The sequence below is a fragment of the Heteronotia binoei genome, chromosome 21, assembly GCF_032191835.1.
Source record: "Heteronotia binoei isolate CCM8104 ecotype False Entrance Well chromosome 21, APGP_CSIRO_Hbin_v1, whole genome shotgun sequence".
NCBI lineage: Eukaryota > Metazoa > Chordata > Lepidosauria > Squamata > Gekkonidae > Heteronotia > Heteronotia binoei.
Genome location: NC_083243.1, coordinates 135,140,198 through 135,212,286, shown reverse-complemented (window position 1 = coordinate 135,212,286; position 72,089 = coordinate 135,140,198). Strand labels below are relative to the sequence as shown.

General features: G+C 44.1%; 1 protein-coding gene across 2 annotated transcripts; it reads right to left on the bottom strand.

Annotated features, from left to right (window-relative positions):
• Window positions 1-27,390: 27,390 nt before the first annotated feature.
• Window positions 27,391-60,142, bottom strand: PRRG4 (proline rich and Gla domain 4). Of its 2 annotated transcripts, none has more exons than XM_060262911.1 (5): window positions 59,985-60,131; window positions 37,645-37,808; window positions 31,848-31,896; window positions 30,132-30,267; window positions 27,391-28,060 (listed from the first exon to the last, which is right to left on the bottom strand). In XM_060262911.1, the coding sequence occupies exons 1-5, from the start codon at window positions 60,121-60,123 to the stop codon at window positions 27,844-27,846; spliced, it is 705 nt and encodes a 234-aa protein (XP_060118894.1). In that variant the 5' UTR covers window positions 60,124-60,131; the 3' UTR covers window positions 27,391-27,843. The 2 variants fall into 2 exon arrangements, with proteins under 2 accessions (XP_060118894.1, XP_060118895.1); XM_060262912.1 differs by having other exon boundaries at window positions 27,803-28,060; window positions 31,848-31,893; window positions 59,985-60,142.
• Window positions 60,143-72,089: the final 11,947 nt, after the last annotated feature.

Genomic DNA, 72,089 nt, shown 5'->3' with positions numbered 1-72,089 from the left:
ACCAAGCTTCTGTTTGTTTTATTTGATTTCTGTCAGAACAAAGGATTTATTCTATAGACAGTGCAGTGCTCCAAAATCATACAGCAGAAAAATAAGAAAACTAGCATAACAGATTTCCATTATCTGCATTAGATGGCACAAACCTTAAGTCCAAAGTCAAAGGCCACAGCTGATGTGTTTTCTATGTTTATTTATTATTTTAGATTTTTGTTTGAAATGTTTTAGAAAGATGTTGCTATCTATTGCAATATAAACATGTCATAGTCCAGGCCTCAGAATCCAAGCTAAGTCTCCTTCCAGCTTCTTAGCTCAATTATAGGTGCTTTTTTGGGGGGCCAAGCACTGTAAGGTGATGATGACACCCAGTCAAGACACAGTCTGGCTGGAAAACTACCTATCACTTCTGACCTCTTCCCTCCCATCTTGTGGGCCTCATGAGAAGCTAATTACCACATTATCAGCTCTGGCTTTGAAGATTATAAAGGCCATGTAGACTGAGGGACCAATTAGTAACACCTTCAGGATGGAACAAAATAGGAGTCAAGGTGCACCTTTAAGACTAACTTAGTTTTATTCAGAACGTAAGCTTTCATGCTTCGTATTAGCCCTTTGGGGGAGAAGCCAGATGTACTTTGCTTCACACCTTCCTTCTGCCTGCAAAAAGGTTGTTTCCCATCAGCATGCCAACAGCGAGACTTGAACCCCTGTCCTGAAAAGAATTTTCCATATACAGCTTCTTCCCATAAGAATGTGAAGCTGACTGATTCTTATGATTAGTAATGATTTTTTAAAAAACTATTTGTATGTCTATGAGTTTGGTTTGTGTGTGTGTGGGGTGTTGTTTTCTTTATTGCGTTTTTCTGATGGGGGCCATCAGTGGGATTCAGCCCCTTTGCCTGCAGGCACTTGCTGCCTCATCTGGTGAGTTTATATTATTTCACTGTGTAAATGGAAGTGCTGTATTGATCTCCAAGAACTGAGGTTGTGCTTGAAGGGTTTGTATGTATGGGTAAAATGTAATTACTTATATGTTTGTATATTCCTGGAAAAAGGGATGGTGCCTTTGCTTGGAATAGAGTAGCAGGGGATTTGAACCACTGACTTGCAAGCACAAGCTGTTTCCCATCCACCTTTGTGGTATTTGGAAGGCAACCCAAAGCTCTGTGATATTTTTCAGGTGTTAAATTTGCACCATACATATGCAAGGAATGTAGAAGATAAGGAACAGTTTGCTAGATCCTTGGGGGCATTGCCGCTTGCTGCTGTTTGTACCTTAGGAGCAAATTTGTGATTGGGTATCATGCAATTGCTAGGGTCTGTGGTAATGGCAGCTGGTTTGTAGGCTGGCTAAGTGCTTTGGGATCAGTCAGATTTCAGGCACCAGGAAGTCAATTTTAGCTCTTTCTTGACTGTTTTAAAAAATTAGTGAACTTCCACGTGTAAAGGTACTCCTCCCTTCTGGAAGGAAACAAAATCTAAACACTCTAACTCTTTTACCTGTTTAAACCTTGTATCTTCTTGAGTTTAGAGTAACAAAGCTTCAAGGTAAAGCGTTCCTTCTCCCTCCTCCTGTCAGGGCAGAGCCACATCTCTGCTTTTGTTCTTATTCAGTTACTGTTTCAGGCAGCCAGTATGGTCAGTGATATGCTTAAAATTCAATTGAAGAATTTAAGCACAATTTATGTTTTTTTGTGTGTGATATGCTAGTTGTTTTTCAATGGTTGTGAACAAATCAATCTTCTCACCAGAGGCTGCTGTCTTCTTTTCTACATGGCTCTTACCATAGCAAATGTTGGAAACAGTGGTTGAAGCTGCAACCAATTAGAGAGCAACAATTTCTCTTGTCTGCCAATAGAAATAGCCTTTCTCCTCCTGTTTCATTTTATTGGCTGATATAGAAAGTAAAAGAGAGTGATTATTCATTCAAAAGCCACAATTAATAGTATCTTATATTTTAATAGCCAAGTTGGCCACATCTTAGCAAAGTGTTTTAATAGCAAAGTTGGCCAAATCCAGTGACTGTAGATGTGAACAGGCAAGACATATCTTTCTGCAAACCTGAAAGGTCCTGAGGGTTTGCAGGAAAATGTGATTGGGTGACTTTGAACCCCCCCCCCCAAAAAAAATTATATTAAAAATATAAGATTTATTATTTATTATAATATTAAAAATATAATAATTATTATAATATATATTAACTCTCTTTGGAGTTCAATTATGCTTGTAACAATCTTACTCCTGACTCCACCCCCAAAGTCCCCAGATATTTCTTGAATTGGACATGGCCGCTCTACTGAGGAGAGAATGGCAGCTAAGGATAGGTTGACTGTTGGGGGAAAGGAGATACAGTTGCCAACTCCAGGTTGGGAAATTCCTAGAGATTTCAGGGGTGGATCCTGAAGATGAGGTTGGGGCCTCTGACAGATATAATGCCAAATATTCAACCATCCAAAGCAGCCATTTCCTCAGAGGGAACTAATGTTGTCAGCCTCCAAGTGATGGCTGGAGATCAGTCACCCAGAATTACAACTGTTCTCCTGATGACAGAGATCAGTTCCACTGGAGAAAATGGTGGCTTTGGAGGGTGAAGCCTCTGGCATTATACCCTGCTGAAGTTGCTTTCCTCCCCAGGCTCCACCCCTAAATCTCCAGGAATTTCCCAATCCGGAACCGGCAACCCTAAGGGGAGCACTTCTCTATAGTTTGGAGATCCATTGAGATTCCTGGAGAGCCACTGCTGCTGCTGGGGTGGGGAAGGAAGGAGGTGTGGGGCTGGGAGAGTGATAGGGTGGGGACAGAAAGAGAGAAAGCAACAGATGGTGGAGAGAGAGAGTTAGAGAACAGCCAGGTGGCTGGAGGGAGAAAGAGTGAGTGACAGAGAAGTGAGGGGGAGGGGAGAAAGCAAAGGAGCAGGAAAAGCAGCTGCTTCTGCAGGGTCCCCACTATGTGTGTGTATACACCTACTAGTATACTGCTTTTGGTTCAAGTTTAGGAGTTTGCCTGGGATTGGATTCCAAACCTGTGGAAGGTGTTGTGGTATATGGAAATATGGAACTCTGAATATGCTCAGAAAATATACCATTCAGTTGCATTATGTTCTATAACTATTGAATCCCTTGGTTTTTAACATTAATTCAAAGTGGAGTGGAGATACACTAACTCAGAAAAGATGTAGTGAGTGTGTCAGACGAGGATGGGAACCCCAGCATGGTGCCGATGGTGCTTGCCAATACCTTTTCTGGGGCCCACCAAATGTTTTAGAAAGTAGGTGGGGCCAGATGGGCTCTTTCTCAGGAAGTCTTCTAATTGGCCATTGGTGAGCTGATGGGCTGTGCTGATTAAAATACTGTTGTTTCACGTGGCAGCTGCCATTACAGTGTTGGTTTTATTCTCTCTCACTCCTTTCCCTCAGTAAATACTTTTAAATCATCTCCCTTCCTTTTTTTAGTGTTGTAACAAGTGAGTGTTATATGCTTTGAATTATATGCAGGGGACCCCAATCTCAGGGAAGAACACTCCCAGGGAAGGAAATAATAATCCACTTAATTGCCAGCTGAGTGGAGATGAATTTCCCACAAGGAGATGCCCCTTCCTGGCAGTTCGGCAAATGGGAAAGAAGGATGGCTATTTGGATTACCTAAGTGGGGCAATAATGGATAAAGATGTGTCCTCCAGGTTGACTGGAGAAAAGAGTACTGAGTGACCCATGAGGAACATAACTTTCCAAACTCTGGATCAGGGGAAGGGAAACCCACCTAGCTGGGGCAGGAAGTATTAAAAGATCTGGACACCCAGTTAGCAATACTCAAGCCAGACCAGGAACAAGGGAGGGGATAGAGGGACATCTGCCTCTAAAATTCCTGTGAGCTTATGTCCATCCCATGGAGGGTATGCCAAGGTAACAACTGTGTTTGTAGAGCTTAGATTAGCTTCATTTTTATTTTTTTTGCTCTGATGATATACCTTTTTCCTATGTATATGTACTCTAGATTGTAAAGCTGTGTTATAATGAATAAAGATATTTCTCTTTTAAGCAGTCTATATTCATAGAGCCTCATCTCTGTGTGTCACAGTTTCATCCACACATATGAAATAGTCTCCTGGCTAGGCTGGTATACAGGAAAAAGGTGGGTGGAAACTAGGAGCAGCTACACTCCTCTCAGGCACATAGAGTCCAACCAGTGTCCCAAGTCACTGGTAAATGAGGAAAGAAGATATCTGCTTGGGTGATGGTGACCTAAAAGTCCCAGTAGGAAGGGGGAAAGAAATGGGGAGCATCCTCATGCATGCACACATGCCCCTGTCCACTATAACAGGTAGAACCTGATACATGGGTGGTATGGGGGCAACACTTGTAATACATTCAATTTTATAGGGTACCAACTGTCACTGGACTATAGAAGTGTTGCAGCCATCATTGCTGTATGAGTTCTCCCTTCTGTTACTTCTGACTTGTTGCTTGGGGGGGCCATAGAAGAAAAAAGATATTGGATTTATATCCCACCCTCCACTCCGAATCTCTGAGTCTCAGTGCAGCTCATAATCTCCTTTACCTTCCTCCCCCACAACAAACACTCTGTGAGGTGGATGGGGTTGAGAGAGCTCTTCTAGAAGCTGCCCTTTCAAGAACAACACTGTGAGAGCTATGGCTAACCCAAGGCCATTCCTGCAGCTGCAAGTAGAGGAGTGGAAAATCAAACCCGGTTCTCCCATACAAGTGTCTGCACACTTAACCACTATACCAAACTGGCTCTATCCTGAGACATTTCATTGATGTAAATTCATTCAGTGACACCATTATAGACTTCCATGTAGTAGAACTGCAACCTATGTATATGACCTCAAGTAATGACTACATGTATAGGCTTTGTATTACATGTACTGGTATGAGGTAGTTATAATTGGTCACAGAGTCTCAGCACAAGTATACTGTACATGTCAAACAAAATCCATATGTACAGTTATTGTATATTACAGGGGTATCAAACTCATTTGTTATGAGGACCAGATCTGGCATAAATGAGATCATGTTGTTTTGGGCTGGGCCATGTCAGGCCAGACCATGTGTGTACCTATTTAAGATTAGGTAGCAGAGATACAAATTTTATAAAGAACACATACAAACACATATATTTTTGAAAAAACTTAAAACATGCTTAATGTTAGCACTCATTAGAAGAATAAAGTACATGGCTCTCATCATCAAACAGAAATCAAAAAGTGACAGCTGCCCCTCCCCCACAATTTCCTCATTAAACAGCTGCCCCTCCCCCACACCAGCCCCCACCTCCTGATCAGTAAATGAATGCCTGACGTAGTGGGATTGTACTTTTTTGCTGCCCCTTCTAATACATTAATTGTAACCATCCCAGCATTTTCTTACACATTAAATCCTAACATTTACCTAGCCACCTAACAGCATTTTAGATGCCTATTCTAATACATTAATTGTAAACATATAGCATTTTCTTACACATTAAATCCTAACATTTTTCTATCATCTTCAGTGCCTGTTCTCAGAGTGAGACAAAAGTATTTGACCTTAAAAGGTCAAGTGCTGAAATGTATATCTCGCAGACGTGGGAGGATATTCACCCTGTGAGAGAGAGCAAGAATCTTAGCAAATTATTTAATGCTGACACAGTTTAGACCTGGACAAAATAAACAGATGAAATTAGGTTCTCACGCAATAAATTTCCTGTTCTTATGGTCTGTGATTTAAAATAGCTTTTCCATCAAATTTATGTATGGGCTAATTGTGAGAATAGTGTTTGACCCCCAAAAATGGTCCTAAGAGGTCAAGGGGTTTTATGGCTGTGAAGTGCAGAAAAATGTAGACTTAAGAAAAATGCAAAAGCAGGACAGAGATATACAATTTAGGTTATTTTAAATATAAACAAAGATAGGATTTTCTGACATGTATAGAAACACACAGGTTACAGAATGCCCCATTGGTTTTTTTGTGGATATACTCTGACTGTGTCCAATATGTAGATAAAATAAAATTTTAAATAAAAACAAGCAACAGTAAGCAGTGTTTTAAATGATTTTAGTTCTACATGCCCTGTTAAATGTGCATTCACCCCATGTTCCCCAAGTATTGTTGACAACACAAATATTTACTGCCAACTTTGGTGATTTTTGATATGGTTCCACCAAGATCAGGATCTGAGTCTTTAATTGTATTCAAGTAGGCATTCATTTGCTTTTGATGGAACTCTTAACATCAGAAGATCTGGGGCTTAGTTCTGAGCCATGCAGCTCACTTAATATCTTGGCACACAATACAACTTTTTTCCATCGTCAGCATCCTCCACCTGTTAGCACTCCAAGGAGCTGTCTGGGGGGTTACTTGAGCAATGAACAGGGCCCCGGCAGTAGGAGGTTGCCTAGGATTCTATAAGAAAAAGAAGAGCTTATCGTTGCTGCTTTAGGGAGAAGAGGGGGTTGTGGGTCACGGGCAGCCTAGGAACCGATCTCCTTGATGAACCAAGGGTGCAGAGAGAGGAGCGAATTCCACATTTTAATCACTCTCTGTGTAAAATAGTATTTCCTTTTGTCCACCCTGAATATGCTATCAGCCTCGTTGTATTGAGTTCTAGTATTTTGAAAGGGGGAAAAAGTTCTGTTTGTCAACTCTCTCCACCCCTTGCATAATTTTATAAACCTCTATCTTGACCCCACACCCTCCCCCTCCCCTAACATAGCCATCGCTTTTCTAAACTGAAAAGTCACTCATCAGCCTTTCCTCATAGAGAAGGTGCCCCCCCCAACCCCCCCCCCCCCAATCAACTTTGCTGCCCTTCTCTGTACTTTTTCTAGCTCTGCAATGTCCTTTTGGAGATACGGTGACCAGAATTGTACACACTATTCCAAACAAGGCTGCGATATAGATCTATATGGGGGCATTACAATATAGGCTGTTTTATTCTCAATCCCGTTCCCAAGAATACCTACCACAGACTTTGCCTTTTTCACCGCTGCAGCACACAGGGTTGACACTTTCACCAAACTATCCTCAACACACTTGGGATTTTCCCCCCTCTCAGTCACAGCAAGTTCTATCCCTATTAGCTTATACGTGAAGTGGGGATTTTTTTTGATCCACTATGCCATCACCTTACACTTACCAGCACCTCACCCCTAGTTCCTAATCATTTATGAATAAATGAAATAGTCTTGCCCCCGTACCAATCCTTATCGGACCCCGTAGCATACTTCCCTACATTGTGAGAATTGTCCACAGATCCCCACTCTTTACTAACAGTCATTGAACCAGTTTTTTAATCAGAAAGAGAACCCATCCTCTTATCCCATGACTGCTAAGTTTACTCAGGAATCTCTGGCGAGTCTTTCTCAATGAACTCTAAAAGGTTGGTGAGGCAGGACTTCCCTTTGCAGAAGCCATGTAGGTGAAGAGTAGGTGGAATTCACTGCCACAGGAGGTGGTGGCGGCCACAAGTATGGCCACCTTCAAGAGGGGTTTAGATAGAAATATGGAGCACGGGTCCATCGGTGGCTATTAGCCACAGTGTATGTGTGTATATAAATTTTTTTTGCCACTGTGTGACACAGAGTGTTGGACTTGATGGGCCGTTGGCCTGATCCAACATGGCTTCTCTTATGTTCTTAAGATTAAAAAAACCAAAACAAAAAAACCTGGCACGATTGTGATCTGAGGGTGGAAAAATGTTTTTGTTTCAAACAGTCTTATTAGTAACATATGGCAATAAATTTCAATTTCTTACATCATTAATAATTACTTTTTATCTATCCCATATATTACTTTCTACCCACTCCTCCCCCGTTACTTGACACCCGCCGGTGTTATATACTTAAAATCTTAATATTAAAGGTACCCTTAATTAATAAGAACCAAAATTAATATCCTCCTCCCTCTTGTACTTAGTCATTATCAAAAATTGTCCAATGTCCTTTTATTTTCCACTCTTTTTCTACGTATCTTCTGAACTTTTTCCACTTCATCTTAATTACTTCTAAATCATAGTCTCTTAAGGTTCATGTTAATTTGCCCATTTCACCCCAGTGTCATAACTTTTAAAATCCAATCCCATTTTTCTGGTATTTTTTCTTGCTTCCACAACCGCGCATACAACGTCCTAACTTTTTCCACTCCATCTTAATTACTTCTAAATCATAGTCTCTTAAGGTTCATGTTAACTTGCCCATTTCACCATGTGTCATAACTTTTACAATCCTACCCCATTTCTCTGGTATTTTTTCTTGCTTCCACAACTACGCATATTATGTCCTAGCAGCTGAAAGCAAGTATCAAATTATAGTTCTATCTTCTTTTGGATTTTTTTCCCATTTGTAATCCCAACAGGAAAGTCTCTGCAACTTTCTTAAATTCATATCCCGAGATCCTAGAAATTTCTTGTTGAATCATCCGCCAATACTTTTTTTGCCCTTTCACAAACCCACCACATACGGTAGAAAGAACCTTCATGTTTTTTTTTTTTACATTTCCAACACCGGTCTGGCATCTTATTATTCATCTTTGCCAATATCACCCAGTGAGTTGCATTTGAACACGAGTCTCCTAGGTTCTTGTTTAGCACTTAACCCGCTAGAGCCAGCGGAGTATTTTACTTACTTTACTGTAGCCCCCCCTTTTTTGTTTTTGTTTTTTTGCTGAGACTGAAATGTAAGAACAATGTTCTCAACTAGGATAGGCATTAGAGGACCACACTAGGATCCGGAACCATCAAGTTCAAATCCTGACTCTGCCACGCAAGATTGCTGGTGACTGAGCCTATCACGCTCTCTTGCCTTAGCCTACCTCACAAGGTTGCTGTTGCGAAGATAAAATGGAAAAGGAGAAAAACAATTGATAAGCTGCTTGGTATCATGATTAGGGAGGGAAACAGGATGTAAAAACTAAGCACTACACCACAATGGTTTCAATGAAATGTGGAGGCTGGACAGTTGTAAGAGACCGCAGAGGCTACTGTTACACGGCTAACCCTACTGACGTCCAAGCTCTGACAAAATTGGGCTAGTCGGTTATATTCAGGCTTCCCATGAAACATTTACATGCGGATAATTAGAGAAATAAGAGCCCCAGTGGTGCAGAGTGGTAAAGCCGCAGCACAGCGGTTCTAACCTCTGCTAACGACCTGAGTTTCACGGTTAAAACAATTTTATTTGGTAACAAATTATATGTCCTGCATCATTAATAACTTCTTTTAACTATCCCACATATTACTTTCTAGCCATCCCTCCCCCATTACTTGACCCCCGCCGGTGTTATTTACTTAAAATACTAATGTTTAAAGGTACCCTTAACTAATAAAAAATGAAAATTAACATTCTTCTTTTTTTTCTAAGACTTCATCATTATCAAAAATTGTTCAATGTCCTTTTATTTTCCACTCCATCTTAAAAACTTCTAAATCATAACCTCTTAAAATTCTTGTTAACTCGTTCATTTCACACAATGTCATAACTTTTACAATCCAACCCCATTTCTCTGGTATTTTTTCATGCTTCCACAACTACGCATATAATGTCCTAGCGGCTGAAAGCATGCACCAAATTATAGTTCTATTTTCTTTTGGAAATTTTTCCATTTGTAATCCCAACAGAAAAGTCTCTGCGACTTTCTTAAATTCATATCCCAAGATCCTAGAAATTTCTTGTTGAATCATCCGCCAATACTTTTTCGCTCTTTCACAAGTCCACCGCATACGGTAGAAAGAACCTTCATGTTTTTTACATTTCCAACATCTGTCCGGCATCTTATTATTCATCTTTTGCCAATTTCTTAGGAGTCATATACCACCTGTACATCATCTTAAAACAATTTTCTTTAATACTCTGACACGTTGAGAGTTTCATAAAGTTCTTCCACAAATATCCCCAAGTTTCCATATATATTTCTTTATTTACATTAATTGCCCACTTAATCATTTGAGATGTCACTACTTCATTTTAAAAGTAACATATAGATTTTTGAAATTAATTTTTCATTGTCTCCAAGCAGAACTTTTCCCATTTCTGTTTGTTCTCATCTTATTCCTTCAGTTTTAACATCGCTTTCCACCAAACTTTTTATTTGTTGCGTTTGAAACAATCATATTTATTATTCAACTCTTCGGCAGTTTTCAATTCTATTTTACAGCTTTGTATTTTTAGTTTATACGACACCCTTTTTCCCTCTCCCATCTCCGCCGTTATCCTTATTACTTCCGCAGGCACTGAGGATAGAGAAATGTTACGACCGTTCCTTTGTCATAGATTGCTATTTGATCATGTTTTGCGCGCTTCGGTTTTAATACAAAGGCACGCAAATCGGGGCCCTCGGCGGTAGTTTCTAAAGCATCCGCGCAATTCGATGTTTTGATTACGCGTGTCTTAGACGGTCGTTGTATATAATCGAATAAAATATAATACGCGATCGCGATGTATAACGTTAGACAACCTTGTTACTCTGACTTTTGAAAACCCCGAGATAGGCCCCCTTCTGCGAATTCGGCTCAGCGGCCCGCCACCAATAGGGGAGTCGCCGTTGTTCAAACGCGCCAGCGGGTGCGGGGGGGGTCGGCGCAGGATTCTCTTTAAATACGGGAAACCCGAGCGCCGTTCTGACGGCTCCGTACCACCATGGAGAAATTTTCTAACATGGAGGGACCCCTAGGCATCAAGCCTCACAAACATTCAAGAAAAGGCAACGGTGATGAGATAGAAGCGGAGAACACCGCCCCGGAGAAGACCCCTCTAGAATCTGTACCCGAAAACATGGAAGAGGAGAGTTTGGAGAACCAGGAAGCAGAAACAGATGCACAGGTAAGTTGTGAGAAAAGAGGAAAGCTGGGAGGATTGCAATGGCGGGTCATGTAGCGTTATGCCCTTTCTTTTTTTTTAAACTAGGCGGCGGAGGGATCAGAGACCAAAGTCGCTGATTTAGAGGATTTGATCATGTGTGGGATGCTAACCCTGGTGTTGCTCAAATCTTTAAGAAAGCGTGGTTCTAATCTCAAGAACTCAACACAGGTGGAGAATAATGAATCCCCTTTGAGGGAGAGTTCCACAAAGAAGGCTTGGGAAAAGTCAGAGCTCACTGAGAATGGCGTCTCTATCAAGGAGTCAGAACGTGGAGGGAAGGCACAAGAAAATATGGAGATTGTGGAGGAAACGGTCTATTTGAAAGCGCTCTTTCCGAATGTAAGGCCTAAAAAACCCCCAAGGTGTGTGGAATTGGGGGTGGGGGGCACGCTCATGAGACCGGATACTAATTTTTTTTTTTTGTTCTTCAAACTTTTAGGTAGAGAATGTGGCAGCGGTCAACTCAGGGAGGCCGGACACCTGTCACTGCCCATACTGCGGGGGTCTAGCACACTTTCAAGATTCAGATGAGGAAGATTCCCTAGCAGATGCCGAGCACGATACAGCCGGTGATTCCGGAGCGGACATGGAGGATACCTCTGGAGATTCTGAAGCAGACACGAAGGATGAAGCTGTGGAAAAGGCGAGGGAACCCCCGGTTGATGAAGCGCAAACACCGGAGTCTCCAAAGGAGGTTGATTCCCTCATGGAGGAAGAAGAAGAGGTTGCAAAGAAGGAAAAACATACAGATTAGAATCGAGAATGTCCCAACCACATGTAGATGAGAAAACACACACGTCTGTTTGTATATAAGACCCGTATCCTGAAGCGGATAGTAAGAACTGTATTTTTTCAGTAGGGTGGGGGAAATAGCACGCTTGTTTTTGTTTTCTCACGTTGATAAAGCGGATGTATCGTTGCTACACTTTCTGTACATACACACGTGTCTAATCCTTGTGAATCGCAACACGACAAAGATGTACGCCGTGTATTTCTTACCCTGCCCCCCCCCTTGCAGGATTTCCCGGCAATCCCCCCTTCCCTCCTATTCGACACCAAAGTGGAAGACGCCTCATTCGCGGGGAACTGTAGACACGTGGGTCGGGATGCAGATTGTTGTTAATTAAAAAAAGCTACGCTTTGTATATTCTCGCTTTAATAAAATGCTTTTCTATTAGATATGACGGTATGAAACACGTGGTGTGCTCGACTGAAATAAGCTTAGAATTCCCACCGTAAAAATCCAAACACACATCGTTACGCCGGTTGCACCGCAAGGTCATCTAACGTATTTTAGCATAACGCCTCAGTTCTCTAGAATGGAACTAACAAAACATACAAACTTAGGACCTGAACAATCTTTGTTTCCATTTGTTTGGTTTTTTGACGTTGCCAAGGTGGGTTGTGCTTCATTTAAACATTCAGGCCTAGACACCGATTTAAGCAACGTTATTAAAATTGTAAAAATATAGAGCGGACTCATCACGGGTACTTGTTCATAGTTTCATAGCGCTTGTTCATAGTTTCGAGTTCACGATGTACTTTTATCTCACGGCCATGAGGAAAGCTAATCCTGCTAGGACAAATCCGGCGATTGCTATGATAGTGTTGCTTTTGGTATCGCACCGGCTGATTGAATCAGAACCGTGTTTGTTGAAGTAGCGGTAGAACCCTTCCCAGCCACCATGCGCCTCCAGCCACTCGCGCTTCTCCACAGACAGATAGATGACCAATGCCTCTGTCAGGCCGCCGATCTCCTCGTGGGCCCCCCGCTCAGCCAGAGCTGTTGCCAAGGTGCCGGTGAACACAAACAGCGCCACTACTCGACCCCAGTTAAGCCCGCCATCAGATGCCATCTGCACCGCCACACGTCTCAAATGGACGTCTGCCCTACCAGGCTCCGGCAAGATTGCCGTGGAGCAAATGGAGTGAAAGAATGTCTTCTCACGGCTCTCCAGCTTGTCAGCCACTCTCCGCAGGGTCTTGGCCGTGTGGCTGTGAGACAGCACCGAACCACTCAGGTTGCGTCGCAAGTAGCCATCCACCAGTCGCCTTGTCTCGGCTGTCAGATCGCTCAGCATAGCGACTCTTCGATGACTGCCGATGAATACGTCGGCCTGCTCCAACCGTGCCCCAGTACCGCCGGTTCTATACAGATACGGTTTTACAACCTACTTTCCCCCAATCGGTAGGTTTCTTACAAACCGAGAAGCCGACAAATTAAGCATCTGTAATAGATACGGTCATAGAAATGTAGAGGAAGTACCGTCCGAAAGAACACGGGTAAAAGAATGATGGGATTACCTACGTGTATAGACAAGGAACATACCCCCCCCCCTTTCCCTAACATGATCCGGCGGCGGACTATAACGCTGTTGCTCGTGTGTTACTTTGTAATATGTTTATTGCACCCCAACCTGATTCCGGCCTCCCCCCATTCTCACCTTTTCCCATTATGCTCACCCTCGGCACTTTTGATTCGTAGCCATCTTTATACAATATTACACCCGCTTTCCTATATAAAATCAGATAGACTCCCTCCGTTTCTTACCCCACCTGCCCCAGCTAATTTTAATCCGCCCAAGCAAACGCCGAAGAAACCTATCCTCCCACAATTGCGATCCGCAGCCTTTACACCGTCACTCCTACCCTGTTCAATAGGTCATATTTACAGGGGAGTGTTTCACCGTAAAGTGAAAATAAAGGAAAAAAGCTTATATGTAATAACAGGGTGTGTCCGATTATTCAGTGTATTTTTATACTTTGTTTCTTTGTTGCCCAAAGTGTTTTACAAAAAGCCATTAGCCAAAAATTGGCATGATTATACATTATTAAAACAAACCAGGAGAAGGACTTTCTGTGTTGGTGGTATCGGATGAGAGAAGAGACGGCCCCCTCCTTCAGCCGGGGCATAAGAACGGAACCGCTACAGAAAAAGACTTGCTCCGGCTTTTAAAGAACTTTTAAAGAGCTGTTCAGGATTATGTGGGGAAGAGCGTGCACGGTGTTGTTTTTTAAAGTAAGGAACCCGTGAAAACACGCTGTCGGTATTAGGACTTGTGTTTAAATAGCTCTCGGTCTATTTTAAGTTTTCTCGGTGCAGAGCCGTTATTTTCATCGTTATTGGTAAAACCATACGTCTATCGGCGTATCGGCGTCAATCTCCCTCTTACTGATCAAAAGCGACCTCCCTAAATGCAGCGTGATCTTTTTTAATATCGAATATTTTTTAGTATCAAAATTTGCACAAACTCAACGGCTTCTAAATACATTTTTATTTTTATACATGTGAATGTATAAAATGTACATTTATTACAGAAAGTTTTTAAAATTTATTTACAAAAGGGGGAAAAGAAAGGTATTCACAGATGTGCCATTCTGAAATGTATTATGCAGAAATTTCTCAACAAGTGTCACATAGGGTCGGTGGCATTTCTGAAACAACGTTCTCAATTGTTCACAGGGGGTCGGGGATGTTTGTACGCCTTCCACCAGGTTGGCCAACGTTATGACATGATTCTTGTTAATACCACAACAATCAAGAAAACACGCAATAACCGTGATCACATACAACACGGGGCCCATATTCAGATTGCGACAAACATATCTTAAGTTCTCATCGTAAAAAGCAGAGGACCACGTCAAACATACATGAGAATTCTGTCCGGGTCTATCTAAAATGCATCCGTCACACATAGAATAAGAGAGATCGTTGGAGCAATAATTGAGAACAGAATAAGCGGTGGCAGTTATCAGTTTGTACATCGCAGAACGTGACTTTTGCTTGTCCACAGGTGGAACGTCTTCATCGGACACTCCCACGTATTTTTGCAGGACGGTATGAATCGACGTCTGAACACCGGACAAGTCCACGAGACAAATTTTCTAAAAATCACAAACACACAAAATGAGAAAAGGAGCCTAAACAGAAACAACACAACCTTTTACACATCTTTCCCATGTTGTTCTACCCACCTTAAATGTATCTTGTTGTGACGGATTCACGGAGTCACAACTCTCACCATCCTGGAAACATCTACTCCGCTTCGGTGTACAGATTTCTGCCCCATCTTTCATTTTCTCGGGGGAAGCAAAAAGGCGTTTAGCAAGAACCGGCTGTACATTCTCCTTGTCAGAATCGGTGCTAGGTTTTTGAATCCTCGCTGTAGTTTTCCTCCTCACGGGTGCTCCAGGGACCACAGGATTAAAAACAGACAGGGGTGTATTCGCCATGGTGGTACGGAGCCGTCAGAACGGCGCTCGGGTTTCCCGTATTTAAAGAGAATCCTGCGCCGACCCCCCCCGCACCCGCTGGCGCGCTTGAACAACGGCGACTCCCCTATTGGTGGCGGGCCGCTGAGCCGAATTCGCAGAAGGGGGCCTATCTCGGGGTTTTCAATAGTCAGAGTAACAAGGTTGTCTAACGTTATACATCGCGATCGCGTATTATATTTTATTCGATTATATACAACGACCGTCTAAGACACGCGTAATCAAAACATCGAATTGTGCGGATGCTTTAGAAACTACCGCCGAGGGCCCCGATTTGCGTGCCTTTGTATTAAAACCGAAGCGCGCAAAACATGATCAAATAGCAATCTATGACAAAGGAACGGTCGTAACATTTCTCTATCCTCAGTGCCTGCGGAAGTAATAAGGATAACGGCGGAGATGGGAGAGGGAAAAAGGGTGTCGTATAAACTAAAAATACAAAGCTGTAAAATAGAATTGAAAACTGCCGAAGAGTTGAATAATAAATATGATTGTTTCAAACGCAACAAATAAAAAGTTTGGTGGAAAGCGATGTTAAAACTGAAGGAATAAGATGAGAACAAACAGAAATGGGAAAAGTTCTGCTTGGAGACAATGAAAAATTAATTTCAAAAATCTATATGTTACTTTTAAAATGAAGTAGTGACATCTCAAATGATTAAGTGGGCAATTAATGTAAATAAAGAAATATATATGGAAACTTGGGGATATTTGTGGAAGAACTTTATGAAACTCTCAACGTGTCAGAGTATTAAAGAAAATTGTTTTAAGATGATGTACAGGTGGTATATGACTCCTAAGAAATTGGCAAAAGATGAATAATAAGATGCCGGACAGATGTTGGAAATGTAAAAAACATGAAGGTTCTTTCTACCGTATGCGGTGGACTTGTGAAAGAGCGAAAAAGTATTGGCGGATGATTCAACAAGAAATTTCTAGGATCTTGGGATATGAATTTAAGAAAGTCGCAGAGACTTTTCTGTTGGGATTACAAATGGAAAAATTTCCAAAAGAAAATAGAACTATAATTTGGTGCATGCTTTCAGCCGCTAGGACATTATATGCGTAGTTGTGGAAGCATGAAAAAATACCAGAGAAATGGGGTTGGATTGTAAAAGTTATGACATTGTGTGAAATGAACGAGTTAACAAGAATTTTAAGAGGTTATGATTTAGAAGTTTTTAAGATGGAGTGGAAAATAAAAGGACATTGAACAATTTTTGATAATGATGAAGTCTTAGAAAAAAAAGAAGAATGTTAATTTTCATTTTTTATTAGTTAAGGGTACCTTTAAACATTAGTATTTTAAGTAAATAACACCGGCGGGGGTCAAGTAATGGGGGAGGGATGGCTAGAAAGTAATATGTGGGATAGTTAAAAGAAGTTATTAATGATGCAGGACATATAATTTGTTACCAAATAAAATTGTTTTAACCGTGAAACTCAGGTCGTTAGCAGAGGTTAGAACCGCTGTGCTGCGGCTTTACCACTCTGCACCACTGGGGCTCTTATTTCTCTAATTATCCGCATGTAAATGTTTCATGGGAAGCCTGAATATAACCGACTAGCCCAATTTTGTCAGAGCTTGGACGTCAGTAGGGTTAGCCGTGTAACAGTAGCCTCTGCGGTCTCTTACAACTGTCCAGCCTCCACATTTCATTGAAACCATTGTGGTGTAGTGCTTAGTTTTTACATCCTGTTTCCCTCCCTAATCATGATACCAAGCAGCTTATCAATTGTTTTTCTCCTTTTCCATTTTATCTTCGCAACAGCAACCTTGTGAGGTAGGCTAAGGCAAGAGAGCGTGATAGGCTCAGTCACCAGCAATCTTGCGTGGCAGAGTCAGGATTTGAACTTGATGGTTCCGGATCCTAGTGTGGTCCTCTAATGCCTATCCTAGTTGAGAACATTGTTCTTACATTTCAGTCTCAGCAAAAAAACAAAAACAAAAAAGGGGGGGCTACAGTAAAGTAAGTAAAATACTCCGCTGGCTCTAGCGGGTTAAGTGCTAAACAAGAACCTAGGAGACTCGTGTTCAAATGCAACTCACTGGGTGATATTGGCAAAGATGAATAATAAGATGCCAGACCGGTGTTGGAAATGTAAAAAAAAAAAACATGAAGGTTCTTTCTACCGTATGTGGTGGGTTTGTGAAAGGGCAAAAAAAGTATTGGCGGATGATTCAACAAGAAATTTCTAGGATCTCGGGATATGAATTTAAGAAAGTTGCAGAGACTTTCCTGTTGGGATTACAAATGGGAAAAAAATCCAAAAGAAGATAGAACTATAATTTGATACTTGCTTTCAGCTGCTAGGACATAATATGCGTAGTTGTGGAAGCAAGAAAAAATACCAGAGAAATGGGGTAGGATTGTAAAAGTTATGACACATGGTGAAATGGGCAAGTTAACATGAACCTTAAGAGACTATGATTTAGAAGTAATTAAGATGGAGTGGAAAAAGTTAGGACGTTGTATGCGCGGTTGTGGAAGCAAGAAAAAATACCAGAAAAATGGGATTGGATTTTAAAAGTTATGACACTGGGGTGAAATGGGCAAATTAACATGAACCTTAAGAGACTATGATTTAGAAGTAATTAAGATGAAGTGGAAAAAGTTCAGAAGATACGTAGAAAAAGAGTGGAAAATAAAAGGACATTGGACAATTTTTGATAATGACTAAGTACAAGAGGGAGGAGGATATTAATTTTGGTTCTTATTAATTAAGGGTACCTTTAATATTAAGATTTTAAGTATATAACACCGGCGGGTGTCAAGTAACGGGGGAGGAGTGGGTAGAAAGTAATATATGGGATAGATAAAAAGTAATTATTAATGATGTAAGAAATTGAAATTTATTGCCATATGTTACTAATAAGACTGTTTGAAACAAAAACATTTTTCCACCCTCAGATCACAATCGTGCCAGGTTTTTTTGTTTTGGTTTTTTTAATCTTAAGAACATAAGAGAAGCCATGTTGGATCAGGCCAACGGCCCATCAAGTCCAACACTCTGTGTCACACAGTGGCAAAAAAAATTTATATACACACATACACTGTGGCTAATAGCCACCGATGGACCCGTGCTCCATATTTCTATCTAAACCCCTCTTGAAGGTGGCCATACTTGTGGCCGCCACCACCTCCTGTGGCAGTGAATTCCACCTACTCTTCACCTACATGGCTTCTGCAAAGGGAAGTCCTGCCTCACCAACCTTTTAGAGTTCATTGAGAAAGACTCGCCAGAGATTCCTGAGTAAACTTAGCAGTCATGGGATAAGAGGATGGGTTCTCTTTCTGATTAAAAAACTGGTTCAATGACTGTTAGTAAAGAGTGGGGATCTGTGGACAATTCTCACAATGTAGGGAAGTATGCTACGGGGTCCGATAAGGATTGGTACGGGGGCAAGACTATTTCATTTATTCATAAATGATTAGGAACTAGGGGTGAGGTGCTGGTAAGTGTAAGGTGATGGCATAGTGGATCAAAAAAAATCCCCACTTCACGTATAAGCTAATAGGGATAGAACTTGCTGTGACTGAGAGGGGGGAAAATCCCAAGTGTGTTGTGGATAGTTTGGTGAAAGTGTCAACCCTGTGTGCTGCAGCGGTGAAAAAGGCAAAGTCTGTGGTAGGTATTCTTGGGAACGGGATTGAGAATAAAACAGCCTATATTGTAATGCCCCCATATAGATCTATATCGCAGCCTTGTTTGGAATAGTGTGTACAATTCTGGTCACCGTATCTCCAAAAGGACATTGCAGAGCTAGAAAAAGTACAGAGAAGGGCAGCAAAGTTGATTGGGGGGGGGGGGTTGGGGGGGGAGCACCTTCTCTATGAGGAAAGGCTGATGAGTGACTTTTCAGTTTAGAAAAGCGATGGCTATGTTAGGGGAGGGGGAGGGTGTGGGGTCAAGATAGAGGTTTATAAAATTATGCAAGGGGTGGAGAGAGTTGACAAACAGAACTTTTTCCCCCTTTCAAAATACTAGAACTCAATACAACGAGGCTGATAGCATATTCAGGGTGGACAAAAGGAAATACTATTTTACACAGAGAGTGATTAAAATGTGGAATTCGCTCCTCTCTCTGCACCCTTGGTTCATCAAGGAGATCAGTTCCTAGGCTGCCTGTGACCCACAACCCCCTCTTCTCCCTAAAGCAGCAACGATAAGCTCTTCTTTTTCTTATAGAATCCTAGGCAACCTCCTACTGCCGGGGCCCTGTTCATTGCTCAAGTAACCCCCCAGACAGCTCCTTGGAGTGCTAACAGGTGGAGGATGCTGACGATGGAAAAAAGTTGTATTGTGTGCCAAGATATTAAGTGAGCTGCATGGCTCAGAACTAAGCCCCAGATCTTCTGATGTTAAGAGTTCCATCAAAAGCAAATGAATGCCTACTTGAATACAATTAAAGGCTCAGATCCTGATCTTGGTGGAACCATATCAAAAATCACCAAAGTTGGCAGTAAATATTTGTGTTGTCAACAATACTTGGGGAACATGGGGTGAATGCACATTTAACAGGGCATGTAGAACTAAAATCATTTAAAACACTGCTTACTGTTGCTTGTTTTTATTTAAAATTTTATTTTATCTACATATTGGACACAGTCAGAGTATATCCACAAAAAAACCAATGGGGCATTCTGTAACCTGTGTGTTTCTATACATGTCAGAAAATCCTATCTTTGTTTATATTTAAAATAACCTAAATTGTATATCTCTGTCCTGCTTTTGCATTTTTCTTAAGTCTACATTTTTCTGCACTTCACAGCCATAAAACCCCTTGACCTCTTAGGACCATTTTTGGGGGTCAAACACTATTCTCACAATTAGCCCATACATAAATTTGATGGAAAAGCTATTTTAAATCACAGACCATAAGAACAGGAAATTTATTGCGTGAGAACCTAATTTCATCTGTTTATTTTGTCCAGGTCTAAACTGTGTCAGCATTAAATAATTTGCTAAGATTCTTGCTCTCTCTCACAGGGTGAATATCCTCCCACGTCTGCGAGATATACATTTCAGCACTTGACCTTTTAAGGTCAAATACTTTTGTCTCACTCTGAGAACAGGCACTGAAGATGATAGAAAAATGTTAGGATTTAATGTGTAAGAAAATGCTATATGTTTACAATTAATGTATTAGAATAGGCATCTAAAATGCTGTTAGGTGGCTAGGTAAATGTTAGGATTTAATGTGTAAGAAAATGCTGGGATGGTTACAATTAATGTATTAGAAGGGGCAGCAAAAAAGTACAATCCCACTACGTCAGGCATTCATTTACTGATCAGGAGGTGGGGGCTGGTGTGGGGGAGGGGCAGCTGTTTAATGAGGAAATTGTGGGGGAGGGGCAGCTGTCACTTTTTGATTTCTGTTTGATGATGAGAGCCATGTACTTTATTCTTCTCTCATTGGTCTTAAAGATGCTTTCTTTGTATTTCTCCCATGGGATCCAGGGAACTGGGTAAAGAAGCTCTGGCTCGTTCCTTCCTTCCCAGGGGGACTGGGGGAGGGGGAGCCTCAGCCAATAGAAGGAAGAGAGACTTGACTCAGTAGCTCCACTGTGCAATTGAGAGAGCCTGGCAAAGCAAGCTCTCTCTCTACCCCCTTCCTCCCCAAGGGAGAAGTCTCAGCCAATGGAGAAAATAGAGGTTTTGCTCTGTAGCTCCTGTGCAATTGAGAAAGCCTTGCAAAGCAAGCAGTTAAGTGGAAGGAAGCAAGATATAGGGAGAAGTAAGCAGATGACAGCCAGTTGCTCGGGGGCCTGATAGGAGCCCTCTGAGGGCCTGATTTGGCCCCTGAACTGCATGTTTGACACCCCTGGTATATTATGATCTGCAATGCTGCACAGATGCCACTATTGCATGTATTTACTTTAAATCTTATTTTGGGAATGCAAGATTATCATGTATAGCACATGCAATATACTAGAAAAGAAACATAGAACAGTCCTTAACTTCTGAGATGCAATACAAATACAGTATGTTATCCTGAAGCTGCAGGACAATAATCAATGTACAGGCTCTCTTTGATCCAGATGTCAATGAAACAGTGGTAGAGAATTGAATAAGGATTAGCTCTAGTGTAATATTCTGCATCTGTGACTCCTAAAAGAATAATAATGAACACAGGTATCTGAAATGTTGTTATTGTGTAAATAGGCTCAATATGCAGTCATATTGTGTTACCACAGTTACGAAACTCTGTATGAGTCATAATTCTTGTACATTCCTAAAGAAGAATTTATCTGTCTTTTTATCATATGTCGTTCACTAATGTGATTTCACTGCAGGTTATTTTCTGCTGGAAAGATGAGGTGAAATGCAAAATATGAAGAAGGAAGTTGGCAACCCTTAATAAAATATTTAAATTTAGCGGTAGAGTAATGCCTAAAATAGCATGGTCTGTTAGTTAGAAATGAAAGCATGTCAGCTGATTTTCAAACTAGATATTGTTTTGCATAATTATCATTTATGTAATGATATTATAATGGATAATATATCCTTTTCAAAAATATATTTTAAAACAGAGAGAAGTGATAGCCTGTGTAATTTTTTTTTCAAAAATGATTTTCATAATTAACTTTCACTATGGCAGAGGGGAGTTTTTATTCAAGGAAGAAAATATTTAATTACTTCATTCATACTAGTCTTTCTTGCTGTGAAGGCACTCAAAAGCCCCTCCTGTCCCTTTGGGCTGCCCCCCGGGAGGCTGGAAAACTCCTGTGGCTGCCCCAAGTTTCCACTTGATGATGTGTACCTTCCTCTCACTCCCCACAGGTACTAATAACAAGCTGGGCAACCACCAACTGCCACCAATGAGTCTGAGAGTATCTTCTGCCAGATGGAGTCATATGTCTTGCACTCCGTACCTGTGTTGCTATTTAGATTCCCTACCTAGTTACTGTGTATACTGCTATGCCGAAGATGGCGACGAGGCAGGAGCTCTAGTGCTACGGCTCCTGAAAAACTGAAACCTTATGCCTACCGCACGGCTGCAATAGTTGCTTCTAAGGGCAGACCTAGCAACTTGTTGCTAGGGAAAGATGAGGAGCGAAAATTTAAGAACCTGGAGGGTTCCTCAGAGTGTCAGCTAAATTATAATTGCCTACCGTTTCGGCAAGTCGGGCCTGGCGTTGACATGGAGGACCACCGTGACCACGGTCTGGTGTGTGGGCGAGGCCGGGCGGAGTCAAGTGGTGAGCAGAACCGGGTGGGCCCGTGCGACGAGCAAAGCGTCGGGCTCTGGTGGAGTCGGACGCCAGAGAGCGGAGCATTGGTGGTGGCGATCAGCTGCAGCTGCTGTGCTTCTGACTTGGGCGAGGAGGGCTTTGAAACAGCTGCCCTGGATGTTGACGAGCCCACGAGCAGAGCGGAGTGCTATGGCAGCTGTCCTGGGTGATACACGACCCCACAAGCGAAACTTTGGAGTCCGTGTTGCATGGCGGGGGAGGCACGAGGGGGGGTCTCTACCCCCCCGGGTCTGCCAGGCTGCACAGGGGGATCGATGAGCTAAAGCCTCCGCTTGAAAGGACAAAAATTGGAGACCTCGCTTTGTACCTCGCTGTATGACTGCTGCACCTAGCTCTGCACCTTATTGCAAGATTACACTTTGAGAAACTGGGGACCCTGCTTTCGCACAACCGCAACTTGAGGATATTTTGCACACCATCTGCTCTATAGAAGCACAACAGCACTTTATTTTGTTACAACTACCACCTCCAATTATCTCCAAGCTGCTAGTTTGAATGATTGAATTTTAAACTGCTAATTGATGAATTGTTTTAGTTAACTAATTTATAGAGAAATTTATTGTTGGATTGATTGGCTTTAGATAGAATATATATTTTTGGCAAAATTTATTAAGGGTGTTTTACTGTTGGGGGGGTTATAATTAATAATGCCATCAGAATTAAATTAAGTATTTTAGCTAATTAATTTATAAGAGAGATCGTGGGTTTGGTTTAAATTTGGTTGGTTAACTTTTAGAATTGGCAGGTTGGTAAATTAAAGGAATTGACTGGCAAGGGCAGAGAGGATTGGGGAGTTAATAAATTGTAGCATGTGAGTTGTGCTTTCCGCATTGGCTCCAGCTGAAGTAGAGAACAGTGGGAGATGACAGGCCTGGGGATTCCAGTACACCTGGGGAGGGGAAGGTATGACGATGGGAACAGACAATGATATAAGGGAAGGAGACCGAGACCAGGTAGTGCTCGACCACCTTCCGGTCTGTGTCCCATCCCGACAGTGACAGGTAGTGGGGCCAGGTTGAATTACTCACCTTTGTCATTATGCATTGCCAGGTCCATAAATAATAAGACTCCCATCCTCTGAGAGTTTCTGCTTGAGCAGGATGTGGACCTGGCTTTTGTGACTGAGACCTGGATGCGAGAGGGAGACACGGTGGCCCTCTCCCAAACAGTTCCCCCGGGTTACTCAGTCTTTCACCAATCACAGACTAGCGGGCGGGGGGAGGGGTGGCTCTATTCCTTTAGGGCTCCCCCAGCCCCGGAGATCAATGGTATTGAATGTGCCAGTCTGGCGTGGGATGTTGGGGGAGGGGTTGGCGATTTGGCTGGTGTACCGTTCGCCTAATGCACCAGCCAATGCCTTACCATCCCTGATCGAGGCTGTAACAGGCTGGGCATTGGAGTACCCAAGGCTTGTGATCCTGGGCAACTTCAATGTCCATGATGATGACGCGGCCTCTATTCAGGCGATGGACCTAGTGTCATCCATAGCGACACTGGGACTCTCCCAATTTGTTACATCGCCCACTCACCAGGCAAGGCACATGTTAGATTTGATCTTTGCGGCCGGGGTTATGGTGGACGATACAACTGTGGAGGCAGTGCCATGGTCGGACCACTTTGCCCTTAGTGTGGATGCTCCATTCCAAACCCATTTGGGCGGTGAGCTTATTTTGTCTCACCCATGGAGTCTGATGGACCCTGAGTGGTTCCAAATGGGATCCCTGGCAATTCTCTCTATGATCTGTTTGACTCATGGCATGGCCGGCTCTCCAGAGTCATTGATGAGATCGTGCCTCGACGTCCTTTGTGCCCCCGTGTTAAGCTGGCCCCGTGGTATACCCTGGAGCTGCGACAGCTGAAATGAGGACTCAGACGGTTAGAGAGGCAATGGCGGCGTACTCAAGATGAAGCAACTAGAACATCTTATAGAGAGTTTATGAGGTCCTATGAGATGGCAGTCAAAGCCACAAAGAAGACTTACTTTGCGGCCAAGATTGCGTCTGCAAATTTGCGCTCGGCGCAATTATTTAGGACGATTTGGAATCTTACAACACTGCTGCAAGGCAGACCAAATGCTAAGGAATTAGAGATAGGCTGTGAGGCTTTTGCAAAAAATTTTGCAGACAAGGTCACGTCGCTCCGCCACGACTTCTCCTCCACATTGGATACAGTATGTGAACTTGAGGCCCCGTACCTATCTTCTGGTTCAATCCTGGATCGCTTCGACACACTCAGCTTGGAGGAAGTTGACAGAATCCTCTCTACTGTACTCCCAACAACTTGTGATCTGGACCTGTGCCCCTCCTGGCTAATTAAAGCTTGCCAGAGGGAGCTTAGGTGTCCTATACGGGACATCGTAAATAGATCCCTCTCGGAGGGTCTTTTTCCAATGCATCTTAAAGAGGCTGTGGTCCGCCCCCTCCTGAAAAAGTTACATCGGATCCGACCGAATTGGCACATTACTGGCCAGTCTCAAATTTGCCCTTTTTGGGAAAAATTATTGAGAGGGCAGTGGCGTTACAATTGCAGAGTTTTCTGTATGACGCTTCCATCCTAGATCCCCACCAGTCCGGCTTCTGCCCGGGCCATGGGACAGAGACAGTGCTGACCGCCCTGGTGGATGATCTCCAGTGGCATCTGGATCGAGGTAGTTTGGCAGTGCTATTGTTGTTAGACCTATCGGCTGCGTTCGATACGGTCGACCATCAGTTACTGACCCGCTGCTTCACCAATGCAGGGATTCAGGGGCTGGCCTTGCAATGGCTTTCCTCTTTCCTTGATGGTCGGGGACAAAGGGTGACGATTGGGGGAGAACTGTCCCAGAGGCACCCACTTAATTGTGGTGTGCCTCAGGGGGAGGTCCTCTCCCCAATGTTGTTCAAAATCTACATGCACCCCCTTGCCCAGATTGCCCGGAGGTATGGGCTGGGTTGCCACCAGTATGATGATGACACCCAGCTCTATCTACTGATGGATGGCCGGCCTGGCAATGTCCCAGAAAATCTGGACCTGGTGCTGCAAGCCATGGCAGGTTGGCTCAGGCTGAGTAGGTTGAAGTTGAATCCAGCGAAGACAGAGGTCCTTTGCCTGAACTGTGGCGGCCTGGGAAGGGAAATCTTCCTACCATTTTTTTATGGTGCACCATTGGAAACGGCATGCAAGGTCAAGAGCCTGGGGGTGCTACTGGAGCCTTCCTTGTCAATGGAGGCCCAGATAGCAGCCACTGCTAAATCCGCCTTTTTTCATCTTAGGCGGGCGAGGCAGTTAGCTCCCTTCCTGGAGTGTGATGACCTGGCAACAGTGATCCATGCAGCAGTCACCTCAAGGTTAGACTACTGTAATGCCCTCTACATGAGTCTGCCCCTGTGCCGAACCCAGAAACTGCAGCTAGTGCAGAACGCGGCAGTCTGACTGTTATTGGGACTCCCTAAGTGGGAGCGCATATAGCCCAGACTACGGGAACTGCATTGGCTGCCAATTGTGTACCGGATTCATTACAAGGTGCTGGCTATTACCTTTAAAGCCCTATATGACCGAGGACCTGCCTACCTTAGGGACCGTCTCTCCCCATATGTTCCCCAGAGGGCACTGAGATCTCGCTTGCAAAATCTACTGACAATCCCTGGGCCGAAGGAGGCCAAATTGAAAGTTACGAGAGAAAGGGTCTTCTTGATTATAGCTCCCCACTGGTGGAACCGATTACTAGAAGAGGTATGGGCCTTGCGGAGCCTTAACTAGTTCCGCTGGGCCTGCAAGACCATCCTCTTCCAGCTGGTTTTTTCTTAATGTGGAATTATTTTACCGTCGTCATGTAAAACTGTGTCATGATGAGTAACATCAAGATTGTAGCACTGAATTAATTTGTTGGTTTTAAATATGGTAGTTTTAATTGATGGTTTTAATGCTGCTGTTGTTAGACCTATCAGCTGCGTTCGATACGGTCGACCATCAGTATATTTTAATTGAGAAATATAACTGTTATGTAATTAGTGTATTTTATTATTGTATTATTGTAATGTCTGCATTTTATGCCATGTAAGCCGCCCTGAGCCTGCTTCAGCGGGGAGGGCAGGATATAAATTAAAAATTATTTTTATTATTATTATTATGCTTTTACAGTGTGATCTATCATAACTTTGCTTTTTAGAGCTATCATGTTCCAGGGATGGCAAGCTTCTCCTTGCTACCACACTTCAGACAGCAAGATTTGAATAGCATGTTGAGTTCATGCTATTCAAGAGATCCCTTAACCCAAAATATAAGGAAGTTAAATAAATGAATAAAATAATATGCATGTTCTGGTTCAAGCTTTTGGGTTAAGGGAGTAAAGAAAAGGTGAAAATGCAGTCTATCTGTTCAGGCAGTACTTGAGAGAGCTGGAGTATTCTGTGCTGGGAGTTTCAGGGCTCCTCTCTTTAGCCACCTCTCTTCTGTCAGCTACTAGTCTGTAGCTGTGCTCTTGTATATGGACAGAGCAGTTAATAACTGAAATTGGGGTGAATTCTGGGGTAGGGGGAATTTCTCCACACTCTCCAATGGGGATCCAAAAAGAACTTACATCATTCTTTTCTGCTCCATTTTATAATTGCCTCTGCAAAGGCAAAAACTTTCTAAGTACATCTTACATTTGTAGACAATTGAGTTCACACACACTAAATAATGTGCTTTGCAACTGGATTTTTTCTGTGTAAGAATAGCAAAATCCACTTGCAAACAGTCACCTGTGAAAGCACCCATTGTCTGTGCATTTTTAATGCGAAAGAGGCAGTAAGCCTGGAAAGTTTGTAGTTTTAAGTTAGTCATAACATTTGTCACAAACACTGTGTTTTAAAATTGCAGCAATTCTCTGCAAGTCATTTTTATTTACAAATTTCATTAACAAATTTTCCAAGTTTGCACAGCAGTCATGTTCTTATCACAGATGTGACAGGCAATAAACAGGTCACATCCTGAAGGAAAGGGCATAAAGCAAGGAGGGACAGTAAGTGAAACCAGAATTTCAGTCATATCCTTTTGGTAGTGAGACCTTTTAAATTAGATACACAAGCATAAACTTTGTTCACCATCACACATGAAATATTAACCAGTTCATCTAAAATATTACAAGAAGTAGGGAAAATAACACTGCCTTGTTACATGTACATTGTATCATTTATTCATTCTGATTAATAGTTACTAGTTAAAAATACACAGGGCTTTTAAAAAATACTATTAAATTTTTCAGTTCATAATAGACAAGAAAAATGGCATTATCAGTTGGCTCAAAATGCATAAAAGCCAAGTTCACAACAGTTCTTAGGAAAGAAGTATGAAAAAGGATTCTTTCACAATCGGGCATCAGAATTTTGCAGAAGGATGGCTTTCTTGTTCGCCTGACACACACAACTTCCTCTCAGTTATGCTGAAGAGCCACATCCTTTCAGTCAAGTTTCAGTCTCATCCTTTTTGAAGTCATATTTATTAATTAAGGGCCAGGAAGTGAGAGAGACTTCTTGAATGCTTTAAATCTTCCTGAAAGACCTGGATAGGCTGGAGGTGGAGAATCATAATCTCCCCTTAGTGCCACTGCTTGTTCGTAGGTCGGCAGTCCTGTGTGCTCAGGGCATGGGGAGAGAGCATATAAGGAAAATTCTTCATGCCGTCTAAAGACAGAAGGATTATGCAGCCGGCAACCTGTGTGTCTTTAAAAATGAAAAACAACTTTTAATTATATAGCATTTCATTGTGGTAATGTTAGGCTATAAATACAGCAGAGTAAAATTTCCTTCTTTGTGCCATCCAGGGCCTTTCAGCCCAGCAGGACAGAAGAGAAGGCTGCTGGACACCTTTCACTTGTTCTGGGATTGCCTAAAGCTTACTGAGGTATGTACAGCAAGGCAGGACAGAAAGAGCATACAGCCTCTCAAGAAAATTAACTATAAAGAGTAAATGCTGCAAAGCCAAGACCGTGTATAGGGATCTCTGTGGCATCATTTTACAAGTCCCCTGACCCTAACACTGATACCTTCCCACATAAAAGTGATCTATAATAATTTCTTTTGTTGTCAATTCCAGAAGGATGTATGGTTGCTATTAAAAAGGAATTTCTCCACAATGAGCACTCACTAGGATAAAGTCAATTGTCCTGTGTCAAGATTATCTGGTCCTAATCCCATGCTATAGTACAAATATATGAGGCTCCTGTAGTGGTATTACAGAAGAGAGCTGTAGAAGTTGTGCATAATTAGTTAACATAAGCTATTTGTGCACTATATAACATAGTTTTAACAGCTTCCTGTGATTTGCTTGAGTCACTTCACACAAAATTCATCACGGCGAAACCATCCCAATTTTCCTCAAATGTGAAGTAACCCTACAATGATATTTTATTAAATTGCTTTAAACATAAAAAGTATTTCATGCTTCTCTAACTTATCAAGTATACTTAACATCAAATGCTTAAGAAAATTTTAAAAGCTTCTTTTTGTCACCGAAGCAAATTTAAAATTGTGTAATTGGAAAGTAGCCATGAAATCAACAACTTGTTTAAAGGATAATAGAAACATCAACATTACAATCCCACCGCAGTTCTAGTGATGCTTAACACTGTGGGGCCTTAAATGGATTTTCCCATGTACTTGAAAATATGTATTTCAAGCTGGCACTCATCAGGATTTACATAAATTACACACACAGAAGTTTGCTTCCATTCTTTTGTTGCTGAATCAGGATATTTGTCATTGACACAGTTTCATGTCCATTTTGCTGCTGTAATGTATCAGTTCGCACAATAACTGGTTTAATTATCAACACATAGTGCATTAGTTATCTGAAGATCAAAACACAGAAGTAGAAATTGAAAGGTACTTTCATGTAAAGTTTTCACTCTCATAAAGATTCTTCACTTTAAACTTTGAAATTGCCATCAGGAGATCAGTATGTTGTTCCCCACCCCCCTCTGATTTTACCATTGTTGTATCAACAAACACCAGCAGTTGCTTTTGAAGAGTTCTAATCCTGATGTTTATATGGACATTTTTCTCTGTTTTCAATCTAGTGCTGCCAAGCCCCCGGTCCGGGCAGGGGTTTCCCCATCCGGGAGGTTCCCAACCCACCAGCCCACATTGGGCCAGAAGTGACGTCATCACGCTGGTGATGTCACGTGGTGGCCACTCTAGGCATTTCCAGGAAAACTCTATGGTTTTCCCAGATGCTCTAGCCTTTTGGGAGGGAAAACTCTATGGTACATAGAGTTTCCCCGGAAATGCCTAGAGAGGCTGCAAGCGCCGGTGTGATGACATCACTTCTGGGTGACGTCATTGCATCGGAGCAGAGGGGACTTGGCAACTCTATTTCAATCATTTTGTATGCCTTCCTGTACAAATTTACCTATGGAAAATATGACAGGGTGGAAATTTACCTATGGAAAAGACAGGGTGGCCAAATCATACTAAGATCTCAAAGTGGATCCCACTACTGTTTTGTTTTGTTTTTTGTACAAATAAAGCAATGGAACTTTCTTGACGCTGTTATCAGAAAAGCAAGAAATACTAAAAAGCACATCAATACCAAAGATTTTATCTGTCAGCTGTTCAGTTTATAATCTGTGAATTCTTTAGTGAAATTGCACTCCTTGTATGCATTGGACTTATTGTAATGCATTTGTTATATGTTTGCATGTATGCACATGCCAAATCCATATATGTATTTAGGGTGCAAAGATTTAATGTCAGCTCTAATCATATTAAATAGTTCCAACATTTGGTGCCTTACCGTGGTGGTCGTCTTTGTGGGCATTTTCTTTTGCAGAGATAATAAACTAGTAAGCCAGTTATAACCAATAGCACTCCAATTGCAATTAGACCAGTCAGAAGCAGTATAACATCAATCTCGTGTGATTCTTGGCCATCTTAAATAGGTCAAAATAATAAAGTATATCAGAAATCTGCATTAATTCTAAATCTTGGTTTTATGTGTCAGTTTTTAAACCTTCTAAAACTGTTCCTGATATATTTGAAAAAATTATAAGTTCAAATTTACATAAGTACAAGTTTTATTGTAATAATCGTTCCTATTCCACTCTTGAGTGTCACCCATATGGCTGGCACTCACCAGGAGACTGGAAGGGCACGGACATCAGGGGTGCTGTCATATAGATGCCATCATCTGGACGGCAAACTGAGAAGTGACAAAACATCGCTCTAGGAATCAGCAGAAACTATGCTTACCGTATAACTTTCACTGGATTGTAGAACTGTGTGACTTTGCTTCTGGGTTCTCCCCAGAAATGATGTCATGTGACCAACCAACATGATAGCATTTTGCTTCATCTCCCTATGAAGTGGCATTGGGGGGTTGGGGTGTTACTGGAGGGGGTCTCCTGTTATAGCGACAGCTCTACTACACCTATCTCCTGGAATCCCGAGTTCTACTGAAGAAAAACTTTTGAACTATCATTATATAACGCAGAGACGCAAAGGTTGATGAGAAGGAATCAGAACAAGATTCTCCACACATTGGCATATACAGATTAAACTGTCCAGGAAGCTGGGGCTGACTGGCTATTTAACATACTGGGAAAGTTCTCAGTGGGCTGCTGCCTTGGCAAGCCACTGGCAGCTGGGACCAAGCAGATCCAAGCCTGAGTAGCTCTGCAGGGGCTGCTCAGTTTGCATTTTTCAGTGGCAATAATGATCTGTGTGAATGCTTCCAGTTGCTGCTTCTTGCACCATGGAGCTTTGTTTTCTCTAGGGCCTATTTTAGTTTCCCAGTCCATTCCTCTAACCAGACTTGGTGCCTGCCACAAGTTGAAGCATAAAACCTGGATGAACGGAGTGTACCAGGCCAAGAAATTCACAGAGTGGTTGCCTTCAGGTAAAACAAAACATGTGAGTGGAACAAACTTATGCTTTTTAGTTTTGAGCCAAAGTGAGAACCAAATGTATTATACAATGTTTTGTACTTCTTTTCCCAGTTTGAATTGAAGCACAACACTGATATTGTCTATGAATAGGGCTGCCAATTTAGGGTTGGGTGCAGCATGGGGAGGGGAGGTATTTAATAGGGTATAATGCCATAGAGTCCACCAGGGCTTTTTTTTTTGTAGAAAAAGCCCAGATGGAACTCATTTGCATAGTAGGCCATACTCCCTGATGCTAAGCCAGTCAGAACTGTGTTCCTGCTCAAAAAAGCCCTGGAGTCCACTCTTCAAGTTCCCTCCTCCAGTAAGTGGACAGACAAGTAGCATGTGTATTATGTACATGTAATATGCAATATCTGGCAACTCCAAGACCATTACCAGAATTGCTTTGGTTCAACGGTAAAAGTGAGGTTGCATTGTTCAACAGGACTGAATAGCATGTTAGGAAAACACAACATACAATAAGTATGTAAAGAGAAGTAAATTCTAATTAAATTGTTGAAAATAAGCTGTTAATATTTGTAACATTAAAAGCAAAACTGACCAAAACATGAGTGCTTTCATCTTACCTGGCTTTGTGCCAGAATTTCTAGAGACATATTCATTCCAAAAAGTCTTCTAGAAAAATAAAACAACATGTTTGAGAATAAATCTACAGGAACATGGAGTAGAAATACATATTTCTAATATTAAGAAATTTTTCTGTTAAGGATGTGTCTCTCCCAGGGACCTGCTTCTGATAAATTCTGGATGGAATTTGGTTCAGAATGTTAAAGATTTGCCTTAATGTTAATATTAATAAAGCTATTTCCACAAGTATCAATAATTTGGGTGGGTAAAACCCAACATTTGACACAAGACAATAGGAAATGATTCCTTAACCACGGTAGTATTTGCTTGTATTGTAACTTCTGGAAATATACACTTGCTTGTATTAGTGTGAAAGCTAACATTTTCCATGTTCCTACCAGAATATAAGCTTTAAAAATCAGAATTTTTTTTTTTTTTAAAAACACACATGCTGGAAATAATTGGCCTGTGAGTCCCAGGACAGTACAACACAAGCTACTGCTGGCAAAGGATGACTTTTCTGGGGCTCAGATATGGTGAGTGATTATATAAATGAGCCTTATGTCACATCAGTTTTGACAGAGCATGTATTTCAGCCTGAACTTTTAATGTTGTGTAGCAGTGATAGGGTTGCCAATCCCCAGGTGGGGGCAGGGAATCCCCTGGTTTGGAGGCCCTCCCCCCGCTTCAGGGTCATCAGAAAGTGGGGGGAGGGGAGCGACATGTCTGCTGGGTACTCTATTATTCCCTATGGAGACTTATTCCCATAGAAAATAATGGAGAATTGATCTGTGGGTATCTGGGGCTCTGGGGGGGGCTATTTTTTGAGGTAGTATCACCAATTATTCAGTATAGCATCCAGTGCCTCTCCCCAAAATACCCCCCAAGTTTCAAAAAGATTGGACCAGGGGGTCCAATTCTATGAGCCCCAAAAGAAGGTGCCCCTATACTTCATTATTTCCTATGGAAGGAAGGCATTTAAAGGTGTGCAGTCCCTTAAAATGTGATGGCCAAAACTCTCTTTGGAGTTCAATTATGCTTGTCACACCCTTGCTCCTGGCTCCACCCCAATGTCTTTTGGCTTAGCCCCCAAAGTCCCCAGATATTTCTTGAATTGTACTTGGCAACCCTAAGCAGTGAGCTCCCCAGGCTCAGCATTTGATATAGTTTGTATCACATTTTTTTTTAAAGAAAAAAAGCCCAGCAGGAGCTCCAGGAAGCCACACTGCAGCATGACCTGGCCCTGCAAGCCGGGCCCCAGGAAGCTGTGCCAGGATGCAGCCTGGCCCTATGAGCCCAGCCAGCAAGCCATCCCCCAGGAAGTCATGCTATAGCACAGCTCTGCTGCAGACCTTTTTTTTTAATTATTGAGCCAGAGCCCTGGCCAAGCCAGACAGAGCAGCACTCTGGGGCACTCTGGCTCAAAAAAAAAAAAAAAAGCCCTGGTTTGTATGTATGTTTATTTACTTATTAAAACTTATATCCACCTTTATGCATAAGTCAAGGTGACTTATAGTACATAACTAAAACATCAAACAATAGAACTCCAAATTCTCACCCCACCCAACTTAATACAATGCCTGAAACCTATAATCCATTTAAAGAACTGGTGAATATAACAACCTTGCAGTTTCCTATAGCACATGACTTCCTTGGGGAGCCCATTCCATAAAGTCAGAGTAATTGCAGAGAAAGTTTGGGCCTTTATCAATTCCAGGAGAGTTGTCACAACAAAGTTTGTAGAAAGAAACTAACACTGTGACACTTCACTTTATCAGTTACAGGCAAGCCACATTTAATGAGGGAACAACCCGAACATGGCCAGTTGCAGACCATAGCTTGTACACAGGGATATACAGGGAGAAATAGTCCTTTATTTTCTTCAATTTATATCTCACCTTCCCCACAAGTGGGCCCAAGATGGGTTACAGGATCACATACAAATTGCGATGATAAAACAATATAAAATTTAACAATATAAAATCAGAGAGATAAAATTAAAATGATAATAAAGAACCAGAGCAAGGTGTTGCCTCGGTAGTGATGCTCTGATAGAACCTTCTAAGTGGTGCTGATAGGTACTGGCTACTGACCACAAGGCCAGTACTACTGATAGGGGAAACCAAGAATGGAAAAACTTTGAATGCCTGTTGCCTCAGCTAAAAGCCCAGTGAAACAGCTCCATTGTACTGGCCCTGTGGTATTATAACAGAGCCCACATGGTCCTGATCTCAGTTGGGAGCTTGTTCCCCCATGCTGGGGCCAGGGCTGAAAAAGCTCTGGCCCTAGTTGAGGCTAACCAGATGTCAGGCTAGGGAGAACCAGAAGATGTTGGTCAATTAAGCACAGAGCTCTGTGGGGCACATATGGGGAGAAACAGTCCCTGAGATATGAAGGTCCTTGGCTGCATAGGGCTTTGAAAGTCAGCAGTAGAATCCTGAACTAGACCTGGTACTCTATAGACAGCCAGTGATGATTATTGAATTTATACCCCGCCGTTCGCTCTGAATCTCAGAGTCTCAGAGCGGCTTACAGCCTCTTTTATCTTCTTCCCCCAAAACAGATGCCCTGTGAGGTAGGTGGGGCTGAGAGAGCTCTCCCAGAAGCTGCCCTTTCAAGGACAGTTCTGCAAGAGCTATGGCTGACCCAAGGCCATCTCAGTAGCTGCAAGTGGAGGAGTGGGGAATCAAACCCGGTTCTCCAAGATAAGAGTCCGCACACTTAACCACTACACCAAACAGTGCAGTTGGTAGAGCACTGGCTGAATGGAAGTTCACACAGGAGTTGCCATCAACATGCATGCTGCCACATTTTGTACCAGCTGCAGTTTCCAGGTCAAATCCAAGGGCAACCCCGTGTAAAGTAAGTTATCATAATCTAGCCTGGAAGTGATCATCACATGGGTCACTGTAAATCCTGTGAAGTGAATTAGGGAGGCAGTTGCTTAACCAGATGCTAAAAGGCTGATCTAGCAATAGTGGCAACCTGGGCCTCCATGGAAAGGCAGGAATCCAGAATAACCTCTAGACTTTTTGCCTTCATCACCAGCACCAAAGACATCCTGACAAGGGTTGGGAGATGGATACCCAATCCCAGATCTCCATGACTTAGATACAGGACCTCCATCTTTGTTGGGTTAAGTTTCAGTCAGCTCTGTTTAAGCCAACTCGGGGGCTGAATCAGGCCCCCAGAAGGCTCCTATCAAGTCCCCGAGCAACTGGCTGTCATCTGCTTTCTTCTCTCTCTCTCTTGCTTCCTTCTGCATAACATCTTGCTTTGCAAGACTTGCTCAATCGCACAGGAGCTACAGAGCAAAACCTCTATTTTCTCTATTGGCTGAGGCTTCTCCCTTAGGGAGACTCACTGGTTCATGATCCTCTACGAGGGGACAGGAAGCCACCCATTGCAGCAGCTGGTGAAAGGTTATGTCCTCCACAATGGAGAAGGGATGGCCATCCACAGCAATCATTTCACCAATGAGGTAAGTCAGTGCTTACTGAGTTCTCCCCTTTGCCCTTTGAGTGGTGCTATCAGTGTCCCTTGGGGTCAATACTCCCTCTATGCTTTGGAGTCTTGTGAGCAAAAATTCTGCTTTGTGAGCTACTGGCATTAAAGTTGCGAGCTACTGCATAAATTAGTTTGCTCTGGGGCCATTTTTCCTGAGCTAAGACAAAAACGTGTGAGCAAGGGGCTAAAAAACTGTGAGCTAGCTCACACTAACACGGCTTATAGGGAACACTGCTGGGGGCATGACCTCTTGGAGAGTGGCCTGCCTTGGAGTCCCAACCATAGCACTCTGAGCATCGGGAGCCTTTCTTGGAGGGGCCTCCTGCTCCACCTCCACCTGTCCTTGCTGAGAGGGAGTGGGCCTCTTCCTCCTTCCACTGCCCACCACTTCTTCCTCCAGTGGCTACAAAATGGGTGCACCCTTTGCAGGTGTCTGTGGAGAATGGAGAAAGACAGGCATTGGGTGTTTGTGCCCCGCCTGACTTGGGTATGGCACACCTGGTACTCTGCCACACAGTGGTAACTGGAGAGGGTATGGAAATGTTTCCACAGGGTGGCTTGGAAACAGAGCCCTATGACTGGAGCAAGTGGAAGAATTCTACCCCCTGTTGCCATGGAGTTTTGCAAACAGTTTAACTGAGTGGTGCCAGTCTTTCTGAAAAATGTATCCATTTATGAACTGCCACAAATTGCTTATAACATCACTAAAAGTTCCTGAAAGTTTGTGGCAGTGAACTTTGGCTTGTGAACCATGAACCAGCCAAAATTTGTCATGAACTTTAGCTTGTGGGCTGGTTTGTGCCCATCCCTAGTTTTGAATCAATGGTTTACTGAATTTATGTCTTTTTGAGATTATCCATGCTTGATTTAATTAAGCTTTCTTTTAACCAACATGCAATATTATCTTGCACCTAGTGTAATTGAATTTATGTATTTCTTATTATTAACTGATTTTTGTTTTATGGAATATTAGGCTGAAGGAATAAACATGGCTGGGTGAGACTGTCCACTTGAAGGCCGTGCGAAGACAAGCTACAACAAGCGGATGTTTCTGTTCCATTTTCTGTAGCAAACACAAGCTACAAAAGCTGAAGATACTTTTTCAGTTTTCAGGGAATTCAAAAGGACGTTGTAGGAGTGATTGCCTCTCCCACCTCAGCCTTTCTACAGAGGTGTCTTGGCTATGGTGCTGGCAACCTCTAGCCATGATACTGAAGAATCCCCTGAATCAGGCCCCACCAATTCACCAGAATCAGCCAAACAAAAGTTTTTGATAAGGAGCAGTTTTCACAAGTTTGCCTCAAACCAAGGGGTATAACACCTGCAAAGGGCAAGGGGGGAGGAGAGTCACTTTCACCCCTGTTGGGCTTCTCCAATTTAAATTGTATTGGCTGCTAAGGGGGATTTAGCACCTTTACTACAAGGTATCAGGAGGCAGCAGTGAAGGCACCAAGCCTGGTACAGCACTATGCATGTATCTGGCTGCTGAATGGAGAGTAGCAGTACCTGGCATGGATATAAGTGGGACATCTCTTGCTGGCGGTGGCTTCTTCTATCCACTTACTAGCAGTGCTACAGCAGTATCCCAGTTTCTCTGTCACTGCATCCTGATGCCTACCAGTGAAGGCACCAAGTGCCTTCCCTCTTTAGTGGCACTCAGCGGTGATAGCTATAGTCTTCCTAGTGAACCACTACAAGATCTACCTGTACCCAGTAAGCTACTGCAGTACTTGGACATTCATCAGTAAGAGAGCCAGTTTGGTGTAGTGGTGGACTCTTATCTGGGAGAACTGGGTCTGATTCCCCACTCCTCCACTTGCAACTGCTGGAATGACATAGGGTTAGCCATAGCTCTGGCAGAGGTTGTCCTTGAAAGGGCAGCTGCTGTGAGAGCCCTCTCATCCCCACCCACCTCACAGGGTGTCTGTTGTGGGGGGAGAAGATATGGGAGATTGTAAGCCGCTCTGAGTCTCTGATTCAGAGAGAAGGGCGGGGTATAAATCTGCAATTTTTCTTCTTCATCCAATAAAAGTTAAAGTGAATCACATAGAAATGGAAGCTTCAAGGAAATTCCTTGTCCCAGCATGTTACAGATCCCTTGATCTCTATGAGCAGTAATTCTTGTCCACTAAGAACCAACTGCACTAAAACAGAACTAACCAAACTTCAACATCAATGGTTGACTCCCAAACCAAGTGGGTTCTGAACTAGTTATTGAACATCTGAAATGGTCTTCCACATTGACCTTTGAAACATCTCCTATACAAGTCATCAAAGCAAAATAATTACCATTTTTTCTGGGTCATCAAAAATTTCTCTTGCTTCCTCGTAATTGCAAAGTTCTTCATGGCATTCTCTTTCAAGATTATCTGTGTTAAATATTTCAGACTCAAGTACGTTACTGAGAAGGTGCTGTCCAATGAAAGAACTGGCTTGCTCTGCTGAGGTGAATACTGGAAAAATAGCAAAAAATACTTAAATCAGAACTTCATTAGGATTTTTTTCAAAGAATCTCTACAGCAATCTATATCTAATTAAAGGATTTGCAAGAAGGTACTGAAAGAGATAACGGCTGAGCTGGGACTTGCACTCACCTTCCCCCAAATGGCAACTTTTATCTTGCTGGTCTCCAGGTGACAACTGGGACTAAGTTTTCCTAGATTAAGGGTTAACATCACTGCAGCCCCACCACAAAGACTGCAAATATGGAACAGCTTTCTCATGCACCTCTGCTCCCCCTTGTGTAGATTATGAGCCTTTCTACTAGTTTTCTACTTGCCCTCAATTCCTGGTCACTTGACTCATGCCCTGCTGCATCTCATTATAGCTTGAGTCTTATCTTTGGTTTAATCTTGCTGTGCTTCATCCTCACTTCTGACTCCTGTAAACAGCTTGGAAAGAGCTTGCTGGCGCCATCCTCCAAACTGGCAGCAACTGAATTTAGAGCTGATGAGCTCTAATTCCTGAAAGGGGGAGGATACTGTGAGGTGTAATTGACAGGACATATCACAAAGAAGAAAATAAATTCCAGTGCTGGATCCAATGCTCTCACAGGTCCCAAGGAGAAAAGATTATAATTAGATGAGAAGAAAGTCAGTAAGCTGGTTAACTGACTCACTTCCAGAGTCTTCTCACAGTTTCCTGAGTCCCATAGCTTTCCAGGCAGTCTAACAGAAAACCAATTGCATGTTTTCCCTTTTATCTAAGCAAGGAAAAGTGCTAGAGACTTAATTTTTAAATGAAAACAGAAAATCAGAGAGGGAACATTGCCACATGAGCTCCATAGCTATGAGTGTGTTCATAACTGGTAGTAACTACCCTTTCTGGTTTCATCACTTTAAAGGTACAGGTCTTTTTCAAATGCTGTAACATTATGCAGTTTACCACTGAAATGTTGTACTTAGAACAACTAGCAAGCTTAAAAATCTAAGTCAGAAACATAGTTTTGGCATTTCAGAATATTTTGATACAATCACTCTAGAACAGGGGCATCAAACATATGGCCCGCGGGCCGGATCCAGCTCTGGAGGGCTCTAATCAGGCCCTCCAGCAACTGGCTGTTGTCTGCTTCTTTCTCCCTTGCCTCCTTTCTTCAGTCACCATTTTGTGTTCCCCCCACCCCCATAAGCCAGCCAGCAAAGCAGCCTTTCCTCTCTTTCCCTCTTCCCCCTCCCTTTGGAAAAAGGGAGGGAGGAGGAACGTCAGCCAATAAAGGAGCTTGGCTCTATAGCTCTGCTGTGTTGATTAAGTTTGCCAGGCTCACAATCACATGACAGAGCTACTGAACCAAGCCTGTCTTCCTTGTAGTAGCTGAGGCGCCTCCCCCTCCTTGTGCCTTGGGGAAGGAAAGAAAGAGCCAGAGCTTCCTTTGCCCAGTCCCCACCATCAGAAGAGACACAAAGCACTTTTAAGACTAGTGATGTTTTATTGAAGGTATGAGCTTTTTGCCTTGCTTCACAGAGAGAGAGAGAAAGAGAGAGAGTTTTGTTGGCCTTGTTATGGGTGTAACTGGGTTCCTCTCCTGTTTTTCACTGTATTCATGCCCTCCAGTCTTTTTCAATAGGAAAGCTTGTGAACTATTTAGAAGAGAAATAACAACAATCCAGGATCAGGCTGAGAGTATGTGTCCAGCCCAGGTTTACCCAGTAAATTTCCCTTGATCCCCCCCTTTAATTGGAGATCTTGAACTTAAATTTCCCAGATATTAGGCTGATACTGATCCGTGTACATGGCTGTCTCTCTGCTCTTGCACTGCCACATAGGAGCTGTAGTTATTTTTCTGGGGAAGGGAAGACTATAGTTTTCTAGAAAAGCACATAGCCCTCAGTCTTTGCCATGGTGCCTTCACATGTTCTTAACCAGCACATGAAGCAACTTATGTACAAAAGCTCACAATGCCCAGCTGCTTCATGTTTTCCTCTGAGTCTTAGGCTCAAAGCATTGACCATGAGATTTCTGTAATGAATGTAAATAAATCAAAAGTGGGTTTGCAGCTTACAGATGTGCACACCTGAACAGCATATTCAAGACTGGAACAACACAGACATTATCAGCAGTTTTTGATTCAATATTCCATAGCAAGAGACAGCATTTATCAGAGACTGTAAAACAAAATATTGCAAGCATGCTAATGTTTTAAGCATGGTTTATTTTAAGTTTTAAAAAAACACCCTTTAATTGTGTTTGTCTGTACCCTTTATGAATTTTATGTATTGGCTATCTGGTATTACATTTTATGACATGCATGGCCCGGCCCGATAAGTCAGATCTAGCCCTCATAACAAATTAGTTCAACACCCCTGCTCTAGAATAACTGCTTAAGTGAAAGGAGAAGAAGAAGAAGTGAAAGACCCCTCTCACCACTCTACAGCATTACATGTGAACAAATCACCTTCATATGGGATATTACACTGAAAATGGGGAAGCCCTGGCAGGGAAGGGGGAGCACCACAAGCATTTAATTTAATGAGATCTCTCTCCCATGCCGCCTTCACACTGCCTAACACAGTACTTTTCATTTGACAGGTTCATTTGACAGTACTTTTGATTTATTTTTGTTCAAATTAAACACACAAGCTACTTTCAAATTGCACGATTTAACAATTCTAAATAGTGACAAACCACCAGGCTCTGGTGCAGTTCTGAAGGCTTGAAATGTATATTATTTTTTTTATGAACTTTCTTAGGGCTACAAAAATCACACTTCAACAACAACAGAAAGGCCTGGGGGGTTAATATGTTCCTGTTCAACAGGAAAGCTTATAGTTAGTCAGGGGTCATAGCAGTATGCACCCATTGCAAAATCTGATACTGTTGTGATGATTTCAGTTCTAAATAGATCTTCTTGGAATCTTGTTTAGGTCTATTCAATGGGGCTTATTCCCAGAAATTGCACTGTACATCACTTAGGAATTATTATTATTCTGTGACATTTCAGAGAGCTATTCATTAGTTACAAGGAAATCTTGGAACTTCCTATGTTTTTTTTATTACTCTTCATATGACATTAAAGAGCAGTAATGGTTATACAACAGCAAGAGAGGAATCATATTACTGTCTTTTTACATAACACAAAGAAGAAAATATCCACAAGAAAAAATGATTATTGATAATGAGAAAAGCAGGTGTCAGGGACAAAAATCTGAAGTTCTGACTGATTTCTGTGTGCTGAAGTTTACTTTCTAAAAATTATTGGACTGGAGGGTGTCCGTGTTAGAACTCTTGTTGGTCTCTAAGGTGCTACTGGAGTCAAATCTAACTGTTCTATTGCAGACCAACATGATTACCCTCTGAAACTACTTGCATGTTTGAGACTAGTTGCCTCTCCACACAGCTTAACTTATTTGTTCTTATCATCCTGTCTGCAAGAAAGAAACTGTGGCTGCATTCACACATGCTAAATAATGCAGTTTCAATCCACTTTCAATGCACTTTCAAACTGGATTTTGCCAGTTAATACAGTAAAATGAGTTGGAAAGTGCATTGAATGTAGACTGAAGCGGCATTATTTAGCATGTGTGATCACAGCCTATGAGATAGGGCTGTGGCTCACTGGCAGAGTATCTGCTTGGCATGTAGAAGGTCCCAGGTTCAATCATCAGCATCTCCAGTTAAAGAGTTAAAAGCTGACAATGTGAAAGATTTCTGGCTGAGACTTTGGAGAGCCTTTGCCAGTCTGAGTAGACAATACTGACTTTGATAGACCAAGGGTCTGATTCAGTAGAAGGCAGCTTCATGTGATCAATGAAGAGTCAAATCCAGCATGTGCCCAGCCTGGTGAGTGGGAATTGTTACATATTGGGAGAGTCCCAGTGTCATTATGGATGACACTAGGTCTGCCTGAATGGGGCTCATGTCATCCGCATGGGCTTTTAAATCACCCAGGATCAAAAGCTTTGCGTGTTCCATTGCCCAGCCTGTTATGGCTTCCATCAGGGATGGTAAGGCACTAGCTGGTGCATTAGTTGTATGGTACACCAGCCAGATAGCCAAATCCTCCCCAACATCCCACGCCAGACCAGCACATTTAATGCCATCGATCTCTGGAGATGGGAGAGCCCAGAAGGAGTAAGCCTCCCATATAAATAGGGCCACCCCTTCCCCGCCCGCTAGTCTGTGATTGGCGAAAGACCGAGTACTTTAGGGGAGCTACTTGGGAGAGAGCTACTGTCTCCCTGTCTCCATCCAGGTCTCAGTCATGCAGGACAGGTCCATGTTGTACTTGAGGAGGAAGTCCTGAAGGACTGAGGTCTTATTATTTATGGACCTGGCATTGCATAACACCAATGACAGAGGCAAGTAATTCAGCCTTGCCCCACTACCTGTTACCATTGGGATGGGATACAGGCTGGAAGGGGGCCCAGTTTCTTCACGTCTCAGCCACCTTCCCTTAAATCTATGGCTGTTCCCACCATCATACCTTCCCCTCCCCAGGAGTACTGGGATCCTCTGGCCAGTCATCACCCTATTGGTGGTCTCCGCAACAGCTTCAGACCAATTTATAGGATGTACAGCTCACAGCCCTGTAGTGCTCTGTAGTTCTTCATTATCTACCCTTGCCATCTGAAAGTGACTATCCTTACTTTAAATCTTATTTGAGGGTATTTATACCCTGTTACTCCTGAGAATGCCTGAGTCAGATTACAAAAGCCCAATCAAAATCAACATTAAAAATACAATAATAATACACTAGTAGAAGTATGCTATTGATCTTGGAACCATGAGATAATAGCTGTGAAGCAGATAAAGAGCAAATGATGTTGTAATATATCCACAAAAGCAGCCAGATAAAAGTACAGTAAAGCCACAATAAAGCAGTATCCCAAATAAAACAGTTCTATCAATAAAATATAAAGTAAGATTGTGAGGAAGCCAGGGTCAGCGAGCAAAGGGGACCACTTTGAATCCTGCCACACCTTTACCCAGTACCTTAGGAGAACCCAAATTACTCTTGTCAGAAATAAATGATGACAAGGATAGCGTTTTTAAGATCAAAACAAATAATAAGTTTTATTATATACAGATAGGCTGGGAAGGAAGGAAATAATATCAGAGGAATATATTATTAAAACTGTTGGTAGGCAGAAAAGCAAATTAGAAAACTCAAAAAGTGTAGCATATGGCGTTCGCAGAACGCAACCATTTCAGAACACCGTAACAGCACAAGCCGCGGAGGCGACTGAGAACACCCAGGTGCCTCCGCGCGGGGCGCTGATCATCCGCCAATCACAGTCAGTGGCGGGAAATATGGCTGGCCAGCATTGGACTGGCCAGCAGGTTGAATAGTCCCGGGACTGTATATATGCGGGGCCCGGCCCGCGTGCTCTTCTCTTCCATCTTGTTTTGTACCTGCAATAAACTATGTTGCCCTACGCTCGTCTCCAAGTCTGGTACATTACAGTGGCGACGAGGATGGGATTCTAGCCCTGCAGACAACCGGGCTACCGAGGAGACTCACGGGCAACCGGGCGATACAGCGCACATCGCAACATCGCCACGACCGCCGCTGCTACCGCCACCATGGCCAGCTCAAGCGGGAACACCGGTCACATTGAAGCCTTCAACCCTGCCCATGCCGACGGATGGGAGTCCTACTCGGAAAGGGTTGATTGCTACCTGAGGGCGAATTGGATAACGGAGGACAGCATGAAGAGAGACGTTCTCCTGAGCGTCTGCGAGGCCGCCACCTTCGAGATCGCAAAGGGTCTCTCGGCCCCCGCCCGTCTCACTGAGAAGACCTACGCAGAGGTCGTCCGCCTCCTCACGGGGCACTTCCTGCCACAGCCCTCGAGAATGGCCTGTCGGTTCCTCTTCCACAAGAGGGACCAGCTCCAGGGCGAATCGGCTGCCGACTACCTAGCGGCCCTGCGACAGATCGCCGGGAGTTGCAACTTCCCGAATCTGGAAGAGACCCTGGCCGATTGGTTCGCCTGGGGCCTCCGCGACGAGAGGCTCCAGCAAAAGCTCTTCGCGAAGGAAGAGCTCACTCTGCAGGGCGCCTTCAGCGAGGCTGTGGCGTTCGAAAGGACCACTCGGACTTTCCCCAGAGCCAGGCCAGAGGCCGTCCACCACGAGGAGATGGACCCAGAGCACCCGGACGAGGGAGAAGCATTCCAGATGCGCCGCTCTACAGGACCAACCTCCCGAGCTCCACAGCACCCCCGAACGAGCGAACGAGCGAACCAACGCTCCAGTGATCGGCCGAAATGCGCCAGCTGCGGCGACCCCCACGACAGGCGAGACTGCCAGTACTGGACCTGGGACTGCAGAAGCTGCGGGAAGACCGGCCACATAGCGCGGGCTTGCCGAGCTAAGTCAAACCGCCCACGACCAACCACACACCACGAGGCTGCTGAGTCCCACTCCCTGGCCTCCACCACACCCCAGGTACTGAACTTACCCTGTGCCACCCCCGGCAAGATCAAGATGGCGGTCCTTATAGAAGGAGCCCCATGCCTCATGGAGGTGGACTCAGGCTCCTCCCTCTCCATAATCTCGGAGGAGACCCTGAGGAAGCTGTGCCCCGAGCGGAGAGTACCGCTGCGGCCGGCCGACTGTACCTTGTGGGACTTTCAACGCAACCCAGTACAGATCGCGGGGTGGGCCAGGGTGCATGTGGAGCGGGGATCCTTCAGGGGTCCGCTGGACATCCTGGTGGTGAAGCGATCGCTCACCACCCTGTTGGGCCTCGCGTGGTTCGGCCCCCTGGGAATCCGCGTAGAGGGGGTAGCGCAAATGATCTCGGCGGGAGGGTTTGGGGAGGTGTGCAGAGAGTTCCCCGATGTATTCGACGGGTCGCTGGGTAGTTATAAGGGCCCGGCCATCTCCCTCCCGCTCGACCCAACAGTTAGACCGATCCGGCTTAAGGCTAGGAGGGTCCCCTTCGCCCTGAAGCCCAAAATCGAGGCAGAGCTGGACCGCCTAGTAGCACAAGGGGTCCTAGAGCCGGTCGATTACGCCATCTGGGAGACCCCCAACGGGGACGTGCGGATATGTGCAGACTACAAATGCACTATCAATAAGGCGCTCCAGGATAACCCCTATCCGGTGCCGGTGGTCAGCCACGTCCTGGCTGCCCTCGCGGGCTCAAAGATTTTTGGGAAGCTGGACTTGGCACAAGCCTACCAGCAGCTCCCGGTGGATGCCAAAACGGCTGAGGCCCAAACGATCGTAACCCACAGGGGGGCGTTCAGGGTGAACAGGCTACAGTTCGGGGTCAGCGTGGCTCCGGGGATCTTCCAGAGTATAATGGATGCCCTCCTTAAAGGGATCCCTGGAGTCCAACCTTTTTTTGACGACGTTTTAATCGCTGCCCCGAACCCTGAGGAGTTCAGCAACCGCCTCAGGGAGGTGCTCCGTCGTTTCCAAGCTGCGGGACTGAAGGTGAAGAGGGAGAAGTGTCTGCTGGGGGTGCCACGGGTGGAGTTCCTAGGATTCGCCGTGGACGCGGAGGGAATCCATCCGACCGAGGAGAAAACCAGGGCCATCGTTCAGGCCCCGGCCCCCACGTGTAAAACTGAACTACAGAGCTTCTTGGGGGTGCTCAACTTCTACCACACATTCATACCCCACAAAGCGGCCATCATGGAACCCCTACACCGGTTACTGGACAAAAAAGCTCCATGGGTGTGGGGGAAGAAGCAAGCCGCCGCTTTCCAGGCAGTAAAGGACGTTCTGGTCTCTAACGCGGTGCTGCACCACTTCGATGAGCGCCTTCCGGTCATCCTGGCATGCGATGCGTCGCCGTACGGGGTGGGTGCAGTCCTGGGGCACCAGCTACCGGACGGCCGGGAGGTACCGGTCGCCTACTATTCACGCACTCTGACATCGGCGGAGCATAATTACGCCCAAATCGACAAGGAGGCTCTGGCCATCGTAGTGGGGGTCCACAAATTTAACGATTATTTGTACGGGCGGCGGTTCACAATAGCGACCGACCATAAGCCGCTTTTGGGTCTGCTGGCCCCAGACCGCCAAACTCCCCAAATCCTGTCCCAAAGCGTGTTGAGGTGGAACCAATTCCTCAACTCGTACACCTACACTTTGGTATACAGGGCGGGCAAGGCGATGGGCCACGCTGACGCACTCAGCCGCTTGCCGCTTCCAGACACGGGCCCCGATCCTGCCCCAGCACACCATGTCATGTCAGTCGAGTCTCTCCCAGACCAGCTCCTCCACGCTGCAGAAGTGGCTAAGGCCACCGGGAAAAACAAAACGCTTGCAAGGGTGCTCGACTGGGTGGTGAGGGGGTGGCCTGAAGGGGACATGGGGGAAGAGTTCAAGCCCTACAAAATGAGGCGGGAGGAACTCGTGGCCCACAAGGGGTGCCTGCTATGGGGGAGCCGGGTGGTGGTCCCCCCCCTCTACAGAAACAGGTCCTGGAATCACTCCATGAAACGCACCCGGGGATAGTGAGAATGAAGGCCCTAGCCAGGAGCTATGTGTGGTGGCCGGGAATGGACGGGGAGATAGAAAACTGGGTCTGGAGATGCAGCGGCTGCCAAGAGTCACGGCCGGACCCACCCAGCGCCCCGGTTACTCGGTGGGAAACCACAAGGAAACCGTGGTCTCGGCTCCACATTGACTTCGCGGGGCCATTCCAGGGGCAGACCTTCATAATCATAGTGGACGCCTACACTAAATGGTTAGAGGTCATCCCCGTGGCGTCCACCTCCACCGCAGCCGCCATCCGGGCCCTGCGCAGGGTCCTGTGCACCCACGGCATCCCAGACACCCTAGTCTCGGACAACGGGGCAGCCTTCACCTCGGGGGAGTTCCAGGCGTTCCTCCAGAGGTACCTCATCAGGCACATCAGGTCTGCCCCCTTCCACCCGGCCACCAACGGCCAGGCAGAGCGGATGGTCCGCACGACCAAAGAGGCCCTGGGGAGAATTGTGCAGGGCGATTGGGAACACAGGCTAGCCGCGTTCCTTTTTGACAACTGGGTCATCCCAAACCCAGTCACCGGGGTCAGCCCAGCTGAGCTACTCATGGGGCGAAAGCTCACCACAAGGCTGGACCGTCTACACCCCGACCGAGCCTCTGACGTGCGAGGGTCCCCAGAGGTCAGAGACGCGGCTAGGGGGTTCTTCGCAGGGGACCCAGTGTTCGCCCGCAACTACGCCTCGGGCCCGGAATGGTTGGCAGGGCGGGTGCTGCGGGTCGTGGGGTCCCGCCATTACGAAGTGTCCACCGAGGGGGGCCAGACCCTATGCCGACACATAGATCAGATGCGCCGCTGGACCCTACCCGAGGCACCCGCGGAAATAATGGGAGAAGCGGGGTCCGGGGAGCCAGCAACAACCCCTGCACCAGCACCCAGTCCGCAGCCACAAGCAGAGGTGATCCAGCCCCCCGAACCAGACCCACAACCCACGGACGCCCAAGACTCCAGCGAGACCCTGAGAGCCGAAGCCACCCTGGCACCGCAAGCAACCCCCCGGCGCTCAACAAGGGAGCGACGGCCGCCCGCCTACCTCCAGGATTATGTGCGCTAACTAAGGGGGGAGGAGTGTAGCATATGGCGTTCGCAGAACGCAACCATTTCAGAACACCGTAACAGCACAAGCCGCGGAGGCGACTGAGAACACCCAGGTGCCTCTGCGCGGGGCGCTGATCATCCGCCAATCACAGTCAGTGGTGGGAAATATGGCTGGCCAGCATTGGACTGGCCAGCAGGTTGAATAGTCCCAGGACTGTATATATGCGGGGCCCGGCCCACGTGCTCTTCTCTTCCATCTTGTTTTGTACCTGCAATAAACTATGTTGCCCTACGCTCGTCTCCAAGTCTGGTACATTACAAAAACACTCCTTACATTAAAGGTAAAGGTAGTCCCCTGTGCAAGCACCAGTTGTTTCCGACTCTGGGGTGACATCGCTTCATGACATTTTCATGGCAGACTTTTTACGGGGTGGTTTGCCATTGCCTTCCCCAGTCATCTACACTCCCCCCCCCCCCAAGCAAGCTGGGTCCTCATTTTACCGATCTGGGAAGGCTGAGTCAAACTTGGGCTGGCTACTTGAATCCAGCTTCCACTGGGATTGAACTCAGGTCGTGAGCTTAGGACTGCAGTGCTGTAGCTTTACCACTCTGCGCCATGGGGCAGGCTGTTATTATAATATAGAAATATTCACAGTATTTCCCTCAGTTAGATAACACTCTTAATTATAAAGACTTTTTGAGGTGGATTGGGATTTATAATTGCTTCATCCACTGTTTCACTTCCTGAAAGGACTGACTGAACTTTCCACCACAGACCCTTTCCCCTAGCAACCTAGGTATCCTCTTGTCTGTAGAGCTGTACCCTGGATTCTGACACTCTTGAGGGCCCTTCACACTGGTACCTCATACACTTTTGCCAAGTCCTTAACCACTGCTAGGATCTCTGCCTGACTTCTGTGATTTCACACAGACACAAGAACCTTTTTGTCCCTTTCACAGTGTACGTTGTGATCTTTCTTATAATCAGGAGTCTGCCTTTGGCTCTGACAGAACTCCTCAGTAGAGTCTTTAACCTCCCTCTGCCTTCTGACACTCTGTGACACAACTCTGAGAGTCTTCCCCAGAAAGAGCCACTGTTAGCCCCTTCTCATAAACAGAAACCCTCAACAGACAAAAGTTTTATTCAAAAAACCAGCTCTGTCTCAGACTGCTTAGTCTGCAGTCTCACTCAGACTTCTCAGTCTGATCTCCACCACAGCTAAACTGGAACTGAGGAGATTTTTCTCTCCCTGCCTCCTTTAACTTGTTACTTTGGTTACCATGGAAGCTGTTAGCCAATCACAGTGAGTGTCTCAACTGTCACTCAAGCAAATTGCTTTCCAGTCCATTACAAAGATCTATAAAACCAGGGGTCGTTTTGTAGAAAAATAGGTGGTGGAGCTCATCCAGAGATTGTTATGCAGCTGCTCCTACTATTCAATGGGCAAGGTGGGAAGGAGGAGGGGGGACCCTCAGAAAGGTTCAGGAGCTATGCTCCTGTGAGCTCCTGCTAAATTAAGGCCTGTATAAAACTGTCCAGATATCAAAAACACCTCTAAAGGTAATCTATTAACAGCATAATAAAAGGCCTCACCAAACAAAATGTCTTCACCCAGCACCTGAACAATAACAGATTAGGTACCAATCTATAACTAGATGCTGCCCCTGGAATAGCCCTTTCTTTGAATATCATTTGCATTACTTCAGAAGGTAGGAGTACTCAGATTCAGGCTTGGGGAAACTAAGATGACGAGCACTGTGGGAGGAGGTAGTCTTTCAAGACTGGTCCTATGCTGTTTAAAGCTTTAAAGGTAAGTGTATTTATTTGAATTTATATATGTGTGTTCCTTTAATTGTTAGTAAATTGCAGTAGAGAAAGGGGAGTGAAAGAGGGGGACTGAGTGAGGTGATTGGTTGGTGACTGAGAGAGTGTGAGAGCTAAGAAGTATGTGTGGAGAAAGAGAGAAGTCATTCAGCAATTAATAGTCAGTCAACAATCTACAGAGTCTGAAAAGCAGTCTTAGAATCCCATATAGTGCTGTGAAAGTCTTTAAGATTCTAGAGAAGCAAAGTAGAGTACTTTAGAGGACAAATTAGGGGCTAGATAGAGAGCCAAAACCTATTATCAGAGTGTTATAAGTGTATGAGAGACAGAAGCTGTCAGAAAGTAGAGTTAGGAAGGAGGATTTGAGAGCAAGGAGTGTGTGAAGTGAATGAGTGACACCTTAGTCAGAAGTTATTATTATTCACTGAAGAATTAAGCTATAAACTTCTTGAAAATAATACGCTTATTGTATAGATAAAGTTTTATTTTGTTTTATATTAACCTGGAGTCCTATCATTTTGAAATAGAAGAGTCTCATCCTCAGGGCCACATAGTTCAATGAAGAAGTCTAGAGCTTGGGCACAAATTCAGTTGGGAACGTTAAATAAAGTGTTTGGAATTAAATTCCTGGTGGCAGAATTACATACATTAAGAGGGAAGTCGTGACAGTAAGCACTTTGATCTTTGCAATGGGCAACAAGAACACAATAACTGTGAAAAAAAATCTCATTTTTCAGTGAAAGGTTATGGGAGCAATCCAAATCAGGTCTACTCAGAAGTAAGTACTTTGTTATCCAATGGGAATTACCAGCTAAAAAGTGTCCTTAGAATTACAGCCTATAGCCACCACACTAATCAAAGATGCTAAAAGAGGAGACTTGTGATGAAAGCATAGACTTAAAGTACCCACAAGTTACAAACTCGCTGAAATGAATGCTAAATAATCTACAACAGGTGGATTCTCTGATCAGTTATAGACTCCATAAGGAACAAGCAGTGCCTCAGCCTCATTTGGATTGAGATTCAATTTATTGGCCCTCAGCCATTTCATTGCCACCACCAAACACTTCTTTTCTGGATATTAAGGAATTCAGTCCATTCTGTTAAGAAGAAACAGAACTGGGTGTCACTTGCATGCTGATGGTCAAAGTATGACAAGAATTTAGCAGATAGTGATGAAACTGAAGGCAGTTTGAAGCCAAGATTAACTTTATAGCAAGGTAATGTAGTGATTTTAGTGGGAATACACCTCATGAGGATACCATTTCCCTGTGAGTCTTTCAAGGAAGTCTGATGGAGACATATCCCTGTAAAAAAAAAATCTTGCATAAGCTCTCTATGAATTTGATGGTGTCAATTAAGCAGAGATTGTATATTTTGCTAGAGTTAGGGCTGCATATAATACACACCTCTAATGGGGACTGGTATGTGGATAAATTATGGATTATTTCAGATGATGCTTAAATAATACAATAGAACAATGGTAAATGTACAAAGTATGTCAACAGTGATGGTTGTATGAGGCCATTCTAGATCTATTATGGCCTGCAGTCTTATGCCATATATGTTTCGGATAGGGAAACTGACTGAATTTGCTGTGAAATTTATTTATTTTGTTCAATTTATATCCCGCCCTCCCCACAAAAGCAGGCTCAGGGCAGCTTACATGTCCATGTAAATACATGGAATATAAAATTACATTAAGACATAAAAACATACAAATAAAAAAATTTCAAGTGCTATGATGATATTTAATTTTTTTCTATTATGTTGTTCCAGCTGGGTGTTCTATAGAAAAACAGATCTTAGGTTCACGTTAGAGATGGTCCAGATGTTTCAGAGTCTGTTGTAGCCTGTGATCGTAATTAACAAATGCCTGTTGGAAGAGCAGCATCTTACAGGCCCTGGGGAACTGTGCGAGCTCTCACAGGGCCCTAACCTCCTCAGGGAGCTCATTCCACCAGCATGGGGCTACCACAGAAAAGGCCCTGGCTCTAGTTGTCATGCACCTGGCCTCTTTAAGTCCAGGGATTGAGAGCAGATTTTGTGACCCTGACCAAAGTGCTCTCGGGGGAATATGTGGGGAAAGGTGGTCCCTAAGGTATGCAGGTCCCTAGCCATATAGGGCTTTAAAGGTAAGAACCAGCACCTTGAAACGAATCTGGTATGCGATGGGCAACCAGTGCAGTGCTTTAAGCACAGGTTGAATGTGCTCCCACAGCCTGGCTGCAGCATTCTGCACTAGTTGAAGCTTCCACATTTGAGACAAGGGCAGCCCCATGTAGAGGGCATTGCAGTAATCCAATCTCAAGGTGACTGTAGCATAGATCACTGCTGCCAAGTCCTTACGTTCGAGGTCAGGGACCAACTGCCTTATCTACCGAAGGTGATAAAAGTGTCAAGCGCACTCATTTCTGGACCATATTTTACTATGTAGAGAGCGGGCCATCAGTTCTCCCCCATTATTTACAGTCCGGAGAGCATGTAGAGAAAACATCTGGTCCTGTGATGTTTAGATAATTCTTATTTCTTCACGAAGGAGTGTGAGAAGGTTTGATGTTTCCAATAGCCTAAGATTCCTTGATAATAAAATAGATAGTTGCTTAGTAACCTCTGAACCCGTGACTCAAGTATGCATTTGTAGTGTAACCTTTGATGACATCCTATATAGCAACTGTGTAACTGTTTGTACCCCATTACTCCCAAGGTTTGTGTCCTTGGCAAAGCTCCTGAGTTTCTAACAATAAACTTACTTTTGATTCAAACAAAGGACTTGGTTATTGGGAAATATCGGTGCTTGACATTTTGGGAGTAATCCCACCTGGGGACTTAACCAAATTGGAAACTTTCTACCGTGATGGTGGAGAGAGCTCCAGATAACGGAGAGGCCCCCAACAACCCAGAACTGCCGGTTGGCGAGGATCACGGACCCAACATAGTCCCGAGGCAACCTCCGTGGCACATACTCGACACCAGGAGGCTGGCTGGGAGAGGGTCCCCGCTGCACATACAGCGACTATTCATAACCCCAAAGGATTGGGGCCCCAGAAGGTCTACTAGCCTGATGGATAAAGCACCCCCTCGGAGGGAAGTGATCTTCATGCTGCCCCCTCTGCGCACACGGATGGGGGAAGACAGCGATCAAGGCACATCTGAGGCGAGTGGGAATGATGGTTGAGGAGATCAGGGTACTGATCCAATTCCAGATGAGGAGGAGGAGGAACAAGATCCCGACCCATGGGACTTCCTCCAAATGATGAGGTTTGAGGTGCTGAAGATGGCCAGAACTCTCAGGGAGGAAATGCGAGCGAACAACGCCTTCATGACTCAAGAAGTAAGGAGGCAGCTCGACTGGGCACTACAATCACCAGCGCCGGGGGGAGGGAACAACCACAACAACCCCCCCACTTCAGCAACCACAACAACCCCTACCCCCACTGCTGCTGCCACAGCAACCCCAACCACTGCCGCCGCCAATGAGGCCAGTAGATTACGGTAGGGGCTGCGAGTTGGATGCCACTTTTGACAGGGACCCCAAGGAGGTGGAATACTTTTTGATACAAGCTAACAGCTTCATGTACTACTGGGGGCACACCTTCCCCGATGAGTTCAGCCGAGTGGATTACAGGATCCAAACTGAAAGGGGCTGCCAAGAGATGGTACGTGAGCCTGTATGAAACCTGAAGCCCGGAACTAGATATGGTGGCAGTGTTCCTGCGGGCACTACTGATGCAGTACGAAGACTCCTTACAAGAGACCCGAGTGCTGACGACCCTGCAAGACCTGCAACAGGGGTCCAAGACGGTAAGAGAGTACGCAGCAGAATTTCGGGACAATGCCGCCGAAATACGGGTCTGGAACGAGCCCTCCAACAAGCTCGCCCTACATCGCTGGTGGGGTGGGTGCAACTGGCGGGAGAAGTAGAGACCAACATGAAGAGAGTGGCTCTCCAGTGCCAACAGCAGCAAGGGAGTAAGAGGGGACATGAGTCTCGGCTGGGGGCAAAGGTGGAAGGGCAGAAGGCAGGCCAGTCTGGGGGGGGGGCATCCAAACCACCCACACCCCGGCACTGTTTTCGATGTGGAGACCACATGGCTGCAAACTGCCTGAGAGGCCTCAAGCCCCCCTCACTCTGAAGACCAGCGCACCCAAAGCGAAGAAGGTGGAGGGACAAGCGAAGGAGCCAGCAAAGGGCAGCTCGGCATCTGCAACCCCATGGGAAGAAGAGATCATCGTCATCGACGAACTGGGAGAAGAATCCTGGGAAGAAGAGCTGGTGGGAAACAAGAGCGACTTTCACTGAGCGGAGCTGAGCAGCAGGTCATAGAAGTAATGGCGCCACTGAGGGTGAGAATTATGGGGACTTTGTTGTTCATACCACTGACTTTACTGAACCCTAACCTTAAACGTTTTATACACGCACGAGCACTACTAGATTCTGGGTGCACAAGAGACATAATCACCCTCAAACTAGTAGTGGCTCTTGGACTACATACGAGTCCCTTGCAGCACCCTTCAATTTGAGCAGATGGATGGGACGGTGATGAAGGGGGAGCCCTGCATGGAGCAAATCCAAAGGGTGCCGGAAGGGATAGAAGACCACTGGGACATGGAGATCTTTGTCGTGGCCCCCTCGTCATCGTTTGACATCGTCTTGGGAGTGAAGTGACTGGCTAAACATGAACTTAACATAAGATGGGGGGACCAAATCATAGACTTTAGAGATGGGGTGTGCGAGCCCCACAGATGGAACGAGAAAGTATGCCTCACCATAGAGGAAGTGAGATCGATCCCGAAGGAGTATTGAGACTTAAAACAAGTGTTTAGTGAAGAAGAAGCTAACAAGCTCCCCCCTCCCCACCGGGACAATGTGCCATAGAATTAATTCTGGGGCAAAGCCTCCCCAGAGCAAAAATATACTCTATGGGGTGGGCCGAAAAGGCAGAGCGCCGAAAGTTCTTAGACAAGAACCTAAAATGTGGGTTCATCCGGCCGGCCACCGCCCCCCACACCACCCCAGTGCTCTTTAGGAAGTAAAAAGACGGGGGCTGAGGCTATGCACGGATTTTAGGGGGATTAATGCGATTTTGGCATCCAATACGTACCCCATACCCCTCATAAAAGATCTATTTAGCACTGTGTCAGGGGGAAAGATTTTTACCAAGCTGGATCTGTGAGATGCTTACTTCCGGGTGCGCATCAAAGAGGGAACGAATGGAAAACAGCATTTAACATGCCTATGGGACAGTTTGAATACTTAGCCATGCCATTCGGCTTACAGGTAGCTCCCGGGATCTTCATGAACTTCATAAACAAAGCGCTGCGAAAGTATTTGTACTGTGGGGTAGTGGTGTACCTGGATGATATAATTATTTATTCAAAAGACCTCCCCTCGCACGTGAGATTGGTTAGGGAAGTGTTAGCAACCCTCTATGACAGTGTTTCCCATTTGCAGGGTCATGACCTGGTACTGGGTCACGGAAGCCTCATTACCGGGTCACAAGAAAAACAAAAGCTAGCCCCGCCCCCAGCAAAGCTAGCCCCGCCCCATCTCTGTGTTGTGCAGAGGGGAGCTGGACTGCCTCTCCTTCCTTCTCCCCTGCTCCCAGTGTTTGAGAGAAAAGCTGGCATCCATTGGCATTTTAGACCCATTAAGTGTTTTTCAGGGTATGAGCTTTCATGTGCCTTGCAGTATGTTCTTTTGGGAAGATTTCCCCGGGAGGCCTGGGTAGCAAAGAAGGGTGTGTGCGTTTTTTTTAGCTGGGAGGGGCGGGGAGTGGGCATTCCAGTAGCTGTTTTTTTTTTTTTTACCAAATGACCCCTGGGCATAATTTTTGCTGACTGGGGTCATCTGATGGTGAGGAAGGCTTTTTTTTCTTTGCCCTCCCCCCCTTCTTTCTTTCTTTCCCTGCAAGTGATGCTCTGTCTGTATTCTTGGTGCTGGGGGGGAAAGCAGCAGTGGAAGGGCTTCTAGTGCCCTGGGTCCACTGGTGGACATTCTGGTGCTTTTCGGGCATTGTATGAGGGAATTTTGGACTCGATAGTCCACTGGCCTGATCCAACATGGCTCCTCTTATGTTTATGTCCTTTCCTTTCCTTTCCTTTCCTTTCCTTTCCTTTCCTTTCCTTTCCTTTCCTTTCCTTTCCTTTCCTTTCCTTTCCTTTCCTTTCCTTTCCTTTCCTTTCCTTTCCTTTCCTTTCCTTTCCTTTCCTTTCCTTTCCTTTCCTTTCCCCTTCCCCTTCCCCTTCCCCTTCCCCTTTCCCTTCCTTTTTCTTTCCTTCCATTTTTGCTGGATGAAATTTTTCTGTTCATCATACTGTTGTTGCAAACATAGGAGCTCTGCCAATGAAAAGTTGGCACCCCCAGTTATAGCCAGGTGGCCTTCTATGAGATTTCTGTGTGAGTGAGTGAGAGTAGGAGGTGTGGGGCAGAAAGAGATTATTGGAGATTACTGCGGTATATCTCAACAGCACTGGAAGAGATGGTACAATGAACTTGGCACCATTTTACTGGTCCTGCTTTTAACAGCTGTCTGACACCAAAATTAAACTCCTCCTGTAGATATTAAAAAGGATGAAAGTAGTTCACTGGCTAAGTATCTGAACAACAGGTTGCTTTTAAAGGCATGGGAAACACAGCCAGTAAAAAGCTGCAAGCCCCTCATAACTATCCTTTTTGGGATAGCTGCAGAAAAGCTTGTAAGAACTTCATATAACTTGAAATTAATTCATTAATTGCAGTACAATTCTCTGCTACCTTTCACAGCAATTTCCCAGTGTTTCAACCAAATAAAAGTATGAAAAATAGCTGTCAAAAGATTTTCTTGAAACCAAGCAAGCTTGGTTGTAGCTTGAGGCAGGGTTCCAGTAGCAGCATCTAATGGAAGGGCCCACTAAATGTGTCAGCATATTTTGAGGTAGGGCAACTGCCAGGGCCCAGTGTGGGTGGTACGCAGTGCTGGCATTCCTGATGGCAATGGCAACAGCACTCCCAACTGCATACACTGGCCAGTGCTTTGTGGAAGGGGTGTTTAGGTGGTGCAGGCAATTGAACATGGGCATTAGAAGTGCTTGCAAGCTGGAGAAGAATACACAAACAGATAGGTGCATGCAGGTGTGGGGGTGAAAAGAGAGGACCGACTACTTTTCACCCCCATTTTGGCTCAGAATGAGTTTCAGAGAGATTTTTATGAAAATGAATTTACTTCCAAAGAAAAGGCAGGTTTGGGGGACTGCTCTGCAAGTGATATCACAGGAAAAGGTGGAGTTTTGGTTCACTGTGCCCCGAAAGTGACATCACTTGGTCCTTGACACCACAGGAAATTATATAATTCCTGTCTCCCAGCTCCACCCGCAAATTTTAGAGGGCCACGAAGGAGAAGTGTAAAAATAACCGGCCATGGGAAAGAAAAGTTTGGGAAACCCTGCTCTATGAGAACCAACTGTATGCAAAACTATCCAAGTGTGAATTTCATAAGATGGAACTGCATTACCTGGACTACAGAGTGTTGGGGAAGGGTTTGGCGATGGACCCAGCCAAAATACAAGCTGTGTTGAATTGGGAACCCCTGAGGACACATAGAGAGCTCCAATCCTTCCTTGGATTTGCAAATTTTTATTGTAATTTTATACAGGGGTTCGCCCACACAATGCTCCCCCTGATGGACCTCCTTAAAATGAAAGGAAAAGGTCCCAAGGCCAAACGGCCAGGAGCCAAATTGAAACGGACAGAAAGTTGTCAAGAGGTGTTCACTAAATTAAAGAGACTGTTCACCAGTGAACCCATCCTGATCCACCCCAATGAATTAAAACCCTTTGTAGTTCAATGTGACATCAGTGATGTTGCTGTGGGGGCAATTCTAATGCAACCAGATGAGCGGGGGAGGTTCCTAAAACCCTGCGCTTACATCTGCAAAATATTTTCCCAAGACCAAAGGAACTGGGTGGTGTGGGACAAAGAGGCATTCGCCGTAACGTTCGCGTTAAAGACATGGAAATCTTGGCTTGAAGGAGCAAGGGTCCTGTTTTAGATATGGACAGACCATAAAAATTTGGAAGCCCTAACAGGGCGTTGGAAACTAGCTGAGAAGCAAATTTGGTGAGTGGGGTTCTTCACCAAATTTGATTTCAAGTTAAAACACATAGCGTGGTCTAAGAACTTTCTAGCGGATGCTTTATCACGCCTCCCCCCAGCACAACAGCCAAAGAGAGGAAGTGATCGATTTGTTAATCTCCCCCAGCCAGTTGGGGGGAGCAGTGACCACCAGCTCACAGTCAAAGTGCAAAGAGACCGAAGAGCAATGGGGGGAGAAACTGAGTAAAGAGGTAGAAAAGGAAGGAGATGCAAAACCGGAGGGGGTGAAAAAAGGGGAGGGAGGCTTTTGGTACAAGGACAATAAATTTTACATGCCAGAGAGCCTCAGAAAAGAAATACTGCAATCCTGCCATGACAACAAGATAGCCGGGCATTTTGGGTATGTAAAAACCCTGCACCTAGTGAATAGACAATTTTGGTGGCTATTTATGAAAAGGGACGTATCTGAATATGTGGTTTCTTGCCCAATTTATCTAATGGCTAAAAGGCGTGGGGAAAAACCGCCGGGATTATTACAACTATTGGAAACAGCAGCTTGACCTTGGTAGGTGGACTTTATCATGGAACTCCCTCCTTCCCAGGGAAAAACCGTAATTCTTGTAGTAGTGGACACCTTTTCTAAACAAGAGCACTTTACCCCATGCTCCCAAATACCCAAGGCTAAGCAACTAGCTCAATTATTCTTTCAACATGTGGTGAAATTACATTCCTTTCCAGATAAATTAATTAGTGACAGAAGAGTATAGTTCGTTGCCAACTTCTGGCGGGAGTTCTGTAAATTAACCGGAATTGAGCAGAGACTGAGCTCCGCGTATTACCCTCAGATGGACAGACAGACTGAGAGGGTGAACGTGTTGCTAGAACAGTATTTAAGGTGCTTTGTGAACTATCAGTAGTTGAATTGGGCAGAGTTGCTCTCTTTTGCGGAATATGGTTATAACAGCATGCACAGCTCCACCAAGTCTTCCCCCTTCCTGGTGGTGAATGGCTATGAAGGGAAGCCCTTTCCCCAATTGCTGGGAGGACTGATAGCAGAAAACTCATCCACCTTTGAACAATGGTGGGGAAAATTGGGGAAAGCTTGGGGCAACATCCAGGAAAATTTAGAATTGGCTAAAGAGACATACAAAAAACATTATGACAAGTGTTACTCACCTGCTTGGAATTTTAAAGCAGGAGATATGGTATTTCTGTCCACGAAGAACTTGCCATTACCACAAACCTCTAAAAAACTGGCCTACAAGTTTTTGGGACCATTTTGTATAAAACGTGTAATCAATAAAGTGACTGTGGAACTAGAATTGCCAAAACTGTTTAGTAAGATACACCCAATCTTTCATTGCAGCTTACTTCGAAAAGACCCTGGACCGATGCCCGGGCACCCTAGATCCAAAAGCTCTAAATCCTATCCTGGTGGGAGATCAGAATCACCACGAAGTAAAAGAAATCTTAGATGCTAAACTGAAGCGGGGTGTATTGTACTTTCTGATTAGGTGGAAACATTTCTCAACAGCACACGATGAATGGATAATTAGTTCAAATGTAAGAGCCTCAGCATTAATTAAACAATTCTATGCTAAATATCCTTCAAAACCCAGAAGGGGAGCTTAGGGGGGGCAGTATGTCAAGCACGCTTATTTCTGGACCACATTTTACTCTGTAGAGAGCGAGTCATCAGCTCTCCAGCTCTCCCCCATTATTTACAGCCCGGAGGGCACGTAGAGAAAACATCTGGTCCTGGGATGTTTATACTAGAGGCTGCCCCCCCCCCCCCCCCGTTTCACACAGACAATTCTTATTTCTTCACAAAGGAGTGCGAGAAGGTTTGATGTTTCCAATAGCCTAAGATTCTTTAGTAATAAAATAGATAGTTGCTTAGTAACCTCTGAACCTGTGACGCAAGTATGCATTTGTAGTGTAACCTTTGATGACATCCTATATAGCAACTGTGTAACTGTTTGTACCCCATTACTCCCAAGGTTTGTGTCCTTGGCAAAGCTCCTGAGTTTCTAACAATAAACCTACTTTTGATTCAAACAAAGGACTTGATAATTGGGAAATATCGGCACTTGACAAAAAGGCTGATTTGGCAATGGCTGCTACGTGGGCCTCCATTGTTAAAGAGAAGTCCAGGAACACCCCTAAGCTTTTAACCTTAGGTGCCAACATAAGTGGCGCTCCATTGAAGGTTGGTAGTGAGACCTGTGCTCCTGGACTGCCACGACTTAGATACAGGACCTCCGTCTTTGTTGGATTCAATTTCAGTTGATTCTGCCTGAGCCACCCTGCCACAGCTTGTAGTGCCATGGTCAGATCTTCTAGGGAGGAGTCGGACTGGCCACCCATCAGCAGATAGAGCTGGGTGTCATCTGCTTACTGATGGCATCCCAGCCCAAACCTCTGAGCAATCTGGGCAAGGAGACGTATGTAGATGTTGAACAACATCAGGGAGAAAACCACTCCTTTTGGCACACCACCCACAGAACCATATTTTTTTTTTGATCTCTTAGGCACATAAATGAATTATTTCTTGAACTGTGACAGATGTGTCTCATGATATAGTTTACTAGTTTCTTTGTAAAATAAAGGAAAATTAAAGCTTTGATATACAAATCATTATTTTGTACTGCGTGGCTAACCTTGTGCTTCATAATGGGAACAAAATCTCAGTATTAGCCAATCTAGTCAGTTTTACAAAGTACAGTTTCTTTTTTAAAAGGCAAAATTACCTTCTTTCATTGCATCCTTAGATACCTTTAGTTTTCTTTGGTAATGTGGAAATGCAAGTAATGTTTGCAGTAGCTGAAGCAACGATAGGTAGGAAATGAACATAACCTGGTATCTGTCAAGAAAAGACATGCTAGTCATTAAAAATATTTCAAAAAGCTATATGTAACATCTGCCACAAGTCCTCACAAGCAATCTGGATTAATATAATAGTAGAAACATGCTATGCCGCCCCCCAAACCAGTCTAGCATGCATGTCATCATGGTTGCATAACGACATTTAGTTACATAGATTGTTCCCAGAAGCTGAACCTTCAGTGTCAGAGGGATACAATAGCTTAAGATAGGGCACCATTATTATATATGTTAGAACCTTTGTCTGCCAGCATATTCCTGTAATGAGGGACCTTACAAAGTAAACCAGCTAAGCCCACAAAATTCCAAAACAAATAACTATTATTCAATATAATGAGTCACACTTGTCAACAGACCACAGGAGAGAGACACAGTTGGTGATACCCGTCAAGTTTCAGGCACGCCTAAGAATTGATTTTGCCCCCCCTTTCAACAACGTGCTTTGAAGCTTCCCTTCCAAAGCCATTCGTTGTGCGTCTTCGCAGGGACTACTGTCTGGGAAATGCCACTATTCAAAGTCTTCGTTGCCCTCCCAGGACTAGCTGCATTCGGAATATCAGAGGCTGAGAAAGGAATCTTCTAACAGTTTACTTCGCGTGAAACCGATCAGCTTTAACAATGATTTCTCCAGACAGGAGACTAACTTTCGTCCACCGTTTCCGGACAATAAAAAAAGGCCAATAAGAATTAAATGTCACCATTTTCTTCACACAGTGACGCGACTGGAGATGGGTTAGTTCCAGCTTTCTGCTGATTGTGCTGAAAACTTCGCCCCCGCATCATCATTATGTAAAAAGAGTTCAGACTCACTCAAATAGTCCACTCAGAGACCAAAATAGGCGGCGCCCTGGAAAGACACATTAGCGAGTCCCCCCGCCCGGGTACTTCAGAGGCGTTCCTACTACTCTCCAGTTGAACAGCAAGTTTCAGTCCCTTCCTACGGTGGAGAGCAGATCTTAGTTTCTGCTTGCTTTTCCCCACGAAGTTTCTCCTTTTTTCTCCCTGACCTACCTGCTGACTTCAAAACGTAGATCCCAAGACACTCCAGTCGGTGGTAGAGATACCGATCAATTTCTGTCCGGGACACCGCCGAACAGGTGAGAATAGCCGGGATCACATGACCTCACCATTGCTGCCTTTGTGGCCGCCCAACTGAATTCCGGGTGGAAGCGTGAGAGTAGAGAAGGGGAGGATTTAGCAACAGCTAGCCAGCACATTCCATCAACTTCCCGGTTTGCAAATGCATGCTGAAGGGAGAGTAGCTCCTGGGATGCAAGTTAGCCTCGCTCCTCCCCTATCACTACTATGCAGACACATTTCTTTGGTTACATCTGCCTGCCTGCCCGCCTGCCCAGTAGCACCTTTAAGACCAACGAAGTTTTATTCAGAATGTAAGCTTTCCTATGCACACATACTTCATCAGGCAATGGAATCGGGTACAGCGAGCAGAGCTACTTAGGTAGTGGTTTAGAATGCAAAGTGGTATAAAGTTAGAATCCAATGGCAAAATAATGAAATTAACAAACTGAAAGAACATTTCGATTGCTTCAGACCAACACGACTGTCCACCTGAATCTATCTGTCTGTCCTATTGAATAGCAGGAAATTGCCTGGCTGAGTGTTGGAGTGGGTGGCGGCTTCTGATTTTGTATGTTGGGGGGGGGGGGAGGATGAATAAGTATGAGAACTATTAGAAGAACCTTCCCAATAGTCTGGAGAACAAGACTGTTGCTTCACCTAGCCATTCTGGTGAATGATAATTATTGATCATGACTATGGTAGCAGTTGAATCAGTACTATTTCCATGGTTGTAGCTCTATTGCTTGGCAGATCTAATTGGTTAATGTTGTGCTGCTTAAGAGTATGTGGAAGGGAAATGTTGGAAAGTACTAGAGAGACTGACTGGAACAAAATCTATCCCTCCACCTTTTTTGATAACATCCAGAGAGATAGCAGTACCAGACAGGCATCTTAAGCCTCAACTCCAGGGCTCCATAATCACAGTCACCATGGTACTCCTCAACACCTTTCCTGGTGTCTACCAAGTTGTTAATTAGTGGGTTCGAGGCATGAGGAGGCTCATGGAAGAGTGATCACAGCTCTTTATTAGAAATTACAGCACGGTAATAGGCAGACTAAGACTACTAAACGGGGCCAACTATATACACGCCAAAGTTCCTGCACTAGAATGCCATTGGGTCATTTGAACCAGCAGGGGGCTGGTGATTGAACTGGGGAAGCAGAGATTTGGATCCTGCTTCCCATTGTCCCCAAGCTCAGTCCTAAGGCTCCAATGAGCCAGGCAGGAACTAACAATCCACATGAAACACAGAGGCTGCAATCAGACTCACTAAATAATGCACTTTCAATCCACTTTCAATGCACTTTCCAACTGGATTTTGCCAGTTCACACAATAAAATCCAGTTGGAAAGTGCATTTAAGGTGAATTGAAAGTGCATTATTTGGTGTGTGTGATCACAGCCAGAGTTACACATACACAACACAAGTGTTTTTAGAAGGGGCTTTTTTTTGTAGCAGGAACTCCTGTGCATATTAAACCACACACCCCTGATACAGCCAATCCTCCAAGAGTTTACAGGGCTTTTGGTACAGGGCCTACTGTAAACTCCAGGAGGATTGGCTGCATCAGGATGAGCGTGGCCTAATATGGAAAGGAGTTCCTGCTACAAAAACGCTCTGGATGGAGGCAAGTGGGGCTCTTGCCAAGCAGGGCTTCTGAATGTCCATTAGAGACCTGACTGACTTTATATGCAGATAAGGTTTCAGAAGCAGCTGCTAGCACAGTTTTATTCTCTCTCTTATTCCTTTTTCCCAGAGCTACTGGGTGGTTGACAGGAATGCTTGCTATGATTGCGCAGTTGTATGTTTCCTCATTGTTTGCATTTCCCCTTGTTCCTAAGCCCTCTACTCCACCCTGAGTCCTGAAATCTTGTGTAGGAAAGATCTTGGGCATTTTGTTGGGGCTGCCTCTGACTAGTGAGCTGTGAAGAACGTGGGTGGTGTGCCAGGAGTGGCTATGTTTCCTTCCTCGTGTTTACCTAGAAAAAGGGAACAGGTTTGTATCGATATAATGTAGTGGGTTCCACGCAATGATGAGGTGAGGTGGTAGTGAACATAGCTCTTTATTCAATACAGCATCATGTAGGGCTGCATTCAAAGACTGGCTACTGGGCCAATAGGGCCAACTATATATACATTCCAGGTTCCCCCGCTAGCGCCCTATTGGACCATTCAATCCACCAGGGGGCCCATGAGTGGAGCAGGGGAGCAGGGATTTGGATCCTACTGCCCATTGTTCCCGAGTCCCCAAGCTCAGTCTCTCAGGCTCCAATGAGCCAGGCAAGAACTCCATATATTGAACACAATTCAGATCACAAGGGACTCACACTTGCTGAACTGCCTGGCCATGCATTTGTTCCAGGGATCCTGCTGGCCTAACCACAGGCTCTTAAAGTTAGCTTTCCTGTGTCAGATCCTAGCCAGAGGTAAACCTCAATAATGTTTCAGGTCTGTTGCGGATATAGCACACAAGTAATACTGTTAGAGAATTTCTGCTTCCATTTTAAGCTTTTTGTAAACATGACTATTCAGCATTCTTAATATTGACTAAATCAACAGAAAATTAGTCCATCCATGAGGAAAGCAATTGCATGAGTTCATAAAAAGTATCTTTTGTTGTTGTTGTTGTTCAGTTGCACAGTCGAGTCCGACTCTTTGCGACCCCATGGACAAAGTGATGCCAGGCTCTCCTGTCTTCCACCATCCTCCAAAGCCTGCTCAAATTTGTGTTTGTTACATCAGTAACGCTGTCCAGCCATCTCATCTTTTGCCGTCCCCTTCTTCTTTTACCTTCTGTCTTTCCCAGCATCAGGATCTTCTCCACTGAGTGCTCCTTTCTCATTTGGTGGCCAAAGTATTTGAGCTTAAGCTTCAGCATCTGACCTTCCAGGGAACAGTCTTGGTTGATTTCCTTTAGGATCGACTGATTTGATCTTCTTGCAGTCCAAGGGACTCTCAAGATTCTTCTCCAGCACCACAGCTCAAAAGCATCTTTTCTTCTGCGCTCGGCCTTCCTTATGGTCCAGCTCTCACAGCCATACATTGCTACTGGGAATACCATTCCTTTGACTATACGGACTTTTGTTGGCAAGGTGATGTCTCTACTTTTTATTATACTGCCCAGGTTCGCCATATCTGTCCTCCCAAGGAGCAAATGTCTTTTAATTTCATGGCTACAGTCACCATCTGCAGTGATCTTGGACCCCAGAAAAGTGAAGTCTGTCACTACTTCCATATGTTCCCCTTCTATTTGCCAAGGTGCGATGTGGCCGGATGCCATGATCTTAGTTTTTTTGATGTTGAGTTTCAAGCCTACCTTTGTGCTCTCCTCTTTCCCCCTTAACAAGAGGTTCTTTAGATCCTCCTCACTTTCTGCCATTAGAGTGGTATCATCTGCATATCTGAGGTTGTTGATGTTTTCCCCGGCAATCTTAATTCCGGTTTGTGCTTCATCCAGGCCAGTATTCTGCATGATGTACTCTGCATATAAATTAAATAAGCAGGGTGACAATATACATCCTTGTAGAACTCCTTTTCCTATTCTAAACCAATCAGTTGTTCCATATCCCGTTCTGACAGGTGCTTCTTGACCCTTATACAGGTTTCTCAGGAGACATGTGAGGTGGTCTGGTATTCCCATCTTTTTGAGGACTTGCCACAGTTTGTTGTGATCCACACAATCAAAGGCTTTAGCGTAGTCAATGAAACAAAAATAAATAGTTTTTCTGATACTCCTGTGCATTACCCATAATCCAGCGAATGTTGGCAATTTGATCTCTAGTTCCTCTACCCTCCGAAACCCAGCTTGAACTTCTGGTAGTTCCTGATTGACATACTGCTGAAGCCTAGTTTGTAGGATCTTTAACATGACCTTGCTGGCATGTGAAATGAGTGCAATGGTGCGATAGTTTGAACATTCCTTGGCATTACCCTTCTTTGGGATTGGGATATAAACTGATCATTTCCAATCCCGTGGCCACTGTTGCGTTTTCCAGATTTGTTGACATAATGTGTGCATAACTTTAACAGCATCATCTTTTAGGCCATTGAAAAGCTCAATTGGGATACTGTCATCTCCACTCGCTTTGTTGCTAGTAATGCTTTCTAAGGCCCATTTGCCTCCACACTCCAGAATGTCTGGCTCAAGGTCAGCAATTTCACTGTCATGGTTGTCAAGTACATTGAGATCCTTCTTGTATAATTCTTCTGTGTATTCTTGCCACCTCTTCCTGATTTCTTCTGTATCTGTTAGGTCCCTACCATTTTTGTCCTTTGCACGAAATGTTCCCTTGATGGCCATCTTTGCACGAAACGTTCCCTTGATTTCTCCAATTTTCTTGAAGAGATCTCTTGTCCTTTCCATTCTATTATTTTCCTCTATTGCTTTGCATTGTTCCTTCAGGAAGGCCTCCTTATCTCTCCTTGCTGTTCTCTGGAAATCTGCACCCAGTTGGGTGAATCTTTCCTTTTCACCTTTGCCTTTCACTTTCCTTCTTTCCTTTGCTATTTGTAAAGCCTCATCAGACAGCCACTTTGCTTTCTTGCATTTCTTTTTCTTTGGGATGGTGCTGGTTGCTGCCTTCTGTACAATGTCACGAACCTCCGTCTATAGTTCTTCAGGCACTCTATCAACTCTAGCACCTTAAATCTATTCTTTACCTCCAGTGTATATTCATAAGGGATGTGATCATGGTCAAACCTGAATGGCCTAATGGCTTCCCCAGTTTTCTTCAGTTTAAGCCTGAATTTTGCAATGAGTAGCTCATGATCTGAGCCGCAGTCAGCTCCAGGTCTTGTTTTTGCTGACTGTAAGGAACTTCTCCATCTTTGACTGCAGAGTATATAATCAATCTGATTTCTGTGTTGCCCATCAGGTGATGTCCATGTGTAGAGTCGCTTTTTAGGTTGTTGGAAGAGGGTGTTCGCTATGATCAGCTTGTTCTCTTGACAAAACTCTATTAGCCTTTGCCTGGCTTCATTTTGTTCTCCAAGGCCAAACTTGTCAGTTGTTCTGGTTACCTTTTGTCTTCCCACTTTGGCATTCCAGTCCCCTATGATGAGGAGGACATCTTTTTTTGGTGTTAATTCTAGAAGGATTGTAGATCTTCATAGAACTGGTCCACTTCAGCCTCTTCTGCATCAGTGGTTGGGGCATAGACTTGGATTACTGTGATAGTGAATGGTTTGCCTTAGATATGGACCGAGATCATTCTGTCATTTTGTATCCCATTACTGCCTTCTTCACTCTCTTGTTAACTGTAAAGACCACACCATTTCTTCTATGGAACTCTTGCCCACAATAATAGATGTAGTGATCCTCTGAGTTAAATTCACCCATTCCCATCAATTTTAGTTCGCTGAATCCCAAGATGTCGATGTTCAGTCTTGCCATCTCTTGTTTGACCACACCCAGCTTACCTTGATTCATAGATCTTACGTTCCACGTTCCGAAGCAGTATTGTTCTTTGCAGCATCGGACTGTTCTTTCATCATCAGACACATCCGCAGCTGAGCGTCCTTTCGGCTTTGGCCCAGCCGCATCACTCTTTCTGCAGTTACTTGGACTTGCCCTCTGCTCTTCCCCAGTAGCATATTGGGCACCTTCTAGCCTGAGGGGCTCATTTTCCAGCGCCATATCTTTTAGCCTTTTGTTACTGTCCATGAGGTTTTCTCGGCAAGGATACTGGAGTGGGTTGTCATTTCCTTCTCCAGTGGATCACATTTTGTCTGGGTTCTCAGCTGTTGCCTGTCCATCTTGGGTGGCTCGGCATGGCATAGCCCACAGCCTCACTGAACCACACAAGCCCTCTCGCCATGTCAAGGCAGCAATCCATGAGAGGGAAAAGTATCTTAACGGAAAATAAATAGGTCACAGGCAAGGACCCCTTCTGAGGGACGGTGGCTCAGTGGTAGAGCATCTGCTTGGGAAGCAGAAGGTCCCAGGTTCAATCCCTGGCATCTCCAAAAAAGGGTCCAGGCAAATAGGTGTGAAAAACCTCAGCTTGAGACCCTGGAGAACCGCTGCCAGTCTGAGAAGACAATACTGACTTTGATGGACCAAAGGTCTGATTCAGTATTAAGCAGCTTCATATGTTCATATGAGAGCTCTTGATGAATTCAGTTTCCCTTACTTTAGCATCATCTCCTGACAAGGGCTAACTGTCCAATTTGATAAGGGTGCACATTCTTGGCTACCTAATTATTTTAAACTTCAAACACCATACAAGGTTATCTATAGTTAAAATGTCATTAAAATATATAAATATTGTTAACTCATTCTTGCTCCTTTTTATTATAACAAAGTCTATTTAAAAATAGTGATTGTAGGTTTCTCATACAAATGAATAACCCATCTTTGAATCATAGCTTCACTTCTGTGAAGCTGGACATTGTGTTCTATCCCTTTTGGCATCTTTAGCTGGTAGGTCAGGCTGAGATTGTTTTTATGCACAAAGACATATTCTGTGAGGTTTGGGTTTTTATTTTTTATTTTGTCAAATCTAAGGAGAACCAGTTTGGTGTAGTGGTTAAGAGCAGTGGACTCTAATCTGGAGGAACCGAGTTTGATTCCGCACTCCTCTACTTGAAGCCAGCTGGGTGACCTTGGGTCAGTCACAGTTCTCTCAGCCCTCCAAAATAAACCTAGCTTGCCGCAAAAAGAGCTAGCGTGTCAGGCTGCCAGACAATCTTCAGATCTCCTGGCTATATTACACCTACTGCCAAACAATAACTATAATTGGACAAGCCTAGCTAGTTTGTTTGGAGATTCCAGCGGGGGACTGCAGCTATTGTATACTATTGACCAAAGAATGGTACACTTCTATCTGGGGTGGTTGTCCTTTTCCACCAAGCACACAGCTTTGGGAGGGACACACATGGAGGGAGGTAGAGGACACCTGCCTAGCAAGTCAGATCAGCTGAATCAACCCTGGTGATCAGTGGGGTGACAGATGTCATGACCAGATCACCCTAATATCCAATCAAGCCTAGCAACTGTCCTCCTGATTTCTGGCTATATCTATAACAATGGTAGCAGTAAGAAGCCTAACTGGGTAGTATCTTTTTTAACACAAAATGTTTCTTTATTATAGAAAATTGATATATACAAAAAAAAAAAGCAAAATGCAGTTTTCAAAATTATATCAAATCATTACAGTAGGATCATTTTAATAAATTCTAATTCAGCACTTTCTTTTGTTGAATAGTGGTGTACTTCAGGTCAACTGCACCATGTTCCAGAGGACTGAACTGTTCTTCCATTGGTTTCTGACTGTTGCCATTTTTATGTCAGACCTCTATTTATTCTTTTGCATAGACTTGTTTGTCTTATGTAGAAATGGAAGTGTGTTGTTAGTTTGTGATAGCATTTATTATGTCAGAGGATGAGCACATGAATGAGCCGCTAATGAAGTATGGCTGCTGTTAGTCTGTGAGAGAAAATAACTATCCTTGTCCAAATTTTGAAGATAAGCTGAAGTAATTTTAGTTGGAACCTATAAATGACATTATGCTATTTCCTCTTGTTTTTTTCTATTATGTCCCATAATAGACTATATCTAGATACAAGTCTAGTCTTGTTCTGTTCCTTGGGTAGATGTTGTTATTTTATTATATTGTTGTTGTTAGCTAGTATAAATCCTTCTGGTATGCATCCTTTTCAAAGAACTGGAACTGGAGTAAATGTGGTTGCATTGTAGGGCTTGGCCTAAATAATGAATACACTATGTTCTTGGTGGTAGCCGGCAGTGTGTAGCCACAGGTAGTGACCAGTGGGTACTGCATATAAGGTGGTGCTTATATATCCATTACACAGTCGCAGAATGGTGCTCAGAAAATGACTGTTCTGTCAATTGGTCCAGCCTGTGGAATGGAAGTTGCTGAAGTGGAATGGAAGTTGCTGAAGTCCTGATGGAATCTCTGAAGGAGATGGTGAAGATTTCATGTATGTATCTCAAGTGTATAAGTGGCCTTCAGAGCCTGAGGAATATATCTGTTGATATATATTGTTGATCTATTCTGGAGTCCTGTGGCTATGTCATTAACCTGCAAATAATAGCTGTTCCAGAAGTAATCGTGGATAAGGACAAAGTGTCAGTCTAGTGTTGGGGATTATAGTCATGATGATCTGTAGTGGTATATATTAATCTATTTATACATGGTTGCTGAATTGGTATTCTTTCTGATTGGGAGGGGTTTACTTGTAGCATAAAATATAAAGATTACTTCCATGTAACCAAAAGCCCTTTGGCGCAGAGTGTTAAAACTGCAATACTGCAATCCTAAACTCTGCTCATGACCTGAGTTCAATCCCCAGTGGAAGCTGGGTTTTCAGGTAGCCGGCTTGAGCCTTGACTCAGCCTTCCATCCTTCCGAGGTTGGTAAAAGGAGTACCCAGCTTGCTTGGGGAAAATGTAGATGACTGGGGAAGGCAAAGGCAAACCACCCCGTAAAAAGTCTGCCATGAAAACGTTGTGAAAGCAACGTCACCCCAGAGTTGGAAACGACTGGTGCTTGCACAGGGGACCTTTCCCTTTTCCTCCATGTAACCAGACTTTGTTACTGTGATAGTATATAGAAATGAAAAAAAAAAAATGCGAAGTAAAATTTGCTAGTGTCACAAGTTTAGAAGATCTTTTGGTGCCATAGGACAAACTGAAGAACATATAAGAGATAGCATCACACACACGCACACACACAAAGGACATTGCTCTTCTCAGAGGAAAGGCAAGTTACAAAGGAATGGCAATTCTATTACTGCATACATAATCTTTATGTTAGCACCCACACGCTAGAGAATTATGTTTCATGAACACATTATTTGATAAAATAGAACTTTTGTCTGGAACAGGACATGTGCAAATGGCATTCAAGCAAAAGTTATTTGTTTCCCATTACTACTTTTCACTAAAATGAACTATGCTCACTTTAGAGCAGGAGCTTGTGTTTGTTTATTTTAAATAATAATTTCTGGCCTGAGCTTAATGCCACATTTATTTATTAATTTAATACATTTATATGCTGCTTTTCAACCCAAATTGAATCATCATATTACCATAACCTCTTGCAGTTTCCCCCCTCCCTTGGTATGTTTCGCCCTGAGTGGTGGCCCCCTGGGCTAGCATGTCATTGTGCATTGTTTCATTGCTGCTTCAAGCATTTTGCAATAGTGGCATTGTGCAGGGCGTGCCTAGTGACTTGCTGATTCAAGTCTGATCTGCATCGGCAAACTCCAGACAAGTGTGCAGTAAGCATTCCCCACACCTTTCCAAAAACGTTGACTGACGGCTTTGCTATCTGAGCATATGTCTAGGAGACCGATGCCCTCTAGTGAGATTTGAGAGCTGCTGCATTTGCTGATTTTGGATTATGAAGGCTTTGTCCATGTGCTTGTCCGTTACTCATTTGCAAGGCACTTTCTACTGCCTTTCTATCTGATTGTTTAAATTTGTTGCTCCGTTATGCTTATAGAGCAGTGCAGTGGAGTATGCCATACTAACATACACTAACACACAAACATACTATTATAAAATTATTATACAATTTGCTTGGTAAGTAACACATTTTGAGTATAAAATATTTTTCTTATGCATATTTGGAACATGTATAGTGCATTGAGTGTATGTATATTATCAAGAACATTTACACAGTGCAAGTAGGTTTTAATTTTAAAAACTATTCAAAATTTAGGAGTTGTACCACTGGCTTTGATGGTGCTGGAGAAGAATCTTGAGAGTCCCTTGGACTGCAAGAAGATCAAATCAGTCAGTCCTAAGGGAAATGAACCCTGACTGTTGCCTGGAAGGTCAGATGCTGAAGCTGAAGCTCAAATACTTTGGCCACCAAATGAGAAGGGAGCACTCATTGGAGAAGATCCTGATGCTGAGAAAGACAGAAGGCAAAAGAAGAAGGGGACGGCAAAAGATGAGATAGCTGGACAGTGTTACTGATGTAACAAACATGAATTTGAGCAGGCTTCAGAGGATGGTGGAAGACAGGAGGGCCTGGCATGACTTTGTCCATGGGGTCGCAAAGAGTCAGACTCGACTGTGTGACTGAACAACAATAATAACCACTGGCTTTATGGTGCCTTTATGGTGCCTTTATGTCTTTATGGTGGTGGCCTTTGGATGCCTTAATTATTAAACAAGGTTGACTTCTACAGTCTTAGGAAGATGTAACTCTACTACAGATCATATTGTTAGTATCTTTCTTAATTTGCCAAATATTTTTAAATGACTTGCTTCACAATGCAGAATTAGAATTTTTTGTAGAGTTTATACAACAAATGTATAGTATCAATTTCTACTACTAGCCTTATATTTCCGAAGAAATGGCTTCAATAAATCAAGCACATCTTTCTGATCATCAGATTTCGTAAGCATTTTATACTCTGAATTTACTCTACTGCATTCTACAGTAATTTCCATTGTTATTCGTGTATTTATTTATTAAATTTATATCCTGCTCCCTGTCCCTCAAATGGGACAGCTAACAACGTATAAAATACACCAATAAAAACTATGTAAGATCCAGCCTTTATTATAGAACTATATAATAGAGTCAGACCATATATTATATATGTTACATTTGCAGGGTCCCACTGTCACTCAGGACTCACTGTTGAAATAAGACAATTAGCTGCAGAAGGTATAAGAATTTTATACATCAATTACTTTAGTGCTATGACACTTTAACCTTCTTAGATCATATTCCCAGGAGGTAGTCTTTGTGAAGATTTTTAAAAATGCTGTTACTGTATCTGCCTGTTACTGGAGAACAGCACTGCCTGTTAAAAATGCTGTTACTGTATCTTGGCAGTGGACTATATGAATCATTGCAACTAACTTTACTGCTATTGTTTTTCCTGTTTGACTGCTTTCACATAAGCTTC

Excerpts from the sequence above, each read along its gene's own strand:
- PRRG4 (XM_060262911.1), bottom strand. The coding sequence starts at position 60,123 with ATGACTAGCATGTCTTTTCTTGACAGATACCAGGTTATGTTCATTTCC. Across the intron at positions 31,897-37,644 it reads TTGATGACCCAGAAAAAATG|AAGACTTTTTGGAATGAATA; the intron begins GTAATTATTTTG and ends TTATTTTTCTAG. Across the intron at positions 28,061-30,131 it reads CCACAAAGACGACCACCACG|ACACACAGGTTGCCGGCTGC; the intron begins GTAAGGCACCAA and ends TCATTTTTAAAG.